Source organism: Vicia villosa, linkage group LG1 (assembly GCF_029867415.1).
Source record: "Vicia villosa cultivar HV-30 ecotype Madison, WI linkage group LG1, Vvil1.0, whole genome shotgun sequence".
In the NCBI taxonomy this organism is placed as follows: Eukaryota; Viridiplantae; Streptophyta; class Magnoliopsida; order Fabales; family Fabaceae; genus Vicia; species Vicia villosa.
Window position 1 is genome coordinate 133,438,680 of NC_081180.1, and position 72,089 is coordinate 133,510,768.

At 36.4% G+C, this 72,089-nt stretch overlaps 3 protein-coding genes across 3 annotated transcripts; 2 read left to right on the forward strand and 1 right to left on the reverse strand.

Annotated features, from left to right (window-relative positions):
• Window positions 1-5,852: 5,852 nt before the first annotated feature.
• Window positions 5,853-6,512, reverse strand: LOC131654787 (uncharacterized mitochondrial protein AtMg01250-like). Its single transcript, XM_058924722.1, has one exon. The coding sequence runs from the start codon at window positions 6,510-6,512 to the stop codon at window positions 5,853-5,855; it is 660 nt and encodes a 219-aa protein (XP_058780705.1).
• An 11,474-nt stretch (window positions 6,513-17,986) lies between these two features.
• On the forward strand, window positions 17,987-18,973 carry LOC131654806 (protein FAR1-RELATED SEQUENCE 5-like). The gene has a single exon (XM_058924740.1). It carries the CDS (start codon window positions 17,987-17,989, stop codon window positions 18,971-18,973), a length of 987 nt encoding a protein of 328 aa, XP_058780723.1.
• A 6,588-nt stretch (window positions 18,974-25,561) lies between these two features.
• On the forward strand, window positions 25,562-27,418 carry LOC131654818 (uncharacterized). The gene is made up of 2 exons (XM_058924750.1): window positions 25,562-27,125; window positions 27,222-27,418. Exons 1-2 carry the CDS (start codon window positions 25,562-25,564, stop codon window positions 27,416-27,418), a joined length of 1,761 nt encoding a protein of 586 aa, XP_058780733.1.
• The last annotated feature ends 44,671 nt before the right edge of the window (window positions 27,419-72,089 follow it).

Genomic DNA, 72,089 nt, shown 5'->3' on the forward strand with positions numbered 1-72,089 from the left:
AGCTTGAGGCCATTGATGCTCAGAAGAAATCAATTCATTTGAAAAAGTTAACTGTTCAAGATCATCATCACCTTTGAATTTTGAGAAATTTGGTCAACCATGGACTTTTGAAGATAAAAATCATGAAAAAATGTTTATTGAAGTCATTTGATCAATAAAAATCAAGAAAATCAATCAAGAATAAAAAAGTCAACAATTAGGGTTTTGACTTTTTCATGAAAAATACATGTTTTAAAGCTAAACTTTGAATGATCATAACTTCTTCAATACTTGCTCAAATTTTGTGCTTCAAAGCCTCAATTGAATAAAAAGTCAAGATCTACAACTTTGTCAATGTGAAGATTTTTCCACAAATCAATGGTTTTCAAGTTATGAAGTTTCAAAGTTGTTGACTTTTTCAACACTTAGAATTTTTTACAAGAAGGCATATTTTTTCCTCAAAAGTAAGCATCTTTGAGGACACTTCTCATCAAGATTTCTAAAAACTTGAAGAAACACCAAAAATGAAAGTTGTAGAGGATGTTTACGGCTTTCCAAAAAGTACTAGAACTCCTCCATAGAATTTGTGATCTAGGAGATTAGGGTTTCATTCTTGAATTACAAGTCCATTTGCATGAAGAACCAAGTTGCAATCTTGAACCAAATCTGCATAATCCTTGTTTTCAGACCCTCTTGCTTGTAAATCTCCCCATAATCAGAAGATTACACACTCTTTTGAGCCATTGTCCAAGTGATTTGATCATTAACCATTGAATCATTCCATTTCAAGCATAAAGATCTCACATCCATTTTGGAAAAGTGACTTCAATGAACAACAACTCTTGCATTGATCCTCTAACTTATTTGTTCTGCACCAAAAGTAATCCACAACCAACAAGTAACACCCTAATGTGCGGAAGAGTCACCCTAAGGCATGCTTAAAGCTTGAACTTCACCATGGGAACCATAACTTTCCCATTTCTTCATCATGAAGCAAAGACACATAACTTTTGTTTGAATAAACCAAATGGTCTGATTTCCCCCCTACAAATCACAAATCTTGCCTATAAATAGAAGGCTTTGCTTCTGAAATCAAACACACAAAAAATCCCAAAGTCACCACTTCACTTGAAATCTCCATTTTGTGTCACTTTGCATAAAATTGAAAATTTTGAGTTCCTCTCAAAATCTTTGCAAACTAACCATTCAAATAGTTTCTAAACATCGTTTAGAAGCTGTTCGTCACCCATACTCATCACTAAAACCCCTCTAACTCAGAGTCACCCTCAAAACCATCATTGTTTCATTTTGAGCTTCAAATACCTAACTTCAAATCCAATCGTGTATTCTCCAAATTTCCACTTCATACACCTCACATACATCATATTTAAGTGATCCAAACACTTGTTACACTTCTATAAACCCAGAATCATCAACTCCGTCTTCACTTTAAGCTAGTTGCAGTTGAGGTCGGGTAGGGAGTTCTAGAAAGTTTCAAGCCATTTAAAGCATATCAACACATTCCTTGAGGGCCAGGGAAGCTATTTGGATCATCAAAATCATTCTATTACACCTCTAACAAAGAATTCAATTTCCAGCTTCAGAGGTAAGTCATTCAAATTTGAACTCCCTTAATTCTGCATCCTTTTTAATAAAACTCGATACCATTGTGTTTAGAATCATATGAGGATCATTAACCCTCAATTAGTTGTACACCATTTAATTTCATTTTGAAGTTTTAGGGTTCATACGATTTTTTTGGAAAATTGATGAGTTAGAGTTAAAATAAATTAATGAGAATCATATGGTTAGATTCGTGGTTGAAAACTGAGTAACTTTCATGTTTACATCTTTTGAAATGGTTGAGAATAGGTGAATCATGATTTGAGGTCCATGGTTGTCCCAAGGAAGAAGATGAAGTTCATCTTATAAATTCAGGAACTGAGTTTACAATATATTTAGTTGAATATGTTTTAAATCTTGGATATATGGCCACCACAGTGGTAATGCGCGTGCTCTTAAGTCTCTCTCTCTCTCTCTCTCTCTCTCTCTCTCTCTCTCTCTCTCTTGCCTAGGTCGCGAGTTCGATCCCCACCTTTTATCATTTTTGTGATTTTTATTTGGTTTTCTCATATTTCTTAATGGGTTATATATTTATTGAAGCAAGACCATTATATTATCAAACCAAGTGCGTTGGCCCAGTGGTTAATGTTTTAAATCATTAGTAACAGGACGTGAGTTAAACACCCTTGGAGGCCAAAACATAATTTGTATCACTTGTTTATTTCACCTTTTTTAAACAACTTTGATATTTTATTTAAAATAGAAAATTAAATCATTTTCACTTGAAAATTTGTACATTCTTTATTTACCTTGTATATTTTAGGAATATATTTAAAAATCCCAAAAATTGTTATTTAATCAATTTAAAATTAAAACAAAAATGATGTTTTTATGCCTTTTAAAGACCTTTTAAATCAAACTTTTTTTAAAATACTCTTCACCATTTGACTTGTACATACTTTTGTGAATCCATTAGGGTTAGGGTAAGCTTACTTTGAAGATATTAACATGATGCCTTAGTTGATTCACCTAGGGTTTTATTTTGTCAACTTTTAAAAAATAATTAGGTTTAGGTGAACATAATTAAACCCTAATCCCTAATACTTGATTTTTTAATCTTTTGATTTTAAAAGCAATACCATATTAATATAACTTAATTGCTATGATCAGTGATTATTTATACAATTATACATAAGCTTGTTGATTTACAATTTTTGTACATTTATACTTTGGTTATGTTATTATCTTTGTGTGTGTGTGTGCGAGTATATATATATATATATATATATATATATATATATATATATATATATATATATATATATATATATATATATATATATATATATATATATATATTTATACTTTGGTTATGTTATTATCTTTGTGTGTGTGTGTGTGCGAGTATATATATATATATATATATATATATATATATATATATATATATATATATATATATATATATATATATATATATATACTCGCACACACACACACACAAAGATAATAACATAACCAAAGTATAAATATATATATATATATATATATATATATATATATATATATATATATATATATATATATATATATATATATATTTATACTTTGGTTATGTTATTATCTTTGTGTGTGTGTGTGTGCGAGTATATATATATATATATATATATATATATATATATATATATATATATATATATATATATATATATATATATATATATATATATATATATATATATGATCAAATGACACCAAGGTGTTAAAGTTTTATTTGACACCAAATCTCAACCGTTAAAAGAATAGATCAAACGGTCATATTAAATAAAATAAAATAATAAAAAAATGTATATAGCCTATTTTTTTCCTAAAAATAAGGTATATATATATATATATATATATATATATATATATATATATATATATATATATTGTTGAACTAATCCCACTTGCATGACATATTTATCCATTTATCATCACATCATATTCATACATACATGATATGATCTTGAGGTATGTCATCCTTTTTATTCATGATATCTTTTATACTTGAGTTTATACATTGATATCTTTTTTATACTCACCTTGTTTGTGTCCATGATACATATACTATCTCTCACACATGCACCACTTGAGACAATCAAATCTAATGTTTGCTTGAGATGTATGATTACTCATTGATGTTAAAATCCAAAGGAATGAGAATGGTATTGACTAAAATTGTCAAGGTACTCACTCTCTTTTCCCAACTCTTTTACTTTGTGCTTAATATTGTTTTTTTTAATAAGCAATGGAATTAAAGGGAGTAAAAGGGATACTCCTCCCAAATACAAATAAAGGAAAGCTCCTAAGCCTCAAAACAAGAGAGTGGAAGGATATTCCAACAATAAAAATTACAATGATCCACTCGTTTATAAAACGAGCAAAGCCACCTCCAAGAGTTAAACACTATCTCGGTCATACAATCGGTGAAACTAAAAGGCTCACTTTTGAATATCAACGCATTACATTTGAGCCATAAACTCCTAACCGTAGAAAGCCAAATCACCGCCCCTATAAACCTCTTGTTTGCACCCTTTATCTTGAAACAATTGTGAAAGTAATTCACAAAATCCTCCATTGTTATGGTTGTGCCAACACCCGACCACCCGTAAACTCTCCGCCAAATACCTTTAGCAACCACACAGCTCAAAAACAAGTGCCATAACGTTTCATCCTCCGTTAGACAAAACACACATTTGGATTCATTGCCCTCTATCAAAATACCCCTTTTAATCAATTGATCTTTAGTGGCTAATTTATCAAGAATAAAGCGCCAACCGAAAAACAAAATTTTAGAAGGAGCTTTTGTTTTCCAAAGATGAGCTAAAGCCGTTACCGTGGCATGATTAAGAGGCGGTCCGGATAATTTTTCTTTAAAGCGATCATAACATGAGCTGGCAGAAAAAACTCCATCTGAATTAAGCTTCCAAACAAAGTTGTCTTCACCGCTTTCTAGAACTGCCAATATGGGCTACCCGGCCCTAAACGGGACGGCCCTAACGGGCCCTGGGTTTTCAGGGCTGGGCCAAAAAGGCCCTGTATAATATGGGCTCGAGATTTACTACCCGAGTTCGGCCCTAGATGGGCATCGGGCTACCCGGCCCTAAATGGACTTTTTTATTTAAAAAATTAAAATAAAAACTCCGTGATATTTATTATAAATAAAATTAAAAATTATGTTATTTTAAACATAATACATTTTTAAGTACTATATCATCTCTTATAAATACTATAATGTGTTTCTAAATACAATATATGTCTAAATTGTATAAAATAATACTTGAATATTTATTATAAAAGAAAAACTAATATAATACGATGAAAAAATGTTGATTATATTAATGTATAATATTTAAAAGAGAAAGATTGAATAAAATAGAGATAAAATTTAGTGAAGTAAGAAAAATCAATATGCTATTTTGGAGTAAGATAATATAAATATTAATATATATTTTTAAAATTTATAATTATGCGGGCCTGATGGGCTACCCACGGCCCATATGGGCTAGCCCTAATGGGTAGCGAACTTTTCAAGGCTGGGCTAAAAAACCCTGAAAAATATGGCTCTAATTTTAAGGCCCAAGCCCTATGATTTTTCAGGCCCGGCGGGCCGGCCCATATGGGCTAGCCCATTTTGACAGCTCTACCGCTTCCCTCACTGCCAGTCGTTGCATAATCGTCCTCAGCTCACACACCAGCGAATTCAGCTGCTGAGCGTCTTAAGCATCGCTGCCAACAGTCAGCATTTGGTCGACATTCCAAGACCAGCATTTGTCAATAACTGTACCTGCACAATTGACAGCAACCAAGTGATTTTCTGCATAACGAAACAACTCTGGGAAAGTCCCATTAGCGTTTGCGGATCCAACCAACAAGCATACCAAAATGAAATATCATATCCGTTCCCGACTGTACACTCTATTGCTCCCGCAAAATGGTTGTTATTGAGATTCTCATAATTGTCCGAAATAATTAAATCTCTCCACCATATTGAGTCTTTCTTTTCCACAACCGAATTATCCCCAATTAAAACCTTCAACTTCATATTACCGTATCTTGCTTCTAAATTATCCCTCCAAACCGCCTCCTTTTCCACAAGAATTCTCCACTTCGATTTACTAATCAAGGCCACATTCATAATTTCCACGATTTTGACTCCAAGCTCGCCCTCTTCACGGGTTTTGCACACCGTATCCCAACACACTCAATTAATGGATTTTCTAAGATCACTCTCACTCCAAAGAAATTTGCTTTGAATAGATCTAATATCATTCAACACCTTTTTTTGGATCCTTATAGAAAGAAAGAGAATAAATTGGAATAGCATTTAGAAAGGAATTAATCAACACCACTCTACCCGCCATATTGAGATGTTTACCTCTCCAAACGGCCAATCTTCTTTTTAACATCATCAATAAATCTTTCCACATTGCAATTTTCCTCAGGTCTCCTCCCACCCCAACTCCAAGAAATTTGAAAGGCAAACATCCCACTTTACACGAAAGGAAAGTGGACGCGGCTTCCATGTACCAATCACCAACGTTAACACCGTAAACATTGCTTTTATAAAAATTTATCCATGATCTGGACATCAACTCAAACCCTCTAAAAATAGATTCCATACTCCACAAGTTTGCGGTATCTCCTTCGGCTAAGATTATTGTGTCGTCCGCAAATTGTAATATGTCCACCTCCTTATCGTCTTTGATCTTGAAACTACGAAATTCCCCACTTTGCTTTGATTTCTTCAATAAATCCGTCAGCGCCTCCATGAATAAAACAAACAAAAAAGGAGATAACGAGTCTCCTTCCCTAAGACCTTTCTCGACTAAAAAGTCCTTCGTAGCACTACCGTTGATGAGAACGGGTAAAGAATTGGTAAAGATACTACTGCCCATCCATCTCATCCAACGATCACCAAAACCCATCCTTCTTAAGACAAATCTCACAAAATTCCAACTAACTCTTTCATAGGCTTTTTCAAAGTCAATCTTCGACGCTGCACAACCTCTCTTTTCTCTTTTCGCTAGATCCAACGCTTAATTCACCACATGAACACCATCCAAAATATATCTCCCCGGGATAAAAGCCGTTTGATTGCTTGAAACCAACTTTCCTATCACCCTTCTCAATCTTGCCGCCATCAATTTTGCTAATATCTTATATAAGCTTCCCACTATACATATAGGCCGATAATCACGCAAAGATTGAGGATTTGTCACTTTTGGTATAAGAGTAATAAAAGATGATGTACAAGGTTTAGTGAGAATAGCCTTTTCATGAAAAACCCTCACAAAATTTAGAACATCAACCTTGATCACATTCCAACACAACTTGAAGAATTGCAAAAAGAAGCCATCCGGCTCGGGGCTTTTGTTACCATCACAAGACCAAACGGCCTCTTTCACCTCCTCTTTCGAGAACGGTCTTTCCAACCAAACGGCATCATCCTCGGTCAAACAATTAAAATCTATACCCTCTGGCACCGGTCTTGAGTAATCTTCTTCCTTGAAAAAATTATGAAAGAAACATTTAACCTCCTCTTTAATATTAGCAACTTCTTCCACTATGCCATCCTTACCTTCCAACTTAGTGATCGCGTTGCGTCTTTGTCTATCCTTGATATCATTATGAAAGAACCTAGTATTCTTATCCCATTCTTCCAACCAAAGGTTACGGGACTTTTGACGGAGCATGGATTTTTTTATGTTCAAATAATTCCAAAACTCTTTAGTTTCTTCTCTTCTATCGTGAGCCAAAGGATCAATGACACCGCCTAAATTCTCCACCATTAACTTGTCTAAATCATTTATTTTTTCCACCTCCTCCCCCATCTTTAAATCTGTCCAACCAAAAGCACTTTCTCCATGTTTTAAAAATGGGTTTATATTGTTAAAGCTAAACCTTTTTAAACTCAAGCCCTTGCTTTTGTATTGTTAAAACTCAACCACCACTCTTTTAAATCACCCTTGCCTTGTATTGTTAAAGCTTGACACCTTTTAAAACATGTTAAGTAATTATTAAAACTTAACATTTTAAAAACTCGTTGAGTATTGTTAAAGCTCAACACCCAAAAGACTTCCCTATTGCACTTAAGTAGTATATAAACACACGATGCGATGTTGTGTCGAGCACACTTTTAAAAATCTTCTTTTCTCCCATCCCACTCTATTTAAATAAAAACACATAAACATATTATAATAAGGCAAAAAATATCCATAAAAAAGAACAAGAAAAAAATATAAAATCAACAAAAAAAAACAATAAAAAGAAGGAGAAGAAAAAAGAAGAAATGAGTATTGTTTATTCTTTACTATATATCTTATTATAATAAAATGTAGTTTAAAAAAAATTAGTGGTTAAAAAAATCAGTTGTATTAATTTTATTGATAAAATATATAAAATTAACGAAGCAAGTTAAAATACTATAACTAAACTTATACTTGTAATATATATATATATATATATATATATATATATATATATATATATATATATATATATATATATATATATATATATATATATATATATATATATATATATATATATATATATATATTGTTTTTTAAAAGTGACAATTAGCTTGATAAAAAATATTACAAATGTAACATTTATAATAAAACGTGATGATAAAAAATCAATTAGAGTATCCAAGAGAAATGACAAAGATATTATGAATTCAATCCAGCTTAAAAAAAATATTCAAATGTTTAAGTATTATTTCATTTGTAATAATAATTTGAATGTGGACTATATGGCATTGTAGGAGTATGGTTAGGTTTTAACTTTTAAGACAAGACTATCAATTCAAAATCTGCAGGCCTGCAAACTTTTCATTCCGCTTGATCTTCTATGAATGAGTTCCGAATTCTCAAGGCTTTTGTTGTTGACATACATCCTTCTCGTGCTCCCCAGATCAAAGAAGTGATGTGGATGCCACCTCCGCCCTTGTGCATCAAAGCAAACATAGATGGAGCCTCCACATCTTCTAGTGTTGTTTGTGGGAGTCTGTTTCGAAATTGTGAGTCTGATGTTATTGTAGGTTTTGAAGAGAACATGGGCTCCCAAAATGCACTTTTTGCTGAGCTGGTTGGGGTCATCAAGGTCATTGAGACTGCTCAAACAAGTCATTGAAACCATCTCTGGTTGGAGTCTGACTCATCTTCGGTGGTTCTTGCTTTTAATAAGCTGACTCTAGTTCATTGGAAGCTCAAGCACACATGGAACAGGGTAAGCATTCTTAGAATTTGATTTAATTCATCTATGACATTCCCTGTTGGATCAAAAGTGGTTTCATTCAAGTCTCACATCGAATAGTAGATAGAAAAAAAAAAAATCGATTATTAATATATAAAAAAAATAGTTTGAGTTTTACTCACCTCAACAACTCTATTTTTGTGACTATAATGGAATTTGAGTAGTTCTGTGCCATGAGAGGGTGTATAATTTTGTAGTCCAAACATTATAACGGAGAGAATTTGCAATTTTTTTGTGTAAAAATTATAGTTGGGAGAGTTTGTAATTTTTAATGTTTAAAAATTGTAATTTTGAGGGTTTATAATTTTTTCCTTAAAAAGTTTATAATTGTATGAGAGATTTTGTAATTTTGTCCTTGTAAAAATTAGAAGGTAATAATAGATCTGTGAGTTTTATTTTTTATTTCTTTGTTTCTTTTTCTTCTTTTGAGGGTGCATTTCAGTGTGCGGAGAGATTTATTTAGCAAAGATTTCGCTCAAGGGAGGAAGGAAGAGTAGCAAAAATTATGAACAATTGAGGAAGAAAAAACAAAAAGAATGAAGAGTAATTATTTTACAAATATGGTTAATCATTATAATAATTTTATACTCTTTGAAGAAGTTGATGACAAAGTGAAGAATATGAAACTTTGGTTTAGACTTAAGAATCACTCCTTAAAGGATTAGACTTAGTGTCTCATCGAGCTAGATCAAGCGGTCAAGCGCCTCACTTGAGGGACTTAGTGGCTCATCTGTCGGGCTACGTATTATTGCACCTTATGGACTTAGACTCCATAAGCCAACTTAACCCCCGCCTGAGGAACTTGAGAAACCCTCAGACGAGTTACGCAGTACTACGACCAAAGGGTTGAGGTTTCCCAAGATAGCTAAGACCTCACGAGAGGAAGTACAGGTTCTTGAGATAGTCCCATAAGCAATGATTTAAAAACACTCCGTCTTTTACCAAAGGCCTCATGCGTGAGGAATTATGAGGACACCCTTCACTAGGAGGACGCCCTCAGCTACAACCCTCCCGATGAGGATCCCCTGGTCATTATTGTACAACACGGGAACTGGGACATCAAGAAAGTTCTGATAGAACTTGGTAGCTCTGCTGACGTTCTATTTTGGGATGCCTTCTAGAAACTATAACTCAACCCGAACGACATAAAAACGTTCAGAGATTATTTGACGGGGTTATTAGGCGAACAAGTGTAAATAATGAGCCACATTTGGAGAGGGAATTGGCGCTAAAGCAATTGACGTTATCTACCTCATTGTGAACATCGTGTCACCATATGACATCATTCTTGGGCAATTGGCTACAGACGCATAAGGAGCAGTTGTATCCACTATGTACATAACTCTAAAATACTCGTTTCTTAATGGGCGATTCGGTATGATTCAAGGGAACCAACAAGAAGCTTGAGAGTGATATCAAAATATCCTAGAGACGGCCATAGAAGAACCCGACCTTGTTGATGTTCCCCCTTCCAAAGTTCCAAATACTTACTTCGAGTGTTGAGACCATAGATTGGGAGTGGAAGCAGAAAGGCTCACGCCCACGGATGATTTGAAGGATGTTCAAATAGGTCCTCACGCCCACCAAGTGACGAAGATAAGTACATCTTTTTCCAGAGAGAAGGAACTAGAACTAGTCGACCAATTCATTAAGAATTTCGACCTATTCTCCTAGACTCCCTTCGACATTCCAGGAATATACATCAAAGTGGTGAGTCACCGCCTCGCCATCCACCCTTACGTCAGACTAGTGGTGCATAGGAAGCGGAAAGTTGGCTAGGAAAAGAGGGTTGTCATTGATGAAGAGGTGGGAAAACTATATGATGTTGGATTCATGATGGAAATAAAGTATCCCACCTGGCTGGCCAACGTGATTATAGTATGGAAAGCTAATAAAATATTGCACTTGTATATAAATCGCCTTGCCTAAAGATATATACCCACTGTCAAACACCGATCTCTTCATGACGGATTATGAAGCTACCACACGTTGAGGTTCATGGATGCGTACTTAAGATACAATAAGATTTGGATGGATCTCTTGGATGCGCTCATAACATCCTTCATATTGAGCCATGACAACTACAACTATAATGTAATAGATATGTGGTAGAGAGATGATCATTTTAAAGATTGATGTTAAATTTTGTCCTTATTAAAATCTAGTATGTTGATTGTCAACATATTTTATCAAGAATTATGAACTTGAACCTAAGTCACCACATGTTTTCTTCATCACAAGTCAGGTCCGGCCTAAGGACTAGGCTGCCAAAATGAATTTTAGGTTTCACCCGAAAACCATTATTAACTTATTTAAATCCTACTTTTTTTTCATTAACTTATTTAAGTCCTACTATTTTTCATAAAACATTGAATTAAGTTTTTTTTTTTTTAAGTTCAAAATGACAAATAGTGCTAGAGAGAAAAAAAAAAAATCATCCGAGTGACAGACAATCCGCTGTTTTTAAAATTTAATTAATTTTTAAATTTAATAGTTGTTTAAATATTATTTTCTTAGGCACTCCTTTTTGTTTATAAATATTACAAATATTTTTTTAAAAAAATTAAACTAACATCTTTTATATTTCTTAAGGAAAATTCCTTCATGTATTTTTATATAGTTTAGTAGATAGATTCGCTCACCTTAAAATATTTCATATTTAATTGATAATCTATTGTATGATAATTTATTTTTTTGACATAAAAATTATCATGTATAATTATTAACATTAGATCATAAATATTATATTGTATAAATACATGAAAATAACAAATTCATTTCAAGTATAAATAGCATACAAATTATATATATTTTATTATTTTTTTTGGTAATACTTACACAAAAAATGTAATTACATGAACTAATTATAACATTGTGTAAAAAGAAAGTGATCTCATGAACTAATTATGTAATTTTGTAAAAAAATGTATTAATTATGAACTAATATATATATGTGTGTAATTTGTGTTATATAAATATTTCATCACATTTAACGTTTTATATTGAATTTTCTTTGCTAGCATTCTTTTTTATAAGTAATTTACATTCAATTATTATTATTATTATTATTATTATTATTATTATTATTATTATTATTATTATTATTATTTGTATACTAAAATATGTAGGTAGATATTAGAGAATATGTATAATCATTTTCAATTTTTTTTTGTTTTATATATTATAGTGTTGAAGTTAAATATTTCAAGTTATATATATTTTTATTGTTAAAATATATATATATATATATATATATATATATATATATATATATATATATATATATATATATATTATTGGTTTTTGTTTTATATTTTTTATTGGTAAAATTTTTATTGATAATAAACTTGTTTTTCATTTAATTTTAAAAGTAAAACTAAGTTAAATTCCATGTATACTAAGATGAGTTAAAAGGTAGTGCATTGACAGTCATCAATCTGTCATGTTATTAATTTTTTTTAAATAAAAGAATGATTTAATTGAATACATGATGGTGATTGGTTGACACTGTAAAAATATTTTATATTGTCAGTGCATCACCCATTTTCTCTATTGAGATGAGTTAAAAGGTAGTGCACTGACAGTGTAAAATATTTTACACTGTCATCCAATAGAAAGTCATCAATCTGCCATGTCATTAAATTTTTTTAAAATAAAAGAATGATTTAATTGGATACATGGTGGTGATTGGTTGACAATGTAAAATTATTTTACACTGTCAATGCATCACCCCTTTTCTCTATAGAGATGAGTTAAAAGGTAGTGCATTGACAGTGTAAAATAATTTTACACTGTCATCCAATAGAAAGTCGTCAATTTGCCATGTCATTAATTTTTTTTAAAATAAAAAATGGTTTAATTGAATACATGGTGATGATTGGTTGACAGTGTAAAAATATTTTACACTATCAGTGCACCAACCATTTTCTTTATAGAGATGAGTTAAAAGGTAGTGCATTGGCAGTGTAAAATAGTTTTACACTGAAAAGTTTAAAAATAAATAAATTAGAGTGTGATAATATCTTTCTTTATAATTTGTTTTCAATTATATTTTATTTATTTATTTTAAAATAACATTTATTTAATAGTAAATAAGATATTCTTTTTTAAAAGTTATTGACTTATAAATATCAACAACTTATTTAAATTAATACTTAAATATATAAATTAAATATATAAATGATAAACTAAATTTTATATTAATAATTTTCACTCATTTAACTCAATTAACACATATCAATTATGTAATTATTTTATTTATTTAAAATTGTGAAAAATAGTTTAAATTAGTTTGATGTCTTAAATTTTAATTTTTAATATTTGTGTAAATTAAAATTTATTTTTTCTATTAAATTTATTATTTTAACATTGTTTTACCCAATACTCAATAATTGTTTATTTGATTAATTAAAAAAACAAAATATTTCAAAAATAATAGTGAATGATGAAATCATTAATTGAGATGAGTAAATAATGCTATAAATAGCTATTCAAAGGTCAACTTGAGAGAAGACAAACACTTTAATATCAACCCAAAGTCAAACCACCCCACATGAATACCACCCTACTAGTAACCAATCCCATGGAAAGATAAAAACAAGAGTCAAAGGAAGGAAAGAAACATTTTGAAGTTTGCATGCAATGGAAGCAGGATCAATAATGAGTAAAGAGATGAGTTGTCGCCTTAATGGCTAAATTGTGATGACAAATTATGAGATCATAACATTCAAGACTTTCATAAATAATAAAAAATGAATCACCACTCTCTTAGCACAAATCATGATCTTCATCAATTCACCTTCACCTTCACCTAATTTTAATTTCTTTTTTCAATGTTTCAGACAATTTACAGTGATGCTACATGTGCTTTCATTGGTGACATTGCCATACTAACATGATAGACTGTCAAATTACTAAAAACAAGGGTATAGTTGACTTTACATTGTCATTATTGTTGCTATGCCTTCCTTCTACATATATAATGTGTCATTTGAATTATGTGCAAATTTAAAGACAATTTGTAGGTGTATTTACAACAACAAAAATGATTTATATTAAAATATTATAATTAATTTTTTCTTCATTAGTTACATAATATTTTGATAATTTTAAATATTGTAATTAATTTTATAGATAGATCAAGAGATAATTTTAGGAAAATTTTATTTATTTATATTATAAAAAAAATTAAAAGAATAAGGTGTGATAAACAGTAGTAGATATAATAGGAAAAAAAATAATATTACATAGGTAATATAAGACTTTTAATTTAAGAATTTTTTTTATAAAGTAGTACATTAATATAATTTAACACAGATTGAGCAATAATTAGTTGAATGGTTATATGATTAGATAAAATAAATAAAGATATATTTGTGATAAATAAGTAATGAATCTTCATTAATAATATAAGGGTAAAGCTAACATCTGCCCTACTAACATGTGCCCTTAGAACACATGTTAAGAGATAAATAACATATATGTTCTTAGGATACATGTTAAGTTAAATGCGAAAATTATTTCTTAAAATTTGTAAATTATTTTAATTAAAAATTCAATGTCAAATTAATTCAAATGCGTTTATTATATTTTTCAATACAAATTTTCTATTTAAATTTTTTAATCCATAATATAAATAGTCAACTATTATGAGAAAAATAAATGAGATGTTTTAGGTAGAAAAAGTCAATGTCATAAAGTTTTAAGGTGTTTCATGCAACATTTTTAAAGATATATTATCTTTTTGGACATATTCAAAGTGCCCTTGAGAAAATGCAACTCTTAGCATTTCCTTTAAATTTAAGCAGTTATATCAATGCTATTCTTCTTTAAGCTTGAGAGAGTACATTTGTTGGCACAAATACAAACAAATGTCAACTAAAATCTATCAATATTTAATGCTTTCATTCCAAAAATACCTTTGAATTGTTTCTTCAATGTTGTTAGGGATATTACTAGCTAGTTATGTATAAGATGATAATAATAAAAAATAATAATAATGATAATGATAAATAATGTATCTAATGTTCTTAAACATTGCTAAATTCAACACTCCCTCAATTGACGCCCTATAAATTATAATGACCACAGAATGCAAAGACTTTTCAAAATTCAAAAACAAATCAGAGCCACAAGAGCCACAAGAACATTAAACAAGAGGCCGGTAGAGCTATGTCCTATGAGCTGTGTAGCTTGAACGTGGCAGGAGCTAAAGGTATTTGTTAGTTACTATCCCAACTATATGTGCATTACTATGGATCACTAATATTTAGCATGTGGGTTGTTGGCAGTTTGGCCATTTTAACTACTCACTCATTCGTTTATAGGTACTGTCTATTCTTCACTATCTCCATTCGGTTTGCTTCCTTGGATTTCATTTATTGATGTTTGGTATATACCTTAAATACACATACATACTACCGATATGTTACTTGGTCTAGTAGTAATTGAAGTAGGGTTTAATAGAGAGAGATGCGATTCGATCTTTTACGATTACGTTCGAAAAAAAGTTAAAATCATTTATGTCAGAATTTAGAAGTGATGTCCGAATCAGATTAGGCGGTTCAATAAATCAGAATCAGATCAAGTAAAAAAAACTACATAATTATTGAATTTTTTTTTCATGCAGTGTTAATTAATATGCATGGACTTATGTATATAATTTGTCAATTGTTATATTTTTATTTACTTAAGTCAAATCATCTCTAAAATAAGTATAGAGGACATATTCTAATTTTAAATTTTTAAACTTTTAATTTAATGAAATTTGAAATTTAACTGTTTTTAATCAATATTAAAATATTGAAACTGAAATGAAATAATCAATGTGAAAGTTGAATCTATAAATAAAATTTTATGATAATTAATAATTAAATAATTAATAAAGAAGAAAAAATTAACAATAAATGAACAGTTAGTAAAGAAGAAGAAAAAATAACAATTGTCAAATGAATAAGAAATAATATGTTGTTTAATATATTCTACCTAAACATACTGTTTACATTTATACTATGTAGTTTTCAGTGAAGTACTTAAATATATACTTATACACCCACGTAGATATATAATTAGTTGAAATAGTTATATTATACACTCACTTGGGTGTGTAGTTCATTGAAGTAACTATACAAACGTGTAGGTATATCAGTGAAGTTGCTAGTTCATAAATAAGTACTCCCTCAGTCTCAAATTATTTTCCGTCACAAATTATTTGTCGCAGTTGACTAGTCATACAGATTAAGAAACAGTAATAAATAAAAGAGAAAGAATTGTGACTTTATAAAATTATCTTAATTAACTATTTGTGTATTCTAAATAACATTAATATTAACCGAGAAAAAAATAAATTAAGAATATTTATTAGAGGATACAATTAAAAAATTAAATATAAAATTATATTGGTAATGTAAAGTGACAAGTATTTTGTGATTTTTTTTTCTTCCAAATATAATATTTATTTTGGAATAGAGGAAGTATGTTAGTAGCTATTATTAACAAACTAACAATTGGTTAGTGAGTTAGGTTGTTTGTTTAACAAGAAACTATGTAAATGTTATAAGTTTTATTTTTGAGAATGAATAAATATAACATTATTATTACAATTTTAATTAACTATTTTGCTACACAAGAAATAGCATGATTATGTTCAAGAAATTCAAAACCTTGATTAAGAATGAGAATGGAGAAACAATATAACTGACTAAATCTCTTTTGGTTTGATAGTCGCAAATTAATTGACTAATTCTCTTTTGATATGATCAGTATGTTTTTTTAAAGGTGATGATTACGCCAAATTCTCTTTTGGTTTGATAGTGGCAAATTATTCTTTTAATTAAAATAAACTTTAAAAATATTAGTGATAATGGCATCAAATCCAGCTTTGATTCCACTATTGCATAAATTTCAACCACATTATAATTCAAATAAATTAGTCAACAGTCAAATTCGATTCATTTTTCACAATTAATGTATAGTTGTTCTCACATAGTTTGATTTCAAAGGCTATTTTATCATTTTAAAGAGTTTTTCAATATTTTCTCTATTTTAATAAATTTTGTCAGCAACTTTATGGATTTCGAGAAATTCTCAAATTTTAAGCCGTGTCATTTTTAGTTTTATTTTTGTTACCATGGAAGCTTGTTTATAAGTAATTTCAAATGCTATTAGATAAACAGTACATGGATAATGAAATTAAAAAGAAATATTTTGGAAATGTATTTTTGAATCTAATCGAACTATTTTTAACAAAATAAAGATGTGATTCACTTACACATGTATTTAATATATTTTTAAATGCGTTCGAAAATACACTTCCAAAATCTAAAGAGGATTTTTGAATTTTTATAGGAAATTTTTCCATTATATAGGATGGGATAAGAAATGACAATTTCTTAATCCACCCCTTGATATTCTTAGACACCTAGCGCAATTCCATTTATGCCCTCTACTTCTGGAGATACATATTAGGAATCACTTTTTTTTCTTTCAAATTTTGGTTTTTTTTGGAGCTACATATACGGAAGTATTTTAAACAGAATAACATTGGGAAAAACTTCAAAATAATTCAGTTCAGGGGATCTTCCGGAGCTACTTATACGGAATGTCTTAGCGCCTGAATATTCCATAGATATAGTTCTGGAACTTTCTGCTATATTTTGAACCAGCATGATCACTCCCCCATTGTTTTTTTTCTTCTTCAACACTCACCTTCACTAACCTAAAAACCATACATCATCATTATCATTTTTCACTCCAAAATTACAACTTTTTGGTGCAACAAATTAAAGGGAGCAAGCTAAGATTGAATTTAAGGTAAAGATTCAAATTTGTTCATTACATTGCTCATATTAATCATCAAACTTTTGTAAAAGAAAGTAACGTTGCATATGTAGGTACATCTCCGGAACATGTTGAAGATGAACACTTTCAGGTGTACATCTCCGGAACATGTATGTGCTGTTTTTACGCAACAGTTTTGTAATTTTTTCTATTGTTTACAAATAGTTATGGTGCACCCCGATAATATCTCAAAAGAATTAGCTTCTACGAACGATGTTTCTCTTAATGTTCGAGGGTTATCGTAAAGTCGGTAGATGTCGGCGGTGACTTTAATAACAAGCAAGAGTTTGATGATCGTGATAACATGCTCACATGGATTCGTAGGACTACAACTAGACTTGGTTTTGATGTGGTAATAGGAATATCGAATAATGGTTTGGAAAGAAGAAACGTTTTTGTAACAATGTTGTGCGAAAGAAGCGGGAAATACCATATTCCTTTACGGAAGTTTAAAAGAGATGACACGGGTAGTAGAAAATGTGAATGCCCTTTTAAAATTCGTGGTTACATGTTGGCTACCAAGAAGTGGAAATTTAGTGTTATTTGTGGTTTGCATAACCATGAATTGTACTCAAAGTTACAAGGTCATCCTAGTGTATGTCGGCTCAAACCGGAAGAGAACACATGTATTAGTGACATGATCTTGAATTTTGTCCAACCGAAAAATATACTTGCCACATTGAAATGGAAGAAACCCGGCAATGTATCAAATATAAGTCAAGTGTATAACATTTGGTACTGCACTAATAAGGCAATTAGGGGAGATAGAAATGAGATGCAACAACTGTTGAAATTGTTGGATGATAACAGTTATGTATCCCGGTACAGAACTTGCAACGATAGAGTTACGGTCCGAAATATTTTTTGGACTCATCCGAATTTGATGAAGTTGTTCAACACGTTCTCGACAGTGCTCATTCTTGATTCTACCTACGACACCAACAAGTATAGACTTCCATTATTTGAGATGATTGGTGTTACATCTACCAAGAAGACATATTCCGTTGGTTTTGCTTTTTTGGAGTGTGAAAAAGAGGACAATTTTACATGGGCATTAGAGGTGTGTCAGTCACTTTTGAAGGAACAATTTGAGATGCCTAAGGAGATTATTATGGACCGTGATACTGCGTTGATGAATGTGGTGGCAAAGGTATTTCCTTCTGCTAATGCATTATTTTTTCGATATCACATAACAACGAATGTGAGAAGTCGGGTTAAACCTGCGGTAGGAATGAAACAAGTAGAGGCCGAATGTGGAAAATTGGTGAAGGGCAGTGTGACTGTTGAATAAATAATGGATGCATGTAATCGTATACTAAATTCTTCCACGAAAGAATTATATGTCGATTCCGTCATTCAATTCCGTAAAGTGTGTGAAACGTATCCTGCTTTATTGAAATATGTTGAAAGCACCATTCTTGATCAGGTGAAGGAGAAGATTGTATGTGCATGGACTGATAATGTTTGGCACCATGGAAATACAACCACCAAGAGAGTTGAGTCGACTCATGCTAGTTTGAAAAATTGGTTGGATAATAGCAGGGGGACTTGTGTCGTGATCGGGACTTCGTAAATATCATGATTAAAAACAAATATAATGAGAGACAAACTACATTTGGTCGGAGCATAACGGTGTTGGAACATCGATTTAAATAAACCATTCTTTATTCTCAATTGATCGGCAATATGTCTCGGTTCGGGTTGAAATATATTTTTCACGAGGAAAAACGAGGTAAAACGGTGGGTTCCGTTAGCACAAAGTGTGGTTGCACTATTTCTAAAACATATGGTCTCCCGTGTGCTTGTGTTATTGCTAAAAAGATGAAACTAGGTTAGGAAATAAGAATAGATGAAGTATAAGGAGGTAAACCGAATATCTCTATTTTGACCGAATTGAAAGCGATACAAGAGAGATTTTCGAAGTCCGGTGACAACATGAAACTCCACATCAAAGAACAATTGAGAAAGATTGGATATCCCGAAACAACCGACATGAAACCGCAACCAGTAAAAACAAAGAGGGCTCCGAAGAAAATGAAGCCGACATTGAATGACAACTTGACTACATGGTGTCCTGCTTATTGTGAGCACATTGATAAACTTTTTCCCGACTCACCGACTCGTAAATCTCAAAAAAAGTTTCACGAAAGGAGCCCGCATAAGCAAATCGCCTCTGACCCCGATTCCACCGAAAATTCCATTCATCGACGAGATACCAATTTTTATGCACAAATACACCGAGCAGATCGTCAATGTTGAGGGGAACGGTAATTACGGTTACCAGGCCATTTTGGCTTTGCATGGTAAGGGAGAGGATAGTCATGCGCTTGTCCATCATCAACTTATCCAAGAGTTGAATACGCATAAAGAATCGTACACGCGGTTGTATGGAGAGAAAGACAAATTTGAAGCGATTTATGAATCTCTTGTTCCTTGCTTGAGCGGTCACACACTAGTGTCAAAATGGATGAGATTCCTAGAAATGGGGCATCTTATTGCATGTGCATATTGTCATACCCTAAATTTGTCCTACCCCTTAACTTCTAACTGGCTTAGGTTTTGCATTCATGTACATACATCACTTAGGTCATAACTCACATTCATACATTCATATCATTGGTGATATTCAAAGGCTAGCAAGAAGGAGCTCTATTGCAAAGAAGTTTGATCAGAGAACAAGAAGACTGAGGTGTAACCATGTGGCTCCATGTTTAAGGAAGCCCTCCTGGATTAGGGTTTCTCTCTGTCTCAAGTCAAGGCATTGGTTGAAGGATACTGGCTTGCAAACCATCCGGTTCTTTAAGTCAGGGTTTTTTTTGACCAAAGTCAACCAGTTGACTTTTTGGTTAACATTTAATCAGGAACGGTTTCTATGTGTGAAAAGCTTCTCATGCCGACTGTGTGGATGAGCTTGTTTGACGGGATTTGACTGGAAGAGATTTAATCGGGAATTTCATCAATAGTCGAAAAATCAGAACAGTTGACTTTTGGATCAAAATCAGGAAAATTATTCAAATATTGACTTTTGGTGGAAAATCGGTCAAAGAAAGTCAAAGAAATGAAAAAATCAAGAAATAATCAAAACTGCCAATTTGGAAATTTAGTTGAAATGGGAACTTGCCAAAAGAGGAAAGTTCTACACTTAAAGAATTTTTGAGTGAATTTCCAATTGGCTGGGCAGCTGACTTCAGGTCCAATTATCATGTTGAAAATGGCAGGATTTTAAGACAAGCTCAACATCAAAAGTGTTCAAATCATAGCCCTTTACAACTTTCTAGTTGGGAGTTTTTCCATTTGAGGCTTGGATCAAGAGATATTGAGTGTTGAAGTTTTCAGAATTACATTCACTCAAGTCATGAAGCTGGGCACAATTCTGGTCATACGTGACACATTTCATCAAGCACGTGGCGTGCCAACTTTGAAGCCAATTCTAGGGCAATTCAGGAACTCTACAAATGCAAACTTGGTATCATTCCAATCCTTTCCATGTGCTCTACCCAACAAAGCAAGAATCAAGCCATTCGGACAAAGAATGAATCAGTTACAAGGCCCCAAAGTCTCATCTTCATAAAGTCAAAGTTACGCATCTGGCTAGGCAAAATTCCAGGGCACGCGCAAGGCATTTATACAAACACATGGTGGGCTGAATTCAAGTGCTATTTTCTCCCTCCACAAGTCTCCATTTTGAGCAATACTAGTGTCAAACTACTCCTTGCTATGTCCCCTTTCCAAAGAGCTATGAGTCATATCAATTGGACATGTAATGAGCAAGATAGAGGCACTCAAAGTCATGCCCTGACTAAGTCATATCTCGGCCAGTAATGTGCGGCCAAACCAAGTCACACGCGTCAGCCACATGCAGCAACCACACACCATGTTCCAGGTCCTTTTGCCCCGTTTCCAAACTTCGTTTCGCCAACTTGCCAACATCAAATTTTCTCTATTCCATGTACTCTCCACATTGAGTCCAAAAGTGAATCAATTAATGAACCATAGCCTGAAATATACTTGGGCAAAGACAGCATCTTGGACAGAATTTTGGCTCGAAACATATTGTATCCACATCATGCACCACTCATTATCGCCAGCTCACTATTACCTCATCAAGCCATGCACTGTACTGAAACGAAAAGCACGTGAAATACTTACTATGAGCAACACAACCTGTGCATTAAGTTTAGAAATAAGGCTACCATACATGCACCACACAATAAGCCTCCATGTACCTCCGACTATATAAATCAAATGCTCCTCATAAACTTCAGGGGATTCATTCATTCATCATCTCAGTTCCAACGCACTCACTTTCTCTCTCTCCTCACTCTCTCATCATTCTCTTCTCTCTCTCCTTCGCTCTCTCCACCCTCAACCACCATAACAAACTTTCTCTCACCCCTCCCTCCACCGTAACAAAATTTTTCTCGTCCCTCTCTCCACCATAGCTCCACTCACTTCCACCACGCCAACCACCATAACAAAGCTCTAACTACTTTCTCCGGCAACCGCAACTTCATCATCTTCGTTAATCAACAAGAACCACAGCTCTTCTCTCATCGCTCTTCATCGCACTTCCAACATCATCACCATACGATCCTCATCGTCTTTCTGCTCAGCGCCGCAACCATCGTTAGCCTCGTGCACATGGAGTGGTGAGTCAAAGTTTGAAGAAGTGAAAGCAACTCGCAAAGATTTTGTTCGTCGTGATTCAAGATCGCATCAGGTAAAACTTGAAAACTCTCTCAGCATAATAGAAGAACATGATAGGCCATTTAGATCTGAAATGAAGCTTGTGTGCGCGTTGTGCTATATATCGAGTCGCTATAGAGATCTGAATCTCGATCGGTACCGATCTATTGATGTGCTAAGTGTTTAAGTGTTTAAGCTTTGAGTTCATATACTGTAAATACTTAGGAGTAGATTGATGTGCTGGTAAATTTTGTTCATGACAAGATCACTGAAGTATGATTCGGTTTGTGTGTTAGAGGAGGAATTAGAGGAAACGGATGGTAGGTTAAGAATCTATGCGAAATTTCGGTCAGGAGAACATGAGCCCTTTCGATTTCTGGAATTGTGTGTATAGCTCCGCCGCCTGATGGCCGGAGAAGATGACTGGAGAAGGGATCTCCGGCGTCTTTGTTTTTCCTGATTTTTATTCCGTCGTGATTACGTGGCGTGTTGTGATTGTTGTTCCTCCCATTTTATTTGTTTTTGTCATCTTCTATATGATTGAATGGTGCGTTGGTGTGCTCTGATTGGTTGAGGCTTGTTCTTGTCATTTTGTGACTTAAACACCAGGTGACTAATTGATGCAAAGTGTGTATGTTACGTTTATCACAATTAATAAACCATATGCTAAATAATTTCACATGCTGATATAATAATGAATGAATAAAATGGAAGAGATTAGTGAGTGGAGCGTTGGGCCTTGGTACGTTATGGGCCTTGCCTTATTTCTGAGTTTCACCCCCAAACTGCTAACGCACCACTGTGTTTCTGAATCTGGGCCTGAACGCTGTTACTATCCGCCCCTCCCCTATCAGGCCCAATTTTGCTTGTAAACAATTTTAGTTCATACAAATTCTGCTAACCCACCCCCTGCAGTGTAGCTTAGACTTTCACTTTTAATATTTGTTTTGCTCTTATTTTTTAGTTCATAATTCCATTTTTAAATCATATAAAAAAGCATAAAATCAATATTAGATCTTAGTTCACTCCCTAATAGTTTTTCCTTTAGTTGATTAAAAACATGATAAAACCTTTAATATTTTGTTAGATTGTTAGGGTAATTTTTGACATTTGAGTTCTTTTATAAGAACCCATAAAAAATAGTAGTTTTAGTTTCATTTTTGTACTAATGGTTGAGTCGTTTTGTGCTATTTCATGGTCATTTTTGCATGATGCTTGTGTGGCTTTATTGCTCTTATTCTTGGCCTTATTTTAGGCCTATTTTTGTTAATACCTTTTATTGCTCCTTTTAGAATTTATCACATGTTAACACTAGGATTTAGACTTGTATAAACAACTTAGATTAGAAATAGGATTAGTTCCCGTTTGCATTCTTTTTCTTTTCAACTTTTAAAATACTTAATAAAAATCGATGAAGATCATACCGTCGCTTTATTTCATGGTAGGAAAGAAATGATTGAGGCGTAGGCCTCGATGTATGTTCTTTCCTACTTAGCGGAGAAGAAATGATTGAGGTGTGAAGCCTCGATGTATTTCTTAGCCGTTATTTAGAGAAACGATTGTGGCGTAGGCCTCGATGTGCATTCTCTAAATATTCACAAACGAACTTCTTTTTATCTCTGTTACTTAGCGGAAAAGAAATGATTGAGGTGTGAGGCCTCGATGTATTTCTTAACCGCTCTTTGGAGAAACGATTGTGGCGTAGGCCTCGATGTGCGTTCTCTAAATGTGCAAAACAAAACTCTTTTTGGTATGATCTAAGTCACAAAATTAAAATCCCCATAAAAAACACCAACCAAAAACACTTCAAAAAACCTAATAAATGGTCAGATTTAAAACAAAGTAAGGAAGTGATGCGAAGCCTTGTAGTGGGTCTTCGTCATCATGGAATTACCCTTAAAAGATACAAACCAATTCTCTCTCTCTCTTCCCTCTTTTCTTAAGGGCATTGTTATCTCCGCTCCATTGCATCCTAGGTTGTCCCCTTATGCAAGAGCGCGAGCGTTAACTCTGCCCAACTAAAAAACACAAAAACAAACAGAAAATCTTTAGCCGAGCTACGATAACTCTGATTCCTGAAAAGGATACGTAGGCAGCGGGGTAGGGCCCGTGCGAGTACAATTCTTTCTTTTCCCTACATTCTGCATTCATTCGCATTTAGACATAGACATAGTACACACCCATTAGATAGAAACAAGCATAGGTGGATACCATCGAGTACGATGGGCGCGAGGGGTGCTAATACCTTCCCCTTGCGTAACCGACTCCCGTACCTAGATTCTCTGGTCGAAAGACCATGTTCCTTCCTCTTAGGTTTTCTGATATTCCTTTCCCTTGATGGGATAAATATATTAGTGGCGACTCTGTTCATTTTTCGCGAGCGTGCGACAGCTGGCGACTCTGCTGGGGATTACCTAAGCAAGTCGATCCTAGCCTTTGTTTGTTTTATTTTATTGGGTGTTTCTTTGTTTGTTTATGTTTACATCTTGTATATATGCTTGCATATCATGTTTATTTCTTGCTTGCATATCATGTTTACTTTCCGCATGCATCTGGACTATATTATGGGTCTCCGTGGAGGCCACATATTTTCACTGTTTGCAGGTTGGGTGGGATTGTTTCTATGAGGTAAAAGGCCCAATACCCAGGCCAGAGTTGACACATAGGATACCTAGGATAGAGTGGATAGTCATGACGCCGATGAGATGTCAGGTCTTGTCTAGTGCGATCATGAGACTCACGCCCAGTCGAGGTCCAAATGGGGTATCATTGTTGGCATGTAGATGCAACAACATTGGTGCCTCAGGAGGACTGATAACGCTGGTTGCCATTTTGACCTACCCTGACCTAGACTACACCCGTGAGTGGGGAGGGATATACATGACAGGTACCGTTGGTGACTATTTGGTTCCGTTGGTGACTATTTGGTTCTGTTGTTGACTATTTGGTTCTATTGATGATTATGGTTCTTCTGGTTCTCTGATCTATGCCGGACCTCTGATCCTATGATATCTTCCTGCTCAGAATTATTGCCTTGGTCTCTCCATGTCATGGGGACCTAATTTGCATCATTTTTCATCATAGCATGTTTAAAATTCCAAAAAAAAGAAAAGAAAGAAAAGAAAAGAAAAAGTTAACTCTCATATGCATGTCATTTTTCAGGGTATCCAGAAAATATCAACCTCCGTCAAGAATGGATAACAATGTGACAGTCAACCAAAGAGTTACAAGGCGCACACACACTTATACTTTCCATCGCGAGGGTATGGTTCAGTTGGGACAATTGGGTGAATTGGTCACTGGTCATAATGAAACAGTGTTCAGTGACAACTATGGCAACATATTATCTCTTCTGTACTCGCGTGTCGACGAATGGGCCTTATCTACTCTTCTTCAGTTCTACGACCCAGATATCCGTTGTTTCACATTTTCAGATTATCAGCTAGCTCCCACTCTCGAAGAGTACTCTTACCTCCTCAACATCAAGATTCAACACAGAGTGCCTTTTGTTTGTGTCCCGGAGAAACCTAGGTTGGATTACATTGCCAACGCTCTTTATTTGAGCTTGGGAGATGTTCATGATAACTGGAAGAAGAATGGTGATACTCATGGCTTCTACATGAGTTTCTTGGTTGAAAAAGCTCAAGAATTTGCTGACAAAGGAATATGGGAGGCTTTCAATGCTATTTTGGCCGCTCTGATCTATGGAATTGTGATGTTTCCCAACATTCACAAGTTCGTTGATTTGGCTGCTATATGTCTTTTTATGGACAAGAATCCAATCCCCACCCTATTGGCTGACACATATTATTCCATTCACTCTCGGCATGGTAAAAGGGGGGCTATTCGAGGTTGCTTACCGCTGTTATATAACTGGTTCAAATCTCACTTGCCTGCTAGTGGTCCGTTTGTTACCTCTACTCAGAAATGGTCTCAGAGAATCATGGGACTTACTGCAAACGACATCGTATGGTATCAATTCCGAACAGGCATATCTGAAGTCATTATTAGGTGCGGAAACTTTGGTAACGTCCCGCTCATTGGGACAAGAGGATGTATTAACTACAACCCTGTTCTTGCTCTTCGTCAGTTGGGCTATACCATGAAGAGTGGGCCTTCGGATAGGGAGATTTACCAATCCGTGTACTTTGAAAAGGGAACTGACCCTGTAGCACTTGAGGAAATCAGGAAGGCCTGGAATAACATCCATATAGGTGAGAGATCCACTTTGGGAGCCAAGAATGCTATTGCCATGGAGCCTTACACCGATTGGGTTAAGGAGAGAGTTAAGACACTTTTGTTACCGTTCCCGGAGGTTCCTCTCTTGTATGCACAACCTCCGAAGATATCGGAAGCTATGGTACCAAGGGAACGTTTTGACCAAGTCCGTGTCGCCAATTTGAGATTGAAAGAGAAAGATAGGGATACGGACTTGAAGCACTACTTCCTTAAACAGACGAAGAATGAGTTGGCCCGTGAACTTAAAATGCTGAAAGGAGAATCTTCCCAAGTCAGGAAGAGAACCAGAACAGATAGAGGTGGGAAAGCTACTGCTGTTTTTACTGAAGACCCTCAAGAGGTTATAGAAAAGACTATAAAGGAAGAAAAAGAGAAGCTCAGACGAGAGTACCAAGAAGACTTGAAAGCCCACAAGCTCCGACTGGAGAAAGAAACCAAATATGAGTTGAGGACCATGAAGAAGAAACTGGAAGAGGAGACCACTCAGAGAATAGCAGTTGAGACCCAACTGAAAGGAAGTCACCTCCGCACCGCCCGACTAGCTGAAGAGAATGTCAAGCTCAGAGATCAAATGATGAGTGAAGCAAATGCACTTGAGAAGACCTATATCCCAGAATGCAAAGGGTGTGACGAACTTAGGGATTGCTGCAAGAATCTAGACACGCAGTTATTCCGAAAGGATGAAGTGATCCAAAGCCTTGTCAAAGGAAGAGATCGGGAGGCGACTAAGAAGCTGTTTGACGAAACAAAGAAGTGGAGTGACGCCCATTTCAGACAAGGAGGACCTTTGTTCTACACTGAGATGAAGTGATATTTGAATTTGTTTGTAGATCACCACCAGATTTGTTGGATGGGGTCTCTAATGTTCTTTATCTTGAAACATTGTTATTTGTGTATGAACCTACTCGCCTTAGGGAGCTATTATGAATAAAATGAATTGCTTTCCGTTTTCACTTGATATCTCTCTTGTCACGTTGTTATTTGTTCTTGACTATCAATCTTACTTTGGATACCCTGAAAATGACACAACACCTCATATGCACACATGCACACATACATTCACATTGTCACATTGCATTTTTCAGGTTATTATACAAGACACTAATTGGGGTCCCTTACAGAACAGATTTCTTTTCCGACGACGAAGCTGACTTTCTTACATCCTTACCGCACCAGGAGCAACGAGAGAATCATGGATCAGTTTGAACAGAATCAAGCTGCCCTCCGTAGGGATATGGATGTTATGGGGGAAAGAATGACCCAACTTATGGAGACTCTCCATGTCGTTGTCCAAGGACAAGAAGAGCTCAGAAAGAGCGTTGCTGGATTGATCAAGGATACTCCTACTAACTCTGCTGATGGGGGAGTAAAAACTAAGGAGATTCCTGTTGAGGGTATAGCAAAGGTAGTGGATGACCACCATGAGGTTATTGATCTTGAACATGATCTTACTGCTGAGTTGACCGAAACTGCTAAGATGTACCAAGCTCTCGAAGAACGCCTTAAGGCCATTGAGGTTGCTAAAACTTCGAGTTTCGACACTGCTGCTTTGAGCTTGGTACCTGGAATTGTTATTCCACCGAAGTTCAAGGTGCCAGATTTTGATAAGTACAAGGGAGTTACTTGCCCAGAAACTCACATTCGTTCTTAGTGTCGTAAGATGGCCGCTCACGCCGAGAACGAACCTCTGCTTATGCATTTCTTCCAGGACAGTCTCACAGGAGCTCCGTTGGAGTGGTATATGAAACTTGAGAGGGCCAATGTCAGTACTTGGGGAGGACTTGTTGATGCCTTCTTGAAACAATACCACTACAATACTGCTATGGCTCCTAGCCGCGCTCAACTGCAAAATATGTCACAAAAGTCTGAAGAATCTTTCAAAGAATACGCCCAGAGGTGGCGTGAACTTGCTGCTCGAGTTCAACCTCCTCTTCTCGACCGAGAATTGATTGATCTGTTTATGGGTACTCTGAAAGGGCGTACCTTCAGCACATGGTTAGTAATACTTCTCCATCCTTCTCAGATGTGGTCATCATTGGTGAACGGGTTGAGAACTGTGTAAAAGCTGGTACCATTCAGGGTGTTACTAGTCCTAGCAACTCAAGTGGTAATGGTAAGAAGCCGTATGCTGGGTTTGTGAAGAAGAAAGAAGGTGAAACCAGTACTGCTTCAGTTGACCAAGGTCGAACTCCAGTATACTCTGCTGTTCCACCTCCTTACTACCCGATGCCATATGTTGTTCCCAATCCGTATGCCCCTCAAGCATACGCTGCTGCATTTCCACAACCATGGATGGCACCCCAACAGCCTTTCGTACCACAACCACAAGTTGCTGCTCCTCAGAACCGTCAACAGAATCCTAGGCCTCAAGGTCAAAGAGCACCACAAAGGCAGAGATACCCTGATAGGCGTATAGATCCGATTCCGATGTCGTATGCCCAGCTCCTTCCCCAATTACTTGCTGGTCAGCTGGTGCAACTTCGTGAAATGGGCCCTCCGCCTAGTCCTCTTCCTCCAGGATATGATGCTAATGCTCGTTGTGAATTCCATTCAGGCGCTCCAGGCCATACGATTGAAAAGTGTAAAGCATTAAAATACAAAGTCCAGGATCTTCTCGATGACAAGCTCATCTCGTTCACTCCTACTGGTCCTAATGTGCAGAATAATCTTATGCCTCCCCATGCAGGTACGACCAATGCTGTTGAATTGTGTGACGAACAAATCCTGGTAACTGATGTGAATGAAGTCAAAATGCCGCTTGCAATGGTCAGAGAACATCTTGTGCAACAAAGGATTCTGTGTGAATTACATGACTTCTGTTTGCAGTGTTCTTCTAATCCAGAGGAATGTGCCAGGTTGAGGGATGAGATCCAAAAGCTGATGGATGAAGGTGTCATTAGAGTGGAAAAGATTGTTCCTGATGACGAAGTGGCTATTCTAGAGATCCCTTATTCTCCTGCCGATACGACAAAAGCCCAAAGTACTCCTTTGATCATCCATACTCCGAGCACTCCCTTGGTCATTCAGGCTCCGAGTACTCCCTTGGCTATTCTGGCTCCGAGAAATCCGTTGGTTATTCAGGTTCCAGATGCCCCTCTGACCCCTTCAAACTCATCTCTCGTTCCCTATCCTGTGAGTAATTCCAAGGCTGTTCCTTGGAGTTATAATGCTGTGTATATTCGAGGAAAGAAATATGATTGTCCTCCAGTGGGTAATTCGAGCATCACTAATATTACTGGCACTAGTGGCATTACCCGTAGTGGTCGGATCTTTGCTGCCCCTCCTCCGCCTCCTAAAGAGACCAATAAAGAGGCTAGTACACAAGCAAAGGGAAAGTAAGTTGCTGTTGATCCTCCTGTAACACGTAATGCACAAGATGCTGAGCAACTCTTGAAAATCATTAAGAAAAGTGATTACAAAGTGATTGACCAACTTGATCAGACCCAAGCCAAGATCTCCATCTTGTCTCTCTTGGTGCATTCTGAAGCTCATCGTGATGCTCTGATGAAAGTTCTGGCTTCCGCTCATGTAACTCAAGACATTACCGTGCCTCAGTTTGAAGGGGTTGTGACCAACATTGCTGCTGGTAATTGTTTGGGTTTTTCTGATGATGAACTTCCACCTGAGGGTAGAGCACATAACAAAGCGTTGCATATCTCAGTCAAGTGTCTGGATGCCGTGTTGTCCCGAGTTCTGATTGATACAGGTTCTTCTCTTAATGTGATGCCCAAGACCACTTTGTTTAAGCTGAGTATGGATGGGATTATGATGAGACCGTGCACTATGAGTGTCAGAGCGTTTGATGGTTCTAGAAGGTCCGTAGAAGGGGAAATTGATCTGCCTGTTCTGATTGGCCCTCACATGTTCTACATTGCCTTCTACGTTATGGATATAAACCCTTCGTACACTTGCCTCTTGGGTCGTCCTTGGATTCATGCTGCTGGAGCTGTGACATCTACTCTCCATCAGTGCTTGAAATTTGTTGTGAACGACAAGATTGTTGTGATCACTGGTGAAGAGGATTTGATAGTCAATAATCTGGCGTCATACCGTTATGTTGAAGTGGAGGGAGAGATACAAGAGACACCTTTTCAGGCCTTAGAGATTGTGTCAGTTGATAAACTCCCCGTGGTTGAGAATAAGAAGGAACTCGGAGCGCCCCTCTCGTCTCTAAATGATGCTAAGGCCTTCTTAGAAGCTGGTACTCCCCATAGTGCCTGGGGCAAGCTGATTGATGTTCATGAGAAGCGAGACAAGTATGGCCTTGGGTATCAACCATCTTCCTCTACTCAGCTCAGCGTAATTCCTGGAAAGAAGGTGATTCCCCCCATTTCTCAAGTGTTCGTCAGTGCAAGCACCAGTTCTGGAAGTCAGGTTCTCGCCGTGGATGATGATGATGAAGAAGATCTCTCCAGATTCATTTGCCATGCTGCGCCTGGACAAGAGCTCAACAATTGGACTATCTTGGACATCCCCAGAGTCACTTTTATGGAGATGTAATTTTCTTGTTCCGATAAGTCATATGCTTCGCCCTAAGCATTTTGACCACTTGTACAAAGAAGGGCCCCCATGTTGTTTCAATTTGTTTAATATTGAATGAAAATCATATCTTCGCATGTAATTACTGTTCCATTTCTTTCATTTTTGTTTTTACTTTAAAAACTTTTTTTCAAAAATGGCAAAGCTTTTTCTTTTTTTTCTTTCTTACGTGTTGCATTCTAAGGCATAAATCATCCATCGTGCAGATCCGGCTCGAATTCCATCAAAAATGATAATGTTACAGTTCCACGTCTTAATATCCTTGAGAATCCAATTGACCAAGCTAATGAGGATAATGGGGAAGATTGTGAAGTCCCTGAGGAATTGGCAAGACTTTTGAGACAAGAGGAGAAATCTATTCAGCCACATCAAGAAGCCATAGAAATCATCAACCTCGGTTCAGAAGAAGCAAAGAGAGAAGTCAAGATAGGGGCTGCTTTGCAAAGTGACGTAAAGAGAAGGTTGATTGAGCTGCTTCGAGAGTATGTTGACATCTTCGCCTGGTCATACGAAGACATGCCTGGTTTAGACACGGATATAGTTATGCACAGGCTACCTCTCAAACCAGAATGTCCGCCTGTAAAGCAAAAACCACGAAGAACTCGACCTGATATGGCTTTGAAAATCAAGGAAGAAGTTGAAAAACAGTTGAAGGCTGGTTTCTTATCTGTGTGTGAATATCCTCCTTGGATTGCAAACATCGTCCCTATTCCTAAGAAGGACGGAAAAGTACGCATGTGTGTTGACTACCGAGATTTGAATAGGGCAAGTCCGAAGGATGATTTCCCTCTGCCTCATATTGATGTGTTAGTCGACAATACTGCTCAATATTCGGTATTCTCATTCATGGATGGGTTTTCTGGCTATAATCAAATAAAGATGGCTCTTGAAGACATGACCAAGACCACTTTTACGACTCCGTGGGGTACGTATTGTTATAAGGTGATGCCTTTTGGTCTTAAGAATGCTGGTGCAACATATCAACGAGCAATGGTGACTCTCTTCCATGACATGATCCATAAAGAGATTGAGGTGTACGTCGATGATATGATTGCAAAATCCCAAACTGAGGAGGAACACTTGGTATATCTTGAGAAATTGTTTGCTCGTTTGCGAAAATTCAAGTTGAGGCTTAATCCAAACAAGTGCACTTTTGGAGTGCGATCAGGAAAGTTACTTGGATTCATTGTGAGTCAACGAGGGATTGAGGTCGACCCTGATAAAGTAAGAGCAATACAGAACATGCCAGCACCGAAGAATGAAAAAGAAGTTCGAGGGTTCCTTGGGAGATTGAATTACATAGCCAGGTTCATTTCTCATCTCACTGACACTTGTGAACCCATCTTCAAACTGCTGCGCAAAAATCAAGATATCCGTTGGGATGGTCATTGTCAAGAGGCCTTTGAAAAAATCAAACAGTATCTCCAAGAGCCGCCAATTCTCATGCCTCCGGTCCCTGGGAGGCCGCTTCTTATGTACTTAACTGTGCTCGAAGGATCTATGGGGTGTGTGCTGGGCCAACATGACGAGTCTGGTCGAAAAGAGTGCGCCATTTATTACCTGAGCAAAAAGTTTACCGATTGTGAATCCCGCTACTCACTACTCGAGAAAACTTGTTGTGCTTTGGTATGGGCTGCTCGCCGACTGAGGCAGTATATGTTGACTCACACCACTCTATTGATCTCCAAAATGGACCCGATAAAGTACATCTTTGAAAAACCGGCTCTTACAGGAAGACTAGCCCGATGGCAAATGCTTTTATCAGAATACGACATTCAGTATGTCATGCAGAAGGCCATCAAAGGAAGTGTCCTTGCGGATCATCTTGCTCATCAACCATTAGAAGAGTATCAGTCAATGAAGTTTGACTTTCCTGATGAAGATATCATGAAACTAGATGATAATGAAGGACCCGAACCAGGAGAGCGATGGACTCTCACGTTCGATGGTGCATCAAATGCTATGGGCCATGGTATTGGGGCAGTTTTGAATTCTCCCCGTCAAACTCACATCCCTTTCACAGCTAGAATATGCTTTGATTGCACAAACAATGTCGCAGAATACGAAGCTTGCATAATGGGTCTCGAAGCAGCCATTGATATGAGAATCAAGATCCTTGAGGTTTATGGGGATTCTGCCTTGGTTATACATCAAGTAAGAGGTGATTGGGAAACACGACACTCCAATTTAGTTCCTTATAGGGACTATATCTTGGAGTTGTTGCCCGCTTTCGAGGAAATCACTTTCAATCACATCCCCCGAGAGGAAAATCAATTGGCAGATGCTTTGGCTACTTTGGCGGCTATGTTCAGAGTTAGCTCCCCTAAAGAAATGCCGGACATAACAATCCTCCGTTACAAAGAACCTGCACATGCATTCCCTGCCCACTGCCTCACTACTGAAGATGTGTATGATGAAAAGCCATGGTATTACGACATCAAGAGGTATGTGGAGAAGCGAGAGTATCCCGAAGATGCTACGATTGGTGATAAGCGAACGCTTCGAAGGCTAGCATCCAAATTCTTCTTGTCAGGAGACGTCCTGTACAAAAGAAACTATGATTCAGTTTTGCTCAGATGCGTGTGTCGCGGGGAAAAATCGTTGTCTTTTTCGGGATGAGACACCTGATGCCTTCTTTGGGCTCGAGTGCTCAAAAAAATGATTTTTCTTTTGTACGGACCAAACTTTTTATTGTTTCCAAAAGAGGAAAAGGAAAAAAGCTGCAATAACCTTAAAAGTGGGGAGGGATCTTGGGTAAGAGGGTTGGTTATACGAAGGGAAGGTATTAGCACCCAACGTATCTATAGTACTCTATAGGTTTCTTTGTTTTGTTTATTCCATTATTGTTATGGTGGAGGTTCTTGTGAGAAAGAGGTGGGACCTAAGGTGTTTGTTTGATTACGCTCGCAAAGATCATCACGATCCTCTGCATACATATCCCCTAGAGGGAATCAGAGCATCTGTAGCTCGGGGTCTACGGGTGCTAAGGTTTGAGTGGTTTGAGAGAGAAGTTTTGCTCGCCAAGGGATAAGACCTTGTGCCTACGTATTCTCAAAGGGATGTTGAGAAAGTCAGAGCAATCGTAGTTCCCACTTATGCTAGTGGAAGCAAAGGAAAAGAGACAAATGTCCTCTCAATGTTCGATGTATCTAATCTATATCATCACATACATCTGTTTGATTTTTGTTTGAAAATCTTTTCATTATAAGCCCGGGGCCATGCCACTTAGGGTGCTTAGAATGATAAAGATGTTTTTGTTGTTTAACCAGCCTTGTGGCAAAAGTTTCAATGAAGTCAGCCTTGTGACAAAAACTTTGATTAATCAGCCAGCCTTGTGGCAAAAGTTTCAATGAAGTCAGCCTTGTGACAAAAACTTTGATTAATCATCCAGTACGGTGGTAAAACAGTTTGATTGATTAGCCAGCCTTGTGGCAAGAAAAGAAATTTGATTGATTAGCCAGCCTTGTGGCAAAAAGTTTGATTGATTGATTGTTTGTGATGATATAGAAGAGATACTCCTATCATAGAGATGAAAAATGTCTAATCTCCTAGGGTATTTTGATTTGGATATTGGGGGATGCTTATAAGAAGCCCGTGGGTCCTTGTACGAAGCCCAAGAGGAGGCTATCCGAGGGTCCTTGCATTGTAAGCCCAAGAGGAGGCTATGGGAGGGACAATCCAGGGTCCTTGCATTGTAAGCCCAAGAGGAGGCTATGGGAGGGTCACTCGTTTGTACAAAGCCCAAGGGGAGGCATGGTATAGTTGGTTTGAGCTCTTAGAGCGATTTCACCGGGAAACCATACTCTATGTCCTAACCTAAACTAGGGAGATTCTTTGCACGAAGCCCAATAGGAGGCTATGGGGAACCTAGTGTTGTACTAAGTTGAACAAGCACACATATCACACATATGAACAAACATGAACAAGTATGAACAAACATGAACAAACATGAACAGGTTATGAATAAGCATATATATATGACAAAGTGTGTGTATATAATGGAGTTTATGAAGGAAATATACCTGTAAGCATGATCCATTTGTATACACAGGGCTCGGGACTCATACTCGGGGAGAGGTCCACTTGAGTTTATTCAAAGCTATGTAAACAGGTATTTACAAAAGGGCTTGGGACTTATACCTACATGGAGGCCCATGTTTTATTTTTGGGAAGATTTAAAGAAAACCTTCATTTTTGGTTTGTTATTCAAAGTTAAAACAAATTGATTGAGATATGTACAAAAGGCGTACAATGAAATACCTAATTTCATGTACTGTAATGGGTATGTACAAAAGGGGCTTGGGACTTATACCTACGTGGAGGCCCGTGGTATTTTTGAAAAGCTTGAAGTTTCTTTGAAGTTTTGTTGTTTTGAAAACTGTACAAAAAGAAAAGAAATGGGACTTACACTCTCTAATATTCGAGAGGCCCCACTTCGTTTTGAAAATCAATTGATCAATTACAAAGATTTAATCAAAAGTTTTCTTTTGAAATCAAAAAGAAATGTTTTATCGTTTTTGAAAAGAATCGTGATCGCTTGTTTAAAACGGTTTGAATTTTGAAAGAAGTTAATTTAATCAAGATGAGCAAAAAAGATTATACTTAATTAACACTTAGATGATTAGGGTTTGCTCAAAAAATATTTACAAGTGATTATGTTTGAAAATCAAATGAAAAACAAATATTTAAAGTATTTAAAAACACTTAAAAATGTATCATTTTAAACCTAATTAAAAACACATTAAATAAATCTTTTTTTGTGATTTTTTTTGATATTGTAAAAATATGTATATTAAATAAGAAGTGTTTAAAAAATGAAGAAAAAATAAGTTGATTTGATTGGTTAAATTAAATGATGAAGTTGTTAAAGAAAATGAAAGAAAATAGTGTCAAAAAAAATGTTTTGGTCCTGCCAGGGTTTGAACCCACGCCCTCTCTCTCACAACTCAAAACACTTGCCAACTGAGCTGCGCGCGCAGCTTGTTATTCACACGCTTCCATTTAATTATATTTGAAAACAAACATTTGAATTTTTCAAACCAAAAAAACGCGCCAAGAACACACCTTCAACTGATTTTTGAAAATCTTTGAAACTGGGTTGTTTTGATCAAGTAGATAGTCTATCTTGCTCGGTTTTGGACGAGGAACACAATGGTATCATTTAATTGCATTTATTTTTACTCTAAGATCATTGGTTTTCTGATGAACACGAAGAACCCTAATCTTATGATTCAATCTGAAATCGTGTATAATTGATGAATTGTGAAATTGATTGAGGGCTATTGATCAGTGATAGTGCAGAAACAAGATAGCAACTCAATTTTTCATTTATGATGCATGTATGTATGAGTTTGAAGTTCATAGCACTTACCTTCAAAAACGGCCAAGCTGGGATTCGAATTCTGCAATAGAGGTGTTACAGAAGTTGTTCGATGATCTGGATAGCTTCAATGGACCATATGGAAGGTGTCTGGATGCTTGGAGTGGATTGAAAACATCTGGATCAGTTGGTGGAACCCGATCTGTAGTTGCTTCAAGTATGAATCGAGCTTGGTGATTCTGAAGTTTTTGATTGATGATGAGTGTTGGGATAGTTCATATGTGATATATATGAGGTGTTGGAAGTGTTAGTTTGGACAGATATAGCTTGGTATGGATTTTGGCATGATAAGGTTCAATATATGCAAATATGGAAGTGAGGTAGTGATTTTGAGTTTTTGAGGTGTTTTTGGGTGTATGAGTGATTCAAACACATCCCATATGGTGTTTATGGTTTGCTAGAATCATCACTTTGGCCATAGCTTCAAGGATTTGGAGGTTGACATTTCTACCTCTTTGAAACTTAAGAAACTTGCATTCTAAGAAAGAAGAGAGAAAACCTATAATTGTGAGGTTTTGGTGTGATTTGAAGAGTGATTTGCATCTCTATTTATAGGCCAAGAGTTCTGAACTCAGACCTTTGCAAGTTGATCAAGAATTGGTGATTTGGCTTAAGAGATAAAAAGGAATCTTTTACATTTAATGCAAAATGGTTAAAGTGACCAAACCATGGTTAAAACTCTAGCTTCTTATCTTCTTCCATTCTGATCTTCTAATCAGAAAATATCTCTCAATTATTGTTTCTATGCATCATTGCTTGGATTATAGGTCATGTAGTCTTGAAACTTAGTGAAAAATGGTGAAAATTCAAGTGAAAAGTTCACTAATGTCAAAATTCAAAACCATGGCTACACTCCATATTTTTTCATGCTCTTGGACATTTTGGAAAGCTCATATTACACACTTCAAAACCTTAGTTGAAAGTTTCTTCAAGATCTTTAAGGAAGTGGGTGAAAAAGATCCATGAACTTTGAAGAAAGTGAGATTTTAAGTGCATTTTTCAAAAGATGCCAACTTTGAAGCTCCATATCTCTTAAATGGTTGATCGTATGGAAAAAAATTATATGTGTCAAAGTTGTTTATTGGATCAAAATCTACAACTTTCATGTTGGAAGTTTTTTTCAGTTTGTAGGTGAAATTTTGAGTTATTCCCTTCCAAAGTTTGGAAAAAACCATTGAAAAACACTTAGAAAATTTTTCTAAGTATAAAAGTCAAACTTTGACTTTTTGATTCTTGATTGATTTTCTTGATTTTTCTTGATCAAATGACTTCATATATCATATATTGATGATTCAAAACTTCAAAAGTCATGTTTGACCAAAATTCCCCAAAAGTCAATGGTGATCTTGTACAGTTGACTTTTTCAGACGAATCGCGTTTCTGGAGATTTCAAATGAAACAGGCTATCCTCACCATATGAATGGTATGAATGGATCACATTGAAGCATTAGAGGATATTGAGCCATGGTTTGAGTTGTGGCACCATGTCCTGATTAAAAAGTCAGTTGTTCAGTGAATTAGGTCAAAAACCCTAATTGTCGACCAGATGAAATTGATGACTGTAGGTCTTGAATTGAGATGTAATTCCCATTGGATGTTGTCATAGGGATTATTTGAAGATGATTGAAACTTTTGATTGACTTCCTGGGGATTTTTAGGGTTTCCCAAATGTGATCCCTGTTTTCAGTCCCTGATAGTTCAAAACCCTAATCTGATGATTTGAAATTTCACTGTTGATCAATCCTTGTGTAAGAGATGTTCTGAGTCAATGGATTAGGTCAAAATGATGTACTTGGGGTCTTGATGTCATGTCCCAAGTTATTAGGTCAAATCCTGAGCAGAAGTCAGGAGTATGCTATCTTCAGTCAAAACCCTAATTTGGTTGATTCAAAGCCTTTGAGCTTGTTGAAATGAATCTCTGAGGACCAAATGTTGATTGTTGATGAAGATGATTCATTTGAGATGAAGGGAGAACAAAACCCTAATTGACTGTTTCTTGCACTGATGAGTGATCTCTTGATTAAACCCTGCTGAGCACAAGTAACAAACACAAGCTATGCAATTTGTTAGAGATGCAAATGATGCATATGCAAATGATATGAGGTGGTATCTTAGGTCAAAAATTGGGGTATGACAGCGTGGATAGACACGAAGCAGAATTGATCATGCGGGAAATTCATGAAGGATCTTTTGGAACTCATTCCAGTGGACATTCCATGGCCAAAAAGATCTTGCGAGCAGGATATTATTGGATGACGATTGAAAGTGATTGTTATGTGTATGTGAAGAAATGTCACAAATGTCAAATGTATGCTGACAGAATTCATGTCCCTCCAACTCCTCTGAATGTCCTGACGTCGCCTTGGCCCTTTGCTATGTGGGGCATAGACATGATCGGACGGATAGAGCCGCAAGCTTCGAATGGACACCGATTTATTCTTGTTGCTATCGACTACTTCACCAAATGGGTTGAAGCTGCTTCTTACAAGAACGTGACCAAGCAAGTCGTTACTCGCTTCATCAAGAAAGAGATCATATGCCGATATGGGGTTCCAAACAAGATCATCACTGATAATGGGTCCAATCTTAATAATAAGATGATGGCAGAGTTGTGTGAAGAGTTCAAGATTGAACATCACAATTCATCACCCTATCGGCCAAAGATGAATGGCGCAGTCGAAGCTGCTAACAAGAATATAAAGAAGATTGTCCAGAAAATGGTTAGAACGTATAAAGATTGGCATGAGATGTTGCCATTTGCTTTGCATGGCTATAGAACTTCGGTTCGTACTTCAACTGGGGCAACCCCCTTCTCTCTTGTCTATGGTATGGAGGCCGTACTACCTGTCGAAGTGGAAATTCCTTCGTTGAGAGTCTTGATGGACGCCAAACTCGATGAAACAGAATGGGTTCAAACGAGGCTTGATCATCTCAATCTAATTGAGGAGAAACGCTTATCTGCTATCTGCCATGGCCAGTTGTACCAAAAAAGGATCAAGAAAGCGTATGACAAGAAAATTCGGCCTCGAGAATTCCACACAGGTGACCAAGTCGTGAGGAAGATCTTGCCAATTCATACCGATCCAAGGGGCAAATGGACTCCCAACTATGAGGGACCATACATTGTGAAGAAAGCATTTTCAGGTGGTGCTTTAATCCTGACAAAGATGGATGGGGAAGACGTTCCGCTTCCAGTCAATTCAGACTCAGTCAAAAAATACTACGCATAAAAGACCCGCTAGGTCGACGTACCTAGGCAAAAATAAGGGCATCCCGGCAAACCAAAAGGGTTTGGGCAAAAATTAGGGATAAAACAAAAAAAAAGAAAGAAAAAGAATAACCCGCTAAGTTGAAAACCCGAAAGGGCGACTTAGGCAAAAAGGGGCATCCCGCTGGATTGAAAACCCGAAAGGGCGATCCAGGCAAAAGTTAGGGATCAAAAGCGAGAGGCTGCAGTCTGAATATCTTTCACAAAGACCACTATACGCCCTTGACAGAACGGATGGATCAATCCAACCATTACCCTTCTGAAGCAAAGCATTGAGAGGATCGAGGATATGGGAGCTGTAGCAATATCAGTTTTAATGGAAATCCGAGCATTTTTCTCTTTGCATTTTTTATTTTCTTTTTCGCAACTACCTCATTTAGGAGTTGCTTCCTTGTACAGAAGCCTATTCACAGGCATTCCATCAATAAAATGATCTTTCGATGCAAAAGCTTTCTTTCTTTCTTTTCATTTTTGCACATGCGAGGTATGATTTAATTTGTTATTAAACATTGCATTGAAAGCATGGGGGCAATAATCACAAAATCAAAACGAAACATGATGTTACATAAACATAAAAGTGCTCTAAGGGGCACCATTTGCATCCAAACGTTGTTTTCTGTGCAGGTTGCAGGTTCTAGCCGTCATCTTGGCTCATGATATGTCACAGAGGTCATCATCATCCCGCATGAAAGTTCCAGAGTATAATTCATCAGTACGGGTAAGCATGGAGCACATGAAAAGGTCCGTATCCCTCTCCCATATGGCAGACGAAGAGTGGTCTCTCAAAACTCATGACTCCCCAAGCAGCATAGGATGTAAGGAAAGTCGAGCAAAATCATTTCATCCCCAGCGGGGCTATGTTCCAACCCTCAACGCAGTTGCCAATAATCTTTGGTACTGTAGGGTTCCAATATCAATTCACGATGATGGTTCAAGATCACAAGGCAACGGACCCCAATGAGCCTACTCTCCTGTCCCACCAAGGGCCTTTATTTGGCACTCTTTGCATATAGAATCCATTGCATATAGCATTTGCATCCTCAAAAAGCGTAGCATATCCGTCAAAAGCGGAACATTACGCCATAGAAAAAGTCAAACGTGCATACAAAGCATAAGCCAGATAATGCAAATCATCCCTCAATCAAGACAATGATACATCCCCACATAAAATATCCTTACAAACTCCAATTGATATCTGCTACTACATCACAAATCTCCTCCATCCACGGTGCCGATACTTGGTTTTACCAATCCCCAATCCCCAGTCTAAGTGCTTTCAATAATTTTCTTGTGGATCGTAGGTCCGTTGACCTTATCCTCATCTTTTGCATTCTTGTGGATCGTAGGTCCGTTGACCTTATCCTCATCTTTTGCATTCTTGTGGATCGTAGGTCCGTTGACCTTATCCTCATCTTTTGCATTCTTGTGGATCGTAGGTCCGTTGACCTTATCCTCATCTTTGCATTCTTGTGGATCGTAGGTCCGTTGACCTTATCCTCATCCTTTGCATTCTTGTGGATCGTAGGTTCGTTGACCTTATCCTCATCCTTTGCATTCTTGTGGATCGTAGGTCCGTTGACCTTATCCTCATCCTTGGCATTCTTGTAGATCGTAGGTCCGTTGACCTTATCCTCATCTTTTTCATTCTTGTGGATCGTAGGTCCGTTGACCTTATCCTCATCTTTTTCATTCTTGTGGATCGTAGGTCCGTTGACCTTATCCTCATCTTTTTCATTCTTGTGGATCATAGATCCTATCATTCCATCGTACCCGTATCTTCAAATCACAGTTTCATACAATAATCATTTCCATTGAGAACCTTGTATTGGCACTTTGGCTACGTTACAAGCTATCACCATTCAATCCATTACTCACCATAAATTCTTCCACCAGAAAAAAACAAAATTCTCTTTCCCCAGCAGATATCAAGACGAAAATAAAGGAATAAAAACCACTTCATCCCCTCAGGACAAATTTCAGGTCTTCGGTATTTAATCTTCCTCTACTTCGAATGTTCGAAAGGCTGGCGCCAATCTCACCTTCGAGTATAGGACGATTAAATAGGGGCAGCTGTCATACCCCAAATTTGTCCTACCCCTTAACTTCTAACTGGCTTAGGTTTTGCATTCATGTACATACATCACTTAGGTCATAACTCACATTCATACATTCATATCATTGGTGATATTCAAAGGCTAGCAAGAAGGAGCTCTATTGCAAAGAAGTTTGATCAGAGAACAAGAAGACTGAGGTGTAACCATGTGGTTCCATGTTTAAGGAAGCCCTCCTGGATTAGGGTTTCTCTCTGTCTCAAGTCAAGGCATTGGTTGAAGGATACTGGCTTGCAAACCATCCGGTTCTTTAAGTCAGGGTTTTTTTGACCAAAGTCAACCAGTTGACTTTTTGGTTAACATTTAATCAGGAACGGTTTCTATGTGTGAAAAGCTTCTCATGCCGACTGTGTGGATGAGCTTGTTTGACGGGATTTGACTGAAAGAGATTTAATCGGGAATTTCATCAATAGTCGAAAAATCAGAACAGTTGACTTTTGGGTCAAAATCAGGAAAATTATTCAAATATTGACTTTTGGTGGAAAATCGGTCAAAGAAAGTCAAAGAAATGAAAAAATCAAGAAATAATCAAAACTGCCAAATTTGGAAATTTAGTTGAAATGGGAACTTGCCAAAAGAGGAAAGTTCTACACTTAAAGAATTTTTGAGTGAATTTCCAATTGGCTGGGCAGCTGACTTCAGGTCCAATTATCATGTTGAAAATGGCAGGATTTTAAGACAAGCTCAACATCAAAAGTGTTCAAATCATAGCCCTTTACAACTTTCTAGTTGGGAGTTTTTCCATTTGAGGCTTGGATCAAGAGATATTGAGTGTTGAAGTTTTCAGAATTACATTCACTCAAGTCATGAAGCTGGGCACAATTCTGGTCATACGTGACACATTTCATCAAGCACGTGGCGTGCCAACTTTGAAGCCAATTCTAGGGCAATTCAGGAACTCTACAAATGCAAACTTGGTATCATTCCAATCCTTTCCATGTGCTCTACCCAACAAAGCAAGAATCAAGCCATTCGGACAAAGAATGAATCAGTTACAAGGCCCCAAAGTCTCATCTTCATAAAGTCAAAGTTACGCATCTGGCTAGGCAAAATTCCAGGGCACGCGCAAGGCATTTATACAAACACATGGTGGGCTGAATTCAAGTGCTATTTTCTCCCTCCACAAGTCTCCATTTTGAGCAATACTAGTATCAAACTACTCCTTGCTATGTCCCCTTTCCAAAGAGCTATGAGTCATATCAATTGGACATGTAATGAGAAAGATAGAGGCACTCAAAGTCATGCCCTGACTAAGTCATATCTCGGCCAGTAATGTGCGGCCAAACCAAGTCACACGCGTCAGCCACATGCAGCAACCACACACCATGTTCCAGGTCCTTTTGCCCCGTTTCCAAACTTCGTTTCGCCAACTTGCCAACATCAAATTTTCTCTATTCCATGTACTCTCCACATTGAGTCCAAAAGTGAATCAATTAATGAATCATAGCCTGAAATATACTTGGGCAAAGACAGCATCTTGGGCAGAATTTTGGCTCGAAACATATTGTATCCACAGCATGCACCACTCATTATCGCCAGCTCACTATTACCTCATCAAGCCATGCACTGTACTGAAACGAAAAGCACGTGAAATACTTACTATGAGCAACACAACCTGTGCATTAAGTTTAGAAATAAGGCTACCATACATGCGCCACACAATAAGCCTCCATGTACCTCCGACTATATAAATCAAATGCTCCTCATAAACTTCAGGGGATTCATTCATTCATCATCTCAGTTCCAACGCACTCACTTTCTCTCTCTCCTCACTCTCTCATCATTCTCTTCTCTCTCTCCTTCGCTCTCTCCACCCTCAACCACCATAACAAACTTTCTCTCACCCCTCCCTCCACCGTAACAAACTTTTTCTCGTCCCTCTCTCCACCATAGCTCCACTCACGTCCACCACGCCAACCACCATAACAAAGCTCTAACTACTTTCTCCGGCAACCGCAACTTCATCATCTTCGTTAATCAACAAGAACCACAGCTCTTCTCTCATTGCTCTTCATCGCACTTCCAACATCATCACCATACGATCCTCATCGTCTTTCTGCTCAGCGCCGCAACCATCGTTAGCCTCGTGCACATGGAGTGGTGAGTCAAAGTTTGAAGAAGTGAAAGCAACTCGCAAAGATTTTGTTCGTCGTGATTCAAGATCGCATCAGGTAAAACTTGAAAACTCTCTCAGCATAATAGAAGAACATGATAGGCCATTTAGATCTGAAATGAAGCTTGTGTGCGTGTTGTGCTATATATCTAGTCGCTATGGAGATCTGAATCTCGATCGGTACCGATCTATTGATGTGCTAAGTGTTTAAGTGTTTAAGCTTTGAGTTCATATACTGTAAATACTTAGGAGTAGATTGATGTGCTGGTAAATTTTGTTCATGACAAGATCACTGAAGTATGATTCGGTTTGTGTGTTAGAGGAGGAATTAGAGGAAACGGATGGTAGATTAAGAATCTATGCGAAATTTCGGTCAGGAGAACATGAGCCCTTTCGATTTCTGGAATTGTGTGTATAGCTCCGCCGCCTGATGGCCGGAGAAGATGACCGGAGAAGGGATCTCCGGCGTCTTTGTTTTTCCTGATTTTTATTCCGTCGTGATTACGTGGCGTGTTGTGATTGTTGCTCCTCCCATTTTATTTGTTTTTGTCATCTTCTATATGATTGAATGGTGCGTTGGTGTGCTCTGATTGGTTGAGGCTTGTTCTTGTCATTTTGTGACTTAAACACCAGGTGACTAATTGATGCAAAGTGTGTATGTTACGTTTATCACAATTAATAAACCATATGCTAAATAATTTCACATGCTGATATAATAATGAATGAATAAAATGGAAGAGATTAGTGAGTGGAGCGTTGGGCCTTGGTACGTTATGGGCCTTGCCTTATTTCTGAGTTTCACCCCCAAACTGCTAACGCACCACTGTGTTTCTGAATCTGGGCCTGAACGCTGTTACTATCCGCCCCTCCCCTATCAGGCCCAATTTTGCTTGTAAACAATTTTAGTTCATACAAATTCTGCTAACCCACCCCCTGCAGTGCAGCTTAGACTTTCACTTTTAATCTTTGTTTTGCTCTTATTTTTTAGTTCATAATTCCATTTTTAAATCATATAAAAAAGCATAAAATCAATATTAGATCTTAGTTCACTCCCTAATAGTTTTTCCTTTAGTTGATTAAAAACATGATAAAACCTTTAATATTTTGTTAGATTGTTAGGGTAATTTTTGACATTTGAGTTCTTTTATAAGAACCCATAAAAAATAGTAGTTTTAGTTTCATTTTTGTACTAATGGTTGAGTCGTTTTGTGCTATTTCATGGTCATTTTTGCATGATGCTTGTGTGGCTTTATTGCTCTTATTCTTGGCCTTATTTTAGGCCTATTTTTGTTAATACCTTTTATTGCTCCTTTTAGAATTTATCACATGTTAACACTAGGATTTAGACTTGTATAAACAACTTAGATTAGAAATAGGATTAGTTCCCGTTTGCATTCTTTTTCTTTTCAACTTTTAAAATACTTAATAAAAATCGATGAAGATCATACCGTCGCTTTATTTCATGGTAGGAAAGAAATGATTGAGGCGTAGGCCTCGATGTATGTTCTTTCCTACTTAGCGGAGAAGAAATGATTGAGGTGTGAAGCCTCGATGTATTTCTTAGCCGTTATTTAGAGAAACGATTGTGGCGTAGGCCTCGATGTGCATTCTCTAAATATTCACAAACGAACTTCTTTTTATCTCTGTTACTTAGCGGAAAAGAAATGATTGAGGTGTGAGGCCTCGATGTATTTCTTAACCGCTCTTTGGAGAAACGATTGTGGCGTAGGCCTCGATGTGCATTCTCTAAATGTGCAAAACAAAACTCTTTTTGGTATGATCTAAGTCACAAAATTAAAATCCCCATAAAAAACACCAACCAAAAACACTTCAAAAAACCTAATAAATGGTCAGATTTAAAACAAAGTAAGGAAGTGATGCGAAGCCTTGTAGTGGGTCTTCGTCATCATGGAATTACCCTTAAAAGATACAAACCAATTCTCTCTCTCTTCCCTCTTTTCTTAAGGGCATTGTTATCTCCGCTCCATTGCATCCTAGGCTGTCCCCTTATGCAAGAGCGCGAGCGTTAACTCTGCCCAACTAAAAAACACAAAAACAAACAGAAAATCTTTAGCCGAGCTACGATAACTCTGATTCCTGAAAAGGATACGTAGGCAGCGGGGTAGGGCCCGTGCGAGTACAATTCTTTCTTTTCCCTACATTCTGCATTCATTCGCATTTAGACATAGACATAGTACACACCCATTAGATAGAAACAAGCATAGGTGGATACCATCGAGTACGATGGGCGCGAGGGGTGCTAATACCTTCCCTTTGCGTAACCGACTCCCGTACCTAGATTCTCTGGTCGAAAGACCATGTTCCTTCCTCTTAGGTTTTCTGATATTCTTTTCCCTTGATGGGATAAATATATTAGTGGCGACTCTGTTCATTTTTCGCGAGCGTGCGACACATATGATAGGGTGTGCATTGACTTGACGCGATACGGGTTTTTGGAAACCTTTTTTCCACTCCGAACCGCACATCCTAGAAATCCAAATGATTGCATCATGTGTATTGGGTGACTTGGAAAATCAGGTCATTTTGTACAAATTTACTTAAAATCAGGATGCCCCATACCACATACATCACTGGAATGGGCGACTCGCTCTACCACAAATGTTGGGACGTGACCGGATCATTTTATTGAAATGATGCACGAATTCGAAAGATTTAATAACATTGAAAAGGAATCGAATGCAGAAAAGTCCAAGATGGAACCACCAATAGATTTAGTCGACGACACTTGTTTTGATTTGTTTTGAATTTTGGAAGTGTAATATACTCATTTTTTAACAATGCAATATAATCAATTTTTAATGTTGCAATATAATCACTTTCTATATATTCTGTTTTGATTTTAAAATGTAATAGTGAAAGTTCCAGATATGTATCTACGGAAGGTTCATAAGTTTGCAGTTCCAAAGAATATTTTGTAGATATACCTCCAAAACCAATATATATGGGGTCTTTTCGTGGGTATGTCTATAGAAAGAAGTGTGACAGAAAATGGGTGGTCCATATTCACCTAGGTTTTCCATAAATTTGGTGGTTCTTATGTTGTCTTTCACACAAACACCATAATGTCTCAATATGATATCAACAACTCTTGGTATATCGCAGGTTTCTCTTACTACGACGGAAAAACACCAGGGAGGATATTCAAACTCAACGATTACACCTCGCTCGATGATATCATTGACGAAATCCATTATCGTCTACCTTACGGAGACAAGCGAAAGGTTGTGAAGCTCGAGTATCATTCACTTTCAGTTGACAACGAAGGGAACGTCGTTTACAACAACTTTGAGCTTAATAACCGAGAGGATATTTTAGTGATGTGGCGAACGTATTTCGGTTGCGATATGACGAGCAAATCTTAGAGAGGTGCAAGCGTCCACCAGGCTATTGAAATGTAATATTTAATTTTCTGTTGAAATCATCAATGTAATGTCGATTTTATTTTATGAATATTGATTTTATCGTTGCAATGTTGATTTTGTGGTATTCTGTTCCTGGTTTCTTCCGTAAATATACATACGGACATATTCCGTAAATGTAGCTCCGGAACATTTTAACGTTGAGTAAAAAAATATTACATACAGAGATACATCTCCAAAAATAGAGAGATATTTTTGAAAGTGTACATGGTACTTAAAAATCCCAAAGGGTAAAGTAAGAAATTCTCTAAAAAATTCCCTTCCAATATTAAGATCCCAAATTTTAGCCCAAATGGGAGATATTGCTAGGCCCATTCTTTTATGAGAGAAGCTTTAGAAATTTTACAGCACACCTCTACGATTGTAGTATCTTCAGTTCTATAAAATTTAAAAAAATATCAAATTTATTCTTTTTGAATTTAAATATTTTTATTTCTATATAAGTTTTTTCGATTTGTAAAAAATGATTCGATAAGTATATAAGTATAATTTAGACCCTTTTATTTCAACTTTAAAAAAATAATTTTTTTTATTTTTTATAATAGATTTTACAAAACAGTTTTATAAAATATTATAAATTTTTTTATATTTGTTTTTTTTTTAAATTGAAACATTACTTTTGACATCCTAAAACATAAACAAACATTATTGAAGACTAAAACATAGTCAAAATCGCAATTTTTTTAAAAAATGATATTTGAAAAATAATTTTTATGAAAATCTATTTGAAATTACTTTAAAATTGAGTGATCTTTTAAAATTTTGATATCCAAAAAAAATATCAATAAAAGATGAAATATTTAAAATAACATTTTAAAAATAACTACTCAAACTAAATTTTTATTTGTAAATTTTATAAAAAAAAATTTATAAATTTTTTTTATATAAAATTATGTATTACTATAAAAAATATTTTTAAAAAAATCAAAACAAACCAACCTTTATTAACACTTCAATGCAACTAATTAGTTATGTAAATTTCTTTACAAAGTTACTATTATTATTTTTTAATTGTTTACTGAATTATTTAAAAATAAAAAAGATTTTCGAAAATTTACCTACAACTTTATGAATAGTTATTTGTTATTGTGGATAAAATTATATATTGAAATATAAGATTTTTTTTTTTTAGAAAACTACATTCAACTTTTTCGTGAGTAATTCGAAGTTTTCGTGGGCAAAATGGTACACCATGTTGAAAAAAGATTTTCAATAAATATCAACCGTAACTTAACATTTGCTAAAGTTGATATATAAATAATTTACTAATGATTTATACGTAGATAACAAGCGAATCTCATTTGATAAGGCGTAATATATTATCAGTTCAGAATCAGACATGTAGTAATGATTGTCTTTATATTAAAAATAGAGATTATATTTCTGTTCGAAGCAAGCATTATGGTAATATTTGGTAGGTTATATTTGGTTGGTTGGGATTTTGCTCGGTTTTTCAGGGTCACTTCTTAGATCATCATGATCATATTGTTGCTTTGGGAGGAACATGCAAAAATTGTAGTCTTGCTTTGCATGTCATTTGGAGTGCAGTGGTGTGATTTATTTAGAAAGCGTGAAACCAATGTATTTTTCAGAATAAAACTTTAATGGTGTCGTCAATTTGTGAAAAGATGATGCTACAATCGTATTGGTGGTTGAAAGCTTATTATGTGAGTTTTAAGGTAGTAATCATATACACTGTATTTTGTCTGATTTTAGTTAGCTTGTTGAGTTTTCAGTTTTTTAAACGTTCTTAGTATAATTGAAACCGGTTTAAATTTATATTAATTTTTGTTAGTTTTTTAAGTATATTTTGTGTTTGAAAGATTTTTTCAGTTGGTAATAAAGTTATTTAGTTTCTTAAAAAAAGATAAAGAAATTTTTGTTTGAATATATTTTTATAAAAGTAAGTTCAACATTAAATTTGAGTGTAAAAATCAACTTTAAACTAAAAATTAATATCAATTATAAAAAATAGAATTAATTATAATTAAACATGTCAAATCAATTCCACATACCAAAAATCAAGTGTTCAACCCGTAAAAACAAAGGATAATATTGCTAAACTAGTTTGTTTATTGCTAAACCAAAGTGGAAAGAGACAATTTTTCCATATAAATGAAGAAGCTGGACCAAACTCGAGTCTTCTGAAATGCTTAAGCACTAAATTTCATTAGTTTAGAAAATTAGTTTTAAGAAAGAAATGTTAAGCACTAAATGTTAAGAAAATTTCTTTGGCCACCTTCCTATGGGGTCACCCCCAGCGAAAATCCCAAAATACCCCTGCTTCAGAAATGAATTTCCGAAGCGCTTTTTTTTAAAAAAATTCTCCTTACTTCGGAAGTGCATCTCCGAAAACACCTCATGGGGGGTGTCTGCGGAGATGAACTTCCGAAAACACCTTTGTTCAGATTTTGGGGGGTTTCGGAAGTTCATTTCCGAATTATGCACAAACTGTGTTTTTTTTTTATGTTTTATCTAAAACAGTCTCGCATTTTAATTAAACGTAAACGCCAAATAAAATAAGCAATAGATAAACTGAAAATACTAATATGATAAATAAACAAAAAAAAAAAATACTAATCCGATGAAAATAATATATACAAACCGAAAAAAATAAAAATAGTGTGCTAAAGATACAATCCGATAACAAAAAATATATAAACCCGACCACTACTGGGTGTGCCTAAACCTCTCGCCCTGAGACCTCCTCTGCCGCGTGTATGTCGCCGCACGGCCCGCATCAGTGACGATCATCTCCATCACGGCGACTGCCTCTGGACCGCCCCGCTCCACGATACCTCGATCCAACGCGTCCTGCCCAATCATCGATATCCGCTGGCAGATCGGCATGAGATCAATGGCATGATCATCCTCGGCCTGCTGGTTCTCCAGGATCTCCTCGTGTGCTGGCCTAGGAGCGCCGGGAATGTCGGGTCTCAGAAGAGGATGTGACACCCGGTAGAACCATGTGACGTATCCCTCCTCACTGTGCCAGTCCTGGGTGACCCGAGAGAGACGGTACTCCAGCGGTACCACATGATCCTCCCAATGCTCCCATATGGCAGTGAGCTGCACTCGGGTCACAGTGTCGGGAGCAGCCTCAAAGGGTGACCTGGGTATCCGCTGCACGAATCCGAACTGACGCATGCACCGCTCAGGGAGATATCGAACCATGATGCCGGTCCCGCAAGCCAACCAGCCAGAATAAAGTGCAATGCCGTCAAAGGGGACAATCTGAGCGTAGTCGATGAACGGCCTCCAGGTGACGTCGTCGTGCAGAGTGCGGTCCAGGTATCCACGGTATGGTCCCACCGCATCGTTCCCCCTCTAGAGATCGTATCTGGCGGCCCTGGGCAAGGCGTCCACGTACGCAGGATCGAGGTGGTAGCCGTGGATGCGGGAGAAGTAGGAGATGATCCAGCTCTGAAACAGAAACAAGATAATGTATTAAACTTAAATACGAAACATATATAAATAAATAAATACGATAATGTATTAAAATAAAACGTACCGTAAGCAGTGTGCAGGATCCGACCAACTGCCTCGTCCTCCAGTTGGAGGCCTCATTCAGCTTCTGGTAGAGATATGCCAGAGTAGCTGACCCCCAGTTCCACTGGTGAACGGTATCCAGGTCCATGAAATAGCGGAGGTAGGCCACGTCGACGTACCTGGAACTCTTGTCCACAAAGCATGCAGCGCCTACCACATGCATGTACCAGCACCAGAGAGCGCAGGCGCGGTGGTACTCCCTGAATAGGTCGTTACCCTCTTGCTCGGCCTCGGCCGCCGCGTCCAGGTGGAACTCAAAATAGAGGCTCAGTGTGTTGAACCGGACATGACATCCAGAAGTCGAGACGCACTCCAGGTGAGCAACCTCGTGCGGCATGCCCAAATAGTGCATCATCCACTCAATGGCCTCGACCCTCTGGATCCTGGAGTGGTCCAACAGCCACCCCCTGATGGGCAGGTGGAGAAGACACTGGACGTCATGCAAGGTGATCGTCAACTCCCCCACCGGCAAGTGGAAAGAAGACGTCTCCTTGTGCCAGCGCTCCACAAATGCCCCCTGCATGCCGGTGCTGATGGTGGTGTACCCGGTCATGCAGAGCCCGCTAAGCCCTGAACCTCGCACATGGTCGTTAAACCACTGAGCTGCTGGTTTAAACAGACCGAAAATCTTCCTGGAGTGGTTCACCATTTTCAATGGCTCTCTCTCCTATTACAAAAAAAACAAATAAGCGAGAAATAACGGTAAAATTATAAAAAATGGTGACAAATAAACGGCTAAGTTAAAAAAAATACCTCTCCCTCCCAGATCCGCCGAGCGACGTGATCCTGGTAGTGAATCAGCAGGGAAGTGTCAAAAGGCCCTCCCGGATAGCTATCCACCTCCTGCTCCTCCTGCTCCTCCTCCTCCCCGACTGGAGGGTCAACATCCGGTATCACCTCCTCCTCATCCTCATCCTCCTCCTCTCGCTGGCGGGAAGAAGATACCCGAGCCAGCCTACTCCTAGAGCCTGAAGCAGATGAACTCTCCACCAAGTCCTGTAGAACGCGCACACGGCGTCCCCGGCCCCGCCCGCGTGTCGACGCCAGCTGCGCCGCCGCCCGCTCGCGTCTAGCCGACGCAGTCTGGGACTCCCTACCCTGTCTGATGCGTGCTGGCTGGTTGCCTGACATGTTCCTGTAAACAATCGAAATCGATTAATATGCGAGACAAATGAAAAAACAAAAAAAAATGCACTTCTGATACAGTTCGGAAGTTCATTTCTGAAACTGGGATGGAGGTGTTTTCGGAAATGAACTTCCGAAACACCCCTGCGCAGAGATTTTCTGCAACCTACAATGGCAGACCCCAAAATCAAAATTCAAACCTATGTATACACATTCTAAACATCCTAAATATCACTATAACCCTAACCTAATACATTTTTTGCTATTTGTAAACACCCTAATATACATTTTAATCATAGATCTTAAAATCAAAATGCTTACCTATTGAATAGATTGGAGGACTTTAGAATGTAATAGAGCAAGTAGATGGAGCCTTTGAGGTAGCTTGGAACTGGTTTGCACAAAAATCTCTTTGGGGTTGAGTTTGAAGAAGATTAGGGTAAATGATTTGGGGGAGGGGGCTGTTTTGCTTAATCTGCAAAACGCGCAGTATTTCGGAAATGAACTTCCGAAATGGTGTTTTCGGAAGTGCATTTCCGAAATAAGTCAAATTTTTTTTAAAAAAAAGGCGCTTTCGGAGATGCATCTCCGAAAACACCTTTTTCCTGCATTTCGGAAGTTCATTTCCGAAGTCAGGGGTATTCTGGGTTTTTCACCAGAGGTGGACTAGAAGGTAGGGAGGTGGCCAAAGAAAAATTCAATGTTAATTAGTTCTAAAGTCGTGTGTTAATTAACTTGTTTTAGAATATTTTTTTAAGAATGGGTGTTATATTCCAAAATAATAGATTTAGTTGTAGAATTTATGTAAATTAGTTAAAATATATACATAAAAATAATTTTATTATATATTAGTCACGTTTACCACAAATTAAAAATAAAATATATTAAATAGAAAATAATATAAAAGTAATTAGAAAGTACAATTAAAAGTTGAAGCAAATAATAATATAAAAGTAATTAGAAAGTACAATTAAAAGTTGAAGCAAATGAAGCTTGATCTTTAAGGATAAAGTAAGAGGTGTGCTATGTTTACATTAAAAAGTCTCTACACCGTATATACACCTTAGCCTTTTCAAAACATTTCATATGTAGTACAAAAACCGAGGCAAGAAAAAATTGTAAAAAAAAAGTAAAAGTGCATCTAACCGTGTATATATATATATATATATATATATATATATATATATATATATATATATATATATATATATATATATATATATATATATATATATATATATATATATATATATATATATATATATATATATATATATATACACGGTGTTGGTGTATCTTTGGTGTAAACCTAACATTTTCTATAAAGGAAATGAGTTGATTTAGATGGAAGATGATAAAAAAAAGGGGTTTATTTTTTAGATTAATTGTAGTGGTGAATCAAATGAAGAAATGAAATGAGAGTTTCACTTACCAACAAATGGTTGAGAAAGTGATTAGATCTTTAACTTTAGTATTTGATTTCATAGTGATGACAATTCAAAATTCTATATATTTGAAAAACATGAAGAAAGAAGAACCGTAGAGTTCATTAGAGACGCATGAACTTATGGTGATTGATAGAGGAACTAAAACGTGGTTAAAAAAGAAATGTAAATAAGGCTTCAAGAATGCAAACTGAGAAGAAAAAAAAGTTACTTTATGTGGTTGAGAAAAGGAAGAAGACATAATTTACATTACTAAGTGTATTTCAAAGAACAATTACGATTGACGTAGGTTTAGTCTTACGGGGAAATGTTGCTTGATAAATATTATTTTATTTTAAAAAAAGGATAAATATTAATAGTTATAATTTTTTTTATTATTAAAAAGGTTAATGAGTATTTTGCTCTCAATCATAGTTGTCTTGTTATGATTAAAAATCTTAAGAAAATTATTTATTACATTAAGTTTGAATTCTAACCCTCAAAACCTACAACCTTCACAGACCCAAATACACCAGAACTTCCATTCTGCAAGTCCTTTAGTTGCGCTACTCTCTCTTTCACCACCTCTGCCTAGAGCACTTCTTTCTCAAATGGCTACCTAGGCTTGAAAAATCTTTGAAGTATCACCCAACAGATATTTTTGGCTCATTGCATTTCGTGGACCACTTCCAACCTTCCTTTCAGCCCAAACCAAGCACACTCATTTTCCTCGCTTGACTCTTCTTTGCCTTCCTCTACCAAATAAATTATTTCACTTTTCAATTCCCTTCAAACCCAAATCTTTGAATCAGTTGCTAAACTCAATGAAATTATTGATCTACAAGATGCCAAGAGGAAGATTGATGAGGAAATTAGGTCAAAAGATTTAGAATATAAAATATAAAAAGATAAACTCATCTCGTACAATAAGCATAGGAAATTGTTAACTAAATGGAAAGAGAGCATAGCGTGTAAGATGTTTTCATTTAAGAATATTGTTTCCAAATTAACTATACAATGCGTATGTCACCTTATATATAAGGGACCTTATCAGCAAGCAATAAAAGGAAAAGATGACAGTAAAAGGAAAAATAGATTATGTGTCAACCCAATTGGATAACAACAGGGCCCAATAGCTTTAACACCCCCTCTCAAGGTGGACGGTGCAAAGAGCAAAGTCCTAACTTGGACAAAACAGAGAATAAATTCGGTTTGTGCAGGGGCTTTGTGAAGACGTCTGCGAGTTGATTGCTGATAGAAACTGGGAGAAGATGTCGAAGCTTAGAATTTATCTTCTCACGAATTACATGGCAGTCAAGCTCTATGTGTTTGGTACGTTCATGGAAAGTGGCGTTATGTGCCAAATAGATTGCTGATTGACTGTCACAGAAGACTGAAGCGGGAGAAGTGAATGAGAGATGAGCCAAGTAAGATACAAAAACCTGTAACAAATTTTCTAGAATCTGGGCATCTGGCCCAGTCAGGGTCAACAAAGGCGTTCAGTTTAAGGGAGCTGTTAGCAGGGAGAAAAATGCCAGTAGCTGGTGATGACTTTAAGTATCGTAACAGTCGAATTGCAGTATTGTGGTGTGGTACAAGGGGTTTGGAGACAAATTGGCTGAGGTGTTGTACTGCGTACGAAATATCAGGTTTTGTGTTAGTGAGGTAGATTAATCTGCCAATGAGGCTTCTATAGGATGTAGGATCGGATAAGGGGTCCCCTTCAGAGGCAAAAAGTTTAAGGCAAGGGTCAAAGGGAATGGAGGAGGGCTTACATGCAAGAAGGCCAGTATCCTGCAGCAGTTATAAGGTATACTGGCGTTGGTTAATAAAAATGCCAGAAGGATTTCTAGCTATTTCAAAACCGAGAAAGTATTTGAGGGTGCCTAAATCTTTTATTTTGAACTTGGTGTTTAAGGCTATTTTAACATAGGTAATCTCAAAGAGGGAATCACCAGCAATAATCAGATCATCGACATAAACAAGGATAGTGGTGAAGGTGTGTGCAGTAACCTTTGTGTATAATGAATGATCAGCCCTCAGACATGGTAAAACCAAAATAAAGGAGAAAGGAAGATAGTTTATAATACCATTGACGACTTGCTTGTTTTAAACCATAAATTGATTTATGGAGTCTGCACACTTTGGAGGGATTTGAAGCCGGATAACCTGGGGGAAGAATCATGTAGACTTCTTCGTGGAGGTCTCCATGTAAAAAAGCGTTGTTGACATCTAGCTGAGCCAGATGCCAACCTTTAATGGCTGATAATGATAAAAGCACCCTTATGGTGGTGATTTTTGCAACTAGTGAGAATGTGTCGAAGTAGTCAAGACCAACAAGTTGTGTGTAACCTTTGGTAACTAAACGTGCCTTATACCTTTCAATTGAACCATTAGAGTTATACTTTATCTTATAGACCCATCTGCAGCCAATGGTAATTTCGCTAGAAGGAAGATCAACAATGGACCAAGTTTGGTTGTCCACAAGAGCTTGCAATTCAGCTGCCATAGCACTATTCCAATAATCAGATTTACTTGCTTGGGAAAAGGTTTTTGGCTCAGGGTTTGTTGAAATAGCACAGCATAATTGTTTATACATGGGTGTGCAGTTAGAGTAGGAAACGACAGAGGAGAGAGGATAAGGGATATTATGGTGAGGATCATAGGATAGGGAGGTTGATGTTTGGAGACAATGGTAGTCTGCAAGGTAGGATGGAGTGTGAGAAGATCTAGTGGATTGTCTGATGGTTAATATGGGGAGGATGGCAGAAGTGGAAGTAACAGGTGAATTAGGTACAAGACTAGCAGGGTCAGTAATAGCAGAAGTGGGTAAAAGCTTTGCTGTAGGAAAAACAGTCTCAGGTATCTGGTGTTTTGTGTCATTATCCATCAGGTTTTGGGTGTCTTAGTTATTGTGGATAGTTGGAGCCGGAGACACATTTGGATCAGATGCCAGCACATCATTAGGGTCAGAGTGGGGCATTGTTTGCTAGACAGTAGGATGGATGTCATCTAGAGGGACATAAGAGTTAGGGTTAGAAGAGGGAGGTGGGGTAGAGTTAGGGGTGTGTTTGAAAGGGAAAAAGGATTCATAAAATATAACATTTCGTGAAACAAAGAGTTGATGGTTTGATAGGTCATAAAGGATAAAACCTTTGGTACCTTCTTGGTAACCTAAGAAGACTGCTTTTCTAGCTCTTGTGTCAAATTTGGTTCGGTGGGCTTGTATAGAGGTAGCATAGGAGAGGCAACCAAAGAATTTGAGGTGCATATATAAGGGTGGTTTGTTAGAAAGAATCTCATAAGGACTCTTGGATTTAAGTAAAGGGGTGGGTAGTCTGTTGATAAGGTGGATTGAGTGTTGAATACAAAAATTCTACATAGACAAGGGTGTGTTAGAATGAAAGTGAAGGGATCTAGCAACATTAAGGATGTGTTGGTGTTTTCGCTCCACCACACCATTCTGTTGGGGAGTTTCAGGGCAGGATTTTGGTGGAGGATGCCTTTGGATTTCAGTAAAGGGAGGAGAGTTAAAAATTCAGTCCCATTGTCAGTTCTAAGGAATTTTAGAGTGGTGTTAAACTGGTTTTCAATGTATGCTATAAAGTTAGTATGGCTGGTTTTGGTTTGATCTTTGGTTTTAAGAAAGACAACCCATGTGTATCGAGTATAATCATCTACAAGGGTTAAAAAAAATCTATGCCCTAGAATATAAGTGGTGGAATAAGGACCCCATAGATCAGCATGCAACAATTTAAAGGGTGCAGAAGTAAATGTATTGCTAGAAGGAAAAGACAACTTCTTTTGTTTAGCATTGTGGCAAGAATCACAAGGGGCCAATGTTGGCTTACAACTGATAAAAGGGAAAAATCTAGAGATATTTTTTAAACCTATGTTAGAGACATGTCCTAACCTGGAGTGCCATAGACTGTATGAATCAATTTCAGTTGTGTTACATAGGGCTGGTGAAGTATTGGATGTAAGTATGTACAGGCCTCTTTGGATATTAGCTATACCAATCGTTATCTTGGAAGGATTTTGCACAATGTGACAGGTATTAGAGTGAAACAATAGGTGACAATCAAGGTTAGTGGTTAATTTGGCTACAGAAACTAAATTAACAGTGAAGCTAGGGATGTATAGAACATTGTGGATTGTGAGGGAGGGGGAAAGAGCTATGCTACCAGAAATGTGAGCAGTTATGTGTGAGCCATTAGGTAGGGTAACAGAGATATGATTAATGTTGGTATAAGATAAAAAACAGTTAAGTCTGTAGGTGATGTGATATGTGGCGCCTGTGTCAAGAATCCAGAAATTTAAATTCTTACCATTTGGCGCAGTAGTATTGGTAGTCATGGCAAAGGGTGTGCTGGTGATAGAATTGGTGGCAGGCTGTATCTTTGATTGTTGAAGAAGTGATATGATGTTGTCATACTGATCTTGTGTGAAGCCATAACTTGGATTTGTTGAAGAGGAAGAGCCTTGATCAGAGACATTGTTGGCAGATGAAGGATTTTTGGGCTTGTTTTTGAAGCTAGGAGGGTAACCATGTTTTACAAAACATGTGTCAATGGTGTGATTGGTACGACCACAGTGAGTGCACACCCGATTTGGCTTTGAAGATGGATTTTTGCCTTTGTAATTAGGGTTACATGTCTTGTTATTTCCTTGAGAAGAATTAGCATTAACCTGCAAAACAGAAATAGGGGCAATAGATTCTACAGAAGGCAGATCTGTAGGAGAATCGATTTCACGTTCCTGCTGTATCACCAAAGCAAAAGCACGATCAATATCTGTCATGGGTGTCATCATCATGATCTGGGATCTTGAATTGGAAAACTTCTCATTGAGTCCTTTCAAGAATCAGATGACATAATCCTGTTCGCGATATGTTTTCATCGATAAAATCGCGCCACAAGTGTAGGGAATGGCACATGAACAAGATGGGAGAGGACAATACGATTCTAATTCATCCCAATAGACTTTAAGCTGCGTAAAGTAATCAGAAACTGTGAGAGTACCTTGGCGGAAACGATAAACATCTTCTTGTATATCAGAAATACGGAAAATATCGCTCTGTGAAAGCCTTGTTCGTAGATTCATCCAAACACCGGCAGCAGTTGGGATCCAAAGGACGGATTTTGCGATGGATTCGTTGATTGAACGAAAAAGCCAAGCAAGAACCATCGTGTTGCATCTTGTCCATGGTGCAAGAAGAGGATCAGCGGGTGGTGGTTTTGGGAGACTGCCATCGATGAAATGTTGCTTGTTCTTAGAGATGAGCGCGATTTCCATAGAACGAGACCATGTATGGTAGTTCTTGGAATCAAGAAGAGGGGAAACAAGGATAAGGGCTGGGTTTTCATTGGGGTGAAGGTAATAGGGATTAGGAGAGTTTGTTGAAAAATCTGAGTAAGGATTGGCCATGGAAGCGGAAGAGAAAAAAGGGTTGAAAATGGAGGGAAGAAACGGAGGCTATCAATGGCAACGAGATATGTTTGCTACTGATACCATGTTAACTAAATGGAAAGAGAGCATAGCGTGTAAGATGTTTTCATTTCAGAATATTGTTTTCAACTTAACTATTACAATGCAGATGTCACCTTATATAAGGGACCTTATCAGCAAGCAAAAAAAGGAAAAGATGACAGTAAAAGGAAAAACAGATTATGGGCCAACCCAATTGGATAACAACAGGGCCCAATAGCTTTAACAGAAATCAAACTGCAAAAAAAACTTATTTTAGTACTTGGAAACAAAATCAAGTACTTAACATGGCTGATTATATCAATAGTAGTAAAAGTAGAGGTATATGATGAAGATGATGAAAGTGCAAAGTGAGATGATGAAGATGAAGATGATGAAATAAATCATGATATATATATATATATATATATATATATATATATATATATATATATATATATATATATATATATATATATATATATATATATATATCTTGAGAATCCATTACCTAACTAAAATGTGTAGTCCATTGGAAAAGTACTTGCTCGCACTTGTAAATCTGTGTTTGATTGCTACTTGTGCCAAATTTTGAGATTTTTAGTTTTTCAAATTTCAAATCCTTTAAAAAAAATAAAAATAAAAAAGCTTAGGAGGATATTTAAAATAATTTTAAAAAAGTTCAACTAAGCAATCCATATCAGTAAAAAAATTAAAAAAAATGCAGGTCACGTCAAAGATACCAAAACAAGAGAATCCTAAAATGTTAAGGATAGAAATCAAACTTTTTTTAGATGGGATTTTTCAAAATTCGCCTATATTGCAAGGGGTAAAATACCTATTAATCATTAATAAAAATTGAATATACAACTCCTTATCACTTTATTCTCTATTGATCACTTATTAACAACTACTTTTTTTTACAAGTAATCTTATTTATAAGTAAAGTAAATTCTAAATTTAAATAATCCATAAATTACCAACAAATAAGTCGTAAGTGTAAGTAAATTTTTCAAAAACTTAGTTTTAATCAAGCTTAAATCCTGGGTAATATTTTCCAAAAATATTTTTTCAATGTATAATAAGGTTAATTTTTCCTACAATAACTTAGACTTACCCATGATTAAGCCGTATTAGGAGAAGTAGTGAAACTGCATGTGTTGCATGTACATAAAATTGATGGAAGCATGGAGACTTGTAAAGTTATGCATGGTGTCATACTAAAAAATTTGCCCATCATATTCCAAGATATTTTGATCTACCTGACTTTCAAATGCTCAAGCACTGAGGATTAGGCTCACTTACCTGTCTCCTAAGCAACAAGCCTCCAACTAGGGTTTTCTCTTTGCTCAAGGAGAAATCAAATTCTGATGCCTCAAATGGATCCCATGGCCTCTCATATGATTCAAAGGATCCACACATAAAAATTCAAGCTTCAATTCCCAAGATTGCTCGGTCAACAGTTCAAATGGTCAACAGTCGACCAGTTCGACCTAAAAGTCAACTATGGTCAAATCACAGTCAAAACTCTTGATTTTTGGTCAACATCGACATTTTGAAGTAACTTTCATCATTTGATCAAGGGTTGATCATGATTCATCGAGAAAAGATCAGAAATCAACAAAACCTAAAACTTCTAAATTAGGGTTTTTGAACTAAAAGTCAACTAAACTTTGACTGATCATAACTTCCACATGCTTTATCAGAAATTCCCCAATCAAAGCTCATTCTCAAGTAATTTCAATTCTCTACAACTTTGATGTTGGACCCAAGGTTAAGAAATGCTTCCGCATAAGAGATATAAGTCAAAACATTACAGGTCCTTCTAGAAGCTCGCAAAAAGCTGTTTTTTTGTCAGGAGCCATATCATCAAGATAAAATCTCCAAATGAAAAATATGTTCTAAAGTGGCTTGTAGAGGACATCTTGGGCTTTCCAAAAAGTCCTAGAACACCTTCATAGGGTTAAAATTGAAAGAGAAACACATGGTTGAAGTTGAGCAATTTTTGAGAAAGTGCATGAAGCCAATATTGAGCAATCTTGACTTTTCTTCAAATGGGCCACAATGCTTGAATTATCCACGAGATAATAAGCCCAAAAGGGGTCCATTGGTCAAACATAATTATTTTTGTGATATTGTTTTATTTATATTTGATTTTATTCAATTAATTTCAAATAAAAATCAAATAAAATCCTAAAATAATTATATAATAGTCATTTTTTTTATGGATTCAAATCAGATCTAAATCATCATCCAATGGTCCATATCAAAGGAGAAATATGCATGAAATAAACTTGAACCAAGAATAGAAATTTTTGGTACAATTTTTAAATCAAATTTTCTTTTAATCAAGGCAATTGATTCTTTCTATTTCTCTTGACCTAATTCCCCCTTCATATATATACCACAAGTGTAACACCCCATATTTTTTAATTTTAATTTAATCGGAAATTAAATTATTATTTAGAATTATTTGGTATTTTGTTGAATTATTGGAGAATTATGGATTAAGGGCCATAGGGCCGGATGGTGAGATTAGTAGTATGGGGGTGCTAAGTGAGTAGGCCCATTACTAATTATTTTATGGTTTCATAAAATAAAGGAAATAAGGAAAAAGAGTCAACGTGAAAAATAAGAAGTGGAAGAGAAGAGCTGAGGAACGTAAAGAGGAACCAAAGAGGAAGAGGACCAAAGATCAAGAATTTGGCTAAGGTAAAGGGGGACTCTTCCAATTATCATCTCTTATCGTGTTATGAATGATAGGGCATGATTAGGGATATTGTTTGGGTCAATTTGATCATATGTCAGAGTCAGGTTTTGGGATAATTTTAATAGAAGTGAATAATTGATGAATACCTCTGTGAATTCTATATAGAATTGTATGTTAATTGATGTTTGTGTTGTGGGTATTGTATTAGTTGTTGTGTTGTTGTGTTCTTCCATGAACACCGAATCCGAATTATGGGTTTCCAATAATTGTATAGAAAGTTAGGTTTTAATGTGTAAAACTGGCATAGGATAATAGATTGATGAAATTGGATGAATACCATATGTTAATGTGTGAAAAGATGGTGTTTTAAAACCTAAAATCGTATCCTGTTATGAGTGAAAACGAGTGGAAAACAGACTGGTGCGAAATTGCATATTTTTGGAGAAATACTGGTGTTTTGCGTATGGAATTCTGGCATACGCGTATGGGATGAGGCCATACGCGTATGGGTCTGTTGATACTCGTATGGGAATTTTCAGTGTAAATTTAGTTCTGCTGATTTGCGTATGGGATGACTGATACGCGTATGGGTTTGGGTGATACGCGTATGGGAGGTGCCATACGCGTATGGGTTCTGTGTGTAAAAATTCTGTTTTGTGATTTTCTTCGACAGTTTAATGATGCGTAACTTTTGATCCGTAACTCCGTTTTTAGTGCCGTTTCGAGTATGATGAACCTTATGAGATAACCTATGAGTTTAAATGATAAAATGAGGTGTAGATTTCAATTAATTTTGAATTATGAATTTATTGCTTGATGAATGATGTATTGTACATATATATGATGAGATATGACAATACATGCTATGTTTTAAACATGATTCGTATGATGATCTTGTTTGATTGTGTAATGGAACTCATGAGATATTTCATGTGATGATATGAGTATGATTTGAATACTTTGTTCGTTTGATGGATGATATATTGTTGACATATGTGATGAGATGTGACAATATAAGACGTGTTTGAAAACATGATTATGTGATGATTGTTGAGAATTGTACAATGATGATTGAATTGCTTTGGAAGATGTGAATACATGTATATTCTTACTTTTGATGATGATGATTAGTGTAATACATGTATGTTCTGTAATGATGGTGATGATGATTGATTTGTGATGAATGATGTTAATGTATATATGAACATGCTTAATAATGATGATGATGATGATGATGAAATGAGTATAGATGATGCTACTAATAGAATGGTGATGATGAAAGTAAGTTATATATATGTTTGCATGCATTCATAAACATTGATGAGGGCTGAATCCTAGATGATGAGAGGATTCAGTGAAGGGCAGAATTCCCATTGTGTGGAATTTGTGCTGGCAGGGCCGTATCTGGATGATGATAGATCGGTCGGTGGATGATTTCCACTGGTGATGTTTTGTACCACATGCATAGAGTCAGTTGCATTCATATGCATGAATTTGATAACATGACTGAATGTATTTCCTTGTTATGTTTTGGTGATATGTGTTTTGTGTAGTGATGGATAATTTGGATATAGATGAGTTGGGTGAATAATATAACTATTGATGTACTGTTATTTATAATGCAATAATATTTGTTAATTGCGAATGAGACTCACCCTTACACTATATTTTTCAGATTGAGGATAACGGCTCCGACTCGGTGGGGATTAGCTCATGAGTCGATATGTTGTTTAGCGTCGGGTCATGCTCTGATAGGTGTAACACTGGGGGAAACGCTGTTTTTGAGTTTATGATAATAACTCATTTTTTTGTTTAATTTATTTGAGAATTAATACATCGATGATGTGATGTAATTTGATGATGTTATTCCGCTGTGTCAACATGATATATTATGAATTATGAGTTATAATGAAATGTTCCTTAGTGAATGCATGACATATAACCGATGTTGTTTATCTTATTTATGAATTGTGACACCCTTGTGCATGTTACTCTGATTTATGTAATTAATTTCCGCGGGGTTTAGAAGGGTGTTACAATAGTGGTATCAGAGCAGGTCAGTCCGTCCGGCCAATTGTTGAGTCAGTTGAGTTGCACGACAGTTGAATACTGTCGGCATATTATCCCTTGGTACGCGAGATGTGAGTGAATCACTGTTGGTACTTGGTTATTTGTTGCGGAAGTTGGTTTGAAACAAGTGGGGGAGAAGCTTCGCTTCTCGGTTATGTTTCAGTTGTAAGATGATTAATTCAGTAGGCTGTTGTTGGCAACAGTGCAAGCGTTGTTGGAGTTTGTTGTTTCCCGAATTGAAGGTGGCTTGGAATTAAGACTTGGCTGGTAATTAAGTTTGAGCATCTTGAGGGAGGATGATTATATGCAATTGATGATTATTTGTAGGAGAGGAAAATTAGAAAGTTGCAATGTATCAGCTCTGCTGAGGGGCTGCGAAGTTGTCAGTTGAGTAGCCTTGCAACTCAGAAGAAGTTCAGCTGCAAGTTGCAAGGAGGTTTGCGGTCGTAAGGTTTCAAAAATCGCACTTCGGCGATGGGATGTGTTTCTCAAGTTATAAGAATGTTTGGAAGTGAAGAGATATGATAAGGGGCTGTTTGGAATGTGATCGATTTGAAGAGAATGAGTTTTGGAGTGAGATTTTCGTAAGCAAAACGCAGGAAAATTGCTGAATAACTGCAGAACTTCGAAAATTCATAACTGGAGTTCTGGACATCCGATTCGAGTTCTGTTTGAAGCGTCGGAAAGCTAACGAGATGAACTTTATTATAAAAATGGTTACAGCAGCTGTAACATAATTAATTGTGCCAGAATGACGTTGGAAAGAGGTGAAGTTACGGTTACTTTTATTCTTAGAACTAGACTTATTGGTACTGCACGGGATGTCAGTGTCAGCGTTGGACGGATGGAAGGAATAATTAAAAGGTTGTTGAGAAGTAATTTTACGAATTGAATATACCATTTGAAGAGTTTTTGGAATACCGTATAGAGCGTTGCTGCATGATGTCGATGTTGCATTTTGGATGACGTTGGAAAATTCATATCTTGAGTTCCGAGTGTCGGATTAATGTGCCGTTTGAACCTAAGAAGAGGAGGGATTATGTTATACTTTATGGAAGAGTTATAGATACAGTAGGGTGACCCTATGAGGAGAGGTGCTGAAGTCGGTTAGGGAAGCGTGAAACTTGTTGAATAAGAATGCCTATTGTCGGATTGTTTGAAACGAAGTTGAGTAGAATATGTTGTCGATGAATAAGTTGATGAGGTATTCGGTAATGAAGATGACTTGAGTACCGATGGATTTTAGTGAGAATTGAATTAGTAGTAAAGATGGAATAAACTTTAGAACTCTTGGAATCGTATTTGTGATGGCAAAGTAATGACAGGTATAAAAGAAGAATTGTAGAGAATTTCTAACATCTGTTGATGTGAGGGAGACTTTGTTGAGATTCCGAGTGGAATGATATTTGGACGTGAAGGATGTCATGGAATTTGAATTAAAACCACGAGTTATGAATGTTGTCTTGGTCTTGCAGGTTGATTGTATGGTTCAAGATTCGAAGTGTTTAGTTATCATAAGAGTTGGAGTACCTCTGTGATCAGAAAGGGCCATATGAGGCGGCAGATATGATTAGATTATTATTTTTTTTTGGATTATGAGTTTGGTTTGAATTACCATCCTAGTAAGGAAAATGTTGTGATATTATGTTGCGTAGGAAGTCTTTAAAAATGTCAGTGTTAATGGTGAATGGGTTGGATTTAATTGGACAATTTTGAGACTTGAGTTGGTATGCGAAGGCACTCCTAATAGTGTTAGATTGGGCATGCTAGGGGATGACTAGTGGTATTCTTGACGAGATTAGAGAGGGTCAGAAAGCTGATGTTGAGTTGATTGATAAGATAACTTTGATTAACCAAGGTAAAGACGGTGAATTTAGAATCGACGAGCATAATATAATGTGGTTTGGTGATCGGATTTGTGTTCATGATGTTTTGAGCTTTGAAAGAATATTCTAGAAGGAGACACCGCAGTGAATTATTGGATTATGACGATGTTAATGAGTTTAGTGCAAACTCAGAAAGGACACTATTATGTAGTAACGACAGTTTATGCTTAAATATGGTTGTTGGCTATCTATTGACAAATTGAGGACTTGATCACCCTTAATCTCTTGTTGATAATAGACGGAATCATATAGATGGGATGAACTTTTTTTGTTACCTTAATGGTATAAGATGTGATGAATGCTAAGCCGTGAGAATAATCACTCGCCATATTGTGGGAACTTATGAAGAAGTGAATATGAAAGAGTGCAACGTATTGGACGGTGACTTAAGACGGGTAATCAGAGTCGCACAACGAAAGTGTGATGTGGAGTAATATTATGAGTACTACTCGCGGGAAGTAAGGAATTAATATGCCGGAAGCCTACGTAGAGAATATGTATTGATCTATATGTTGGATTTAGAATCTAGTGGATGTAAGGATGTCGTGCCGGAGGATTATAACTCTTTTGAATAATTGCCGAGATGATGAATATGTTATTACGGTTGTACGTAGTTAACGAGTATGTATTCGGCGAAATTAAAATGAAGAGTTGGTGCTATATGATATTGTAATAATTTTGTGTTGTTATTGAGGTGATATTGTAAATTCCAGATATAATGAGGAATTACACTCTATGAAGGACGAAGTTGATTTAATTCTTAGTAGAGAGCGTGACTCAGTTTGAGCTATTTTGTAAGCGACAGTATATTGAGGCTAATGAGTGTGATTGTAATTACTTGTATGTGTACTCGTTCAGATGGTTAGGATGTTTTAATAGATGTAGTAACTCAGAAATCTATTTGGTATAGATGATTGTGATGAGTAATCAGAGTAGGGCGGAAAAATCGGAATGTAAAGTGTTGGATAATTGATGGTGTGACTTAAGAGGAGTCAGATAATTGGAATTCAATGGTATGGGCATATGAGTATTGAGTTTCTTGAAGGAAGCAGTTGGTGAAAAGTGTAAGTATTATTTTATCGCTCAGATGGAAGAGTGTGTCTAAGGTTGGTATGCTTGGTAGATGGAATGCATTACTGCATTGTTTATCAAGTGTGATCATACTATGGATTGTGTAATTGTATTACTCAGTTGTTGAGTGTAATGTATAGGTTGTACCTCAATGTTCTATTGTAGTTAACCTTTTGGAGATATAACGAGTGGTTTACTTTGGATGGTCAAATGCGACGTAAGAACTGGGATTTGAATGTATGAAACATGTTTTCTGTTGGTAACATCAGATGGATTTTGATGATCGACTGTTGGGAATGTTACTTAGTAGCTAGAAAGATAGACGAAGGACTCCTATCTAGAACTTTTCACTGGAAGTATGTTTTCGAGGACGAAAACACTTTTGGTGGGGGAGAGTTGTAACACCCCATATTTTTTAATTTTAATTTAATCAGAAATTAAATTATTATTTAGAATTATTTGGTATTTTGTTGAATTATTGGAGAATTATGGATTAAGGGTCATAGGGCCGGATGGTGAGATTAGTAGTATGGGGGTGCTAAGTGAGTAGGCTCATTACTAATTATTTTATGGTTTCATAAAATAAAGGAAATAAGGAAAAAGAGTCAGAACGTGAAAAATGAGAAGTGGAAGAGAAGAGCTGAGGAACGTAAAGAGGAACCAAAGAGGAAGAGGACCAAAGATCAAGAATTTGGCTAAGGTAAGGGGGGACTCTTCCAATTATCATCTCTTATCGTGTTATGAATGATAGGGCATGATTAGGGATATTGTTTGGGTCAATTTGATCATATGTCAGAGTCAGGTTTTGGGATAATTTTAATAGAAGTGAATAATTGATGAATACCTCTGTGAATTCTATATAGAATTGTATGTTAATTGATGTTTGTGTTGTGGGTATTGTATTAGTTGTTGTGTTGTTGTGTTCTTCCATGAACACTGAATCCGAATTATGGGTTTCCAATAATTGTATAGAAAGTTAGGTTTTAATGTGTAAAACTGGCATAGGATAACAGATTGATGAAATTGGATGAATACCATATGTTAATGTGTGAAAAGATGGTGTTTTAAAACCTAAAATCGTATCCTGTTATGAGTGAAAACGAGTGGAAAACAGACTGGTGCGAAATTGCATATTTTTGGAGAAATACTGGTGTTTTGCGTACGGAATTCTGGCATACGCGTATGGGATGAGGCCATATGCGTATGGGTCTGTTGATACTCGTATGGGAATTTTCAGTGTAAATTTAGTTCTGCTGATTTGCGTATGGGATGACTGATACGCGTATGGGTTTGGGTGATACGCGTATGGGAGGTGCCATACGCGTATGGGTTCTGTGTGTAAAAATTCTGTTTTGTGATTTTCTTCGAAAGTTCAATGATGCGTAACTTTTGATCCGTAACTCCGTTTTTAGTGCCGTTTCGAGTATGATGAACCTTATGAGATAACCTATGAGTTTAAATGATAAAATGAGGTGTAGATTTCAATTAATTTTGAATTATGAATTTATTGCTTGTGTAATGGAACTCATGAGATATTTCATGTGATGATATGAGTATGATTTGAATACTTTATTCGTTTGATGGATGATATATTGTTGACATATGTGATGAGATGTGAGAATATAAGACGTGTTTGAAAACATGATTATGTGATGATTGTTGAGAATTGTACAATGATGATTGAATTGCTTTGGAAGATGTGAATACATGTATATTCTTACTTTTGATGATGATGATTAGTGTAATACATGTATGTTCTGTAATGATGGTGATGATGATTGATTTGTGATGAATGATGTTAATGTATATATGAACATGCTTAATAATGATGATGATGATGATGATGAAATGAGTATAGATGATGCTACTCATAGAATGGTGATGATGAAAGTATGTTATATATATGTTTGCATGCATTCATAAACATTGATAAGGGCTGAATCCTAGATGATGAGAGGATTCAGTGAAGGGCAGAATTCCCATTGTGTGGAATTTGTGCTGGCAGGGCTGTATCTGGATGATGATAGATCGGTCGGTGGATGATTTCCACTAGTGATGTTTGGTACCACATGCATAGAGTCAGTTGCATTCATATGCATGAATTTGATAACATGACTGAATGTATTTCCTTGTTATGTTTTGGTGATATGTGTTTTGTGTAGTGATGGATAATCTGGATATAGATGAGTTGGGTGAATAATATAACTATTGATGTACTGTTATTTATAATGCAATAATATTTGTTAATTGCGAATGAGACTCACCCTTACACTATATTTTTCAGATTGAGGATAGCGGCTCCGACTCGGTGAGGATTAGCTCATGAGTCGATATGTTGTTTAGCGTCGGGTCATGCTCTGATAGGTGTAACACTGGGAGAAACGCTGTTTTTGAGTTTATGATAATAACTCATTTTTTTGTTTAATTTATTTTAGGATTAATACATCGATGATGTGATGTAATTTGATGATGTTATTCCGCTGTGTCAACATGATATATTATGAATTATGAGTTATAATGAAATGTTCCTTAGTGAATGCATGACATATGACCGATGTTGTTTATCTTATTTATGAATTGTGACACCCTTGTGCATGTTACTCTGATTTATGTAATTAATTGCCGCGGGGTTTAGAAGGGTGTTACAATAAGTCAGACATATTAGGGGACGGAAATTCTGTAGAAAGAGGCGAGGTCACGAAGTTGCAAAATATTCAAGAACTAGGGCAAATTCATATCACGAATTCCAGCCACTCTCAAGCAGTTTCCAACGTTCCAATCTACTCCTGGGATATCACAAGGTAGAGTCAAGTAATTTATAACACGTGAAGATACATAGGGTTCGTATATCTCATTCATGATATTCATTCATATGGTAAAAATTCGTATTTCATATATTATTACATATTAATGTGATCTAATGATATGTTTGAGTTCCTAACGTGTTTTAAAGAAGATTTGAACCATTAGACCGAAGCTCTATTGCCCAGAACGGATGACGCCATTGTTAGGGCAAAAACGAATTTGCTTTTCGTTTTCGTAGTCACGACGCTTGTAGGTCCAAAACGACGGTCCCACCATATTCAGGGAATCTCAATTAACGTATCTGGGTGGTTAGGTTTTGCGTTTGGATCGTTTTGGCACGCTTTTATGTTTTGCAGGATTAGCTGCGAAGTTTCGTTGCAAATTCGAAGCAAGGATCCAAGAAATTTCGTAGCTGAAAACTTGTTGAATAAGATGAATAGTGGAATAAGAATGCTGACCCCAAGTGTGGTGATTTGATTCGCTGGTCCAAGAAAGCTATGCCATTATCCTCTTTTGATTGGTTCGTCCAAAGTGTCATGAGTCCCACTTTGACTTGCTTTTGAAGTTTTTATTTAACACTTATTAGTATATTAATTATTTGTTGCTCAAATTGCTAACAAGTGGTACACGCAGCACTTCTGGTATTGGTGAAAGGCCTGCAACCAGAAGAACTAGGGTTCGAACCTTGGCTTCCCCAGTTTATTTTCATTATTTATTTTGAACTAACTTGTTGACAGATTCAATGCGACCAAGCTATACACGCGTACCATACATCTTCGCACCTCCACCATAGGACTTTAGTTAATTTTAAGATAAATAGTAATTAGTTTGTTTTTTAACACTAATTTAGTTAATTTAGAATTAGGATTAATTTATAACTTAAAGTTTAAATTGCACATAGTAGATTAAGTTAGATTATTTCTTTAATTAATTAGTTTTAGGTTAGAATTTGTTAGTTAATTTTAGATTTCAATTAACATTAACTTTTTAAACTCTAATTTCAATTCACGATTCTCTTCTCATCTCGGACTCCAATGAATGTCGTATGACTGCTTTTATTTAATTTCCTGTTATTTAAATATTAGAAATCGATGTATAGGGTGCAAGGGTATTTTTGTAATAGCGTAGAATTTAATTTCTGCATTTACTTTCCGCACCATATAAACTGCTATATAACTGCTTAGATGAATGTTTAATAGGATTGTATGCCAAGACTAATAACTGAACCATTAGCTCACTAACTTCAAAGATTAAATATCTGAACATAACACACTCCTTTTTTACTGTTCACACACTCACCTCTAGGGTTTCCCCTCTTCTGTTGCCTTTCGAGAAAAATAGTCAAGTCCCTTCGAGCGTAGGGATGCCTTAGCCCATGTTTCCTTCGATTCAAAATCACCATGTCCCTCCGATCTAAAAGATCACAGTCCCTTAAATGTTACCTTCGGTATAAATGATCTTGTCCCTCGATTAAATGGTGATAGTCCCTCCGATGGCTAAGGTATCCTTGCTGGTTGCCTTTATGATTATTCGATGACCCGCACATCCAATGTATAGGACTACCTACCCTAAAATGGTATGGATAGTACTATCGTCCAAGGAAAACTTTAAAGTATGGGAAAGACCTCTTGAACTTAGGGTAGGTAGCTCTTAAATGCTTACTCACAACAATTCAAATCCAATGCTTTTCACACCTCATTTTCTAACGTTGTCTTTTTAGACATTTTCAAAGTCAAACTATTTTTTCTAAACACACACGACACTTTTCAAACTTTTCAAACAAACAAGTGAGCTAAGCAATTAAGAGCCCGTAGATAACTACGGATGAAAAGGATGCTAACACCTTCCCTTTTCATAACCTACCCCCCGAACTCAATCTCTTTTCAAAGAAGGTCTTTCCTGTTCTTTTATGCCTTTCCTAATTGGATAAAATAAAAGTCGGTGGCGACTCTTGCTCACCGCAACATTGTTTGCGAAATAAAATTAAAGTCAATTCTCCCACCATGCTACACATGGTCAAATGTTATGTAGTGCATGACATAGTTGAGTATGCATAACACCATAAGCCATGTTGTCCTATAAATACTAGTCTCCTTCCTTGTGTAAACTTAACTCATTTAATACAAAGTATATATGATCTTGTTAGCGCGATTATCGCTGATGTTGGCCTGTTATTGGTGGTGGATTATTTGCTCACCATTCTTGATGCTCCCTTGTTTTCTTCTTTTTCTTAGTAATGGCACAAAGAGACATATTTCTTTCATCTCCCATTTGGCCAAATGACGATTACTCTAGTGTCTCCACCCTATTCAGGGTCCCCATTGCTGGTAACTTTTTCACTCCCCAGTTGATGAACCAATAGATTGCATGTATGGATGATAGGACATACCTAGGCATAACACCAGGGTTGGTATTCGAGGAGTTCAGGGCTAAAAGGATGCTAATTTCCGTCTCTTTTGTCTTAGGGATTTGTATTAGTCATTGGTGGAGCATTCTATATATGAGACAAGTGCTAGGGTATACAT

Excerpts from the sequence above, each read along its gene's own strand:
- LOC131654818 (XM_058924750.1), top strand. The coding sequence starts at position 25,562 with ATGGATAACAATGTGACAGTCAACCAAAGAGTTACAAGGCGCACACAC. Across the intron at positions 27,126-27,221 it reads TGAGACCCAACTGAAAGGAA|AATGCAAAGGGTGTGACGAA; the intron begins GTCACCTCCGCA and ends CCTATATCCCAG.
- LOC131654787 (XM_058924722.1), bottom strand. The coding sequence starts at position 6,512 with ATGGGTTTTGGTGATCGTTGGATGAGATGGATGGGCAGTAGTATCTTT.
- LOC131654806 (XM_058924740.1), top strand. The coding sequence starts at position 17,987 with ATGCTCACATGGATTCGTAGGACTACAACTAGACTTGGTTTTGATGTG.